The sequence below is a fragment of the Cricetulus griseus genome, chromosome 7 (assembly GCF_003668045.3).
Source record: "Cricetulus griseus strain 17A/GY chromosome 7, alternate assembly CriGri-PICRH-1.0, whole genome shotgun sequence".
Classification (NCBI taxonomy): domain Eukaryota; kingdom Metazoa; phylum Chordata; class Mammalia; order Rodentia; family Cricetidae; genus Cricetulus; species Cricetulus griseus.
Genome location: NC_048600.1, coordinates 10736155 through 10808243, shown reverse-complemented (window position 1 = coordinate 10808243; position 72089 = coordinate 10736155). Strand labels below are relative to the sequence as shown.

At 43.0% G+C, this 72089-nt stretch overlaps 3 protein-coding genes across 4 annotated transcripts; 1 reads left to right on the top strand and 2 right to left on the bottom strand.

Annotated features, from left to right (window-relative positions):
- Positions 1–28737: 28737 nt before the first annotated feature.
- LOC113836595 (annexin A7-like) lies at positions 28738–30454 on the bottom strand. Its single transcript, XM_035447584.1, is given in 2 exon segments — positions 28738–30106; positions 30109–30454. Coding segments are annotated over 2 exon segments (1266 nt in total). The 5' UTR covers positions 30314–30454; the 3' UTR covers positions 28738–29045.
- A 287-nt stretch (positions 30455–30741) lies between these two features.
- Positions 30742–43385, bottom strand: LOC118239149 (collagen alpha-1(I) chain-like). Its single transcript, XM_035447610.1, has 4 exons — positions 43367–43385; positions 39340–39841; positions 38352–39289; positions 30742–30802 (listed from the first exon to the last, which is right to left on the bottom strand). The coding sequence occupies exons 1-3, from the start codon at positions 43383–43385 to the stop codon at positions 38416–38418; spliced, it is 1395 nt and encodes a 464-aa protein (XP_035303501.1). The 3' UTR covers positions 30742–30802; positions 38352–38415.
- Ypel5 (yippee like 5) lies at positions 38869–53727 on the top strand. Of its 2 annotated transcripts, none has more exons than XM_027424409.2 (3): positions 38869–39005; positions 50320–50484; positions 52798–53722. In XM_027424409.2, the coding sequence occupies exons 2-3, from the start codon at positions 50344–50346 to the stop codon at positions 53020–53022; spliced, it is 366 nt and encodes a 121-aa protein (XP_027280210.1). In that variant the 5' UTR covers positions 38869–39005; positions 50320–50343; the 3' UTR covers positions 53023–53722. The 2 variants fall into 2 exon arrangements, with proteins under 2 accessions (XP_027280210.1, XP_027280211.1); XM_027424410.2 differs by lacking the exon at positions 38869–39005 and adding an exon at positions 39769–39898 and having other exon boundaries at positions 52798–53727.
- Positions 53728–72089: the final 18362 nt, after the last annotated feature.

Here is a 72089-nt window from a genome sequence, read left to right as displayed (position 1 = left end):
CAGCACTCTCCTTCAAATGGATGCATGTGAATCAGAGTCACAAGCCAGTAAAAATGACTGCACTACATTAGAGTAGAAAGCCTTCATCCAGGAAGGGCAGTTTACTCAGGGGACCTATTCATCTTATTTTCCAATATCCCACAGTCCTTGAGTTTGCCTTCTCTCAGCTGTATTTCCCTCTCCATCCACAAGATGGCAATGTTCAATAAAGTTGGATGTAAAGCTAAGGAACTTAAGCACCTTGGGGTGGGATTGGGTGGGGTGGGAATGTGGTGGGAGACCCTGACTAAGCACTTGGGGAAACAAACCTACCTCAGCAGAAAAGTCTCCATCTCCCCACCTCCAGTACAAGTGTGCACTCTCAGGAAGGCTGACCCCTAGTTCCTACATCACAAGCAGAAATCAGTGGACCAGAAAAAATAATGAATAAAAATGGAATAAGAAGAGCCTGTGAAATGGCTCAGCAGGCAAAGGTACTTGCCTGATGACCTGAGTCTGAGCCCACACTGTAAAAGGAGAGAAATGACTCCGACCTCCACAGACATGCAGTGATACACACACACACACACACACACACACACACACACACACACACACACTCCCATGTGTGCACACACAGAGACACAGGCACACATATACACACAGACACACATGACAAAATAACTTTTTAAGAAGAAATAAAAAGAAACAGGAACATGAAGAATGAGGCCAGATTAAATAACAAAAGAAAGTGACAAACATCTGACAATAAGAAACTTCAGGAAGGAAGGCCTTCTTTGGGGTCATAGTTTGATAGAACAGCTCAACACGGCTGGAAAAGCATAGTGGCAACAGAAGTGCCTCTCAGATACCCTTATTTCTCCCACAAAGTGCATCTAAAATCCCCAAAACATTAAAATAAACATTGGGAAGACTCCAAAGGCTGAAGAGAAGGTAGACAGACTCAGAACCTCAAAATCCATGGCAAGACATGGGGGTAAATTCTCAAGTTTGTTTTTGTTGACAAGACTGGTGATTGGAGAAACTGTGACTTGGAAACACCAGTACACACGTATGTACACACACACACACACACACACACACACACACACACACACACACACGGACAGACAGATGGAAAGCCTATTCTATTACCAAAAGACCAAGAAATCAGCAGCCTAGTAGAAATAACAGATATGCTTGTATGTGTGTGTGGTATTATTGATAGGCTCCATGATGCACTATCATTTAGCTATATTCCTAGTCCTTAAAAATGTAAAATTTTTATACAGTAATCACTCAGCTACAGCCAAATATCATAGCCTTGCCCTTCCTAGCAAATCTGGGGCAGAAAGCCTGTTTTCCATCTTTCTACACAGCATTCTTCCCTGCCCTCTCCACAACTACATCCAGCTGGCACAGCTTCTGAGAGGGCCAACAAAAGCTGGGCTTTCAATCTTGCTTAGCAGTTTCAAGCGGCTCCACTGACCATGTGGAGTGGTCAGTAGAGACCACATAGAGATCTGAGCTCTACCACTACTAGGTAGTAACACCCTGCTCCTGTGGGTGGTTGGAGGGACTGAACTCCCACCACAACCCAGCAGTTACAAGAAGTCTGTCTATATCCTAAATATCTCTACCAGCCAGGAAGAAAATATGAACTTTGTCCCCACCCAGCAATAGTAAGACAATGTCCCCTTTCTTCCACCAAAGCTACGGCAAAGAGGATCTATTGAGATACAACATTTAAATTAAAATACAAAATCCTGTAACATCTAAGATGCTTGGTTTGAATTTTTAAAAATTTACTTATCTGTCTTAGAAAATGACTCTTCCCGTGTGAGTGTTGTGTGTGTTAGTGTGTGTGGTGTGTGTGTGATGGCTGTATGTCTGTGTGGTATGTATGTGTGTGGGGTGTGTGTGTGTGTGTGTGTGTGTGTGTGTGTGTGTGTGTGTGTGTGTGTGTATGTGGCATGGGTGTATGTGTGTATGTGTGTGTGTATGGTGTGAATGTGTGCATATATGTGTGGGGTGTGTGTGTGTGTGTGTGTGTGTGTGTGTGTGTGTGTGTGTGTTTGGGCCAGGGGTGCCTTATGTTCTGAAACAGGGCTCTCACTGAACCTGGAACTCACTGACCCAGGACTAGCTAGCCAGTTCCTAGCACATGCCACCACACACAGCTTTTCACGTGGGTACTAGGGATCCAAACTCAGCTCCTCAGGCTAGCATGGACAAGGACATGGTTGACTGAGACATCTCTCCAGCCTTCGGGTTGTTTTGTTTTACTTTGCTTTATTTAAGATAGGATTTTCTGTACCCTAGACCAGATTTAGATTCACTGTGTAGTGAGGCTGGCCTTACATTCATGATCCTCCCATCTTGGCCTCCAAAGTTCTGGGAGTGCAGACATGCACTACCACACTCAGCCAAGAAAATTACTTTATTTTTTGAAGATTTATTTATTTATCATATATAGTGTTCTGCCTGCGTGTCTGTCTGAAGGCCAGAAGAGGGCACCAGATCTCATTGCAGATGTTAGTGAGCCCATGTGGTTGCAGGGATTTGAACTCAGGACCTCTAGAAGAGCAGCTAGTGCTCTTAACCACTGAGCTGTCTCTCTAGCCCCAAGAAAATGACTTTTTAAAAAGGAACATGAACATTAAGGGGAATAAAAGAGAAAGAGCAAAACCACAAGCAAATGCAATAGAGCTTCCTTCTGCTCTTGAGTTCCCTACATTATGTTTAATGGTTGAACTGTATAATATGGCTCTTGGTGTAGGTAGCAGATTGAAGACAATTATAAATGGGGCTGGCTGGAGGGCGACAAAGGGAGTGAAGCTGTCTACACTTTACTAGAAGTGGTAAAGTAGTGACAGCAGTGGATACTGATAAACTATGTGCATATAATACCTAGAGCAACCACAATAAAATCTAACAAAGACACACGCAAAAGCACTACAGATAAAACAGAATGCACTTCTTTAAAGTGTTCTAGGAACTCAAGGCAATGGGGAGAAAAAATAAGACCAAGAAGTAAAACATAACAAACAAAACAAAATAAGAAAATCACACATTTTAGCTCTAACATCAATAATGGCAGTGAACGAAAATGCCTAAACAGATGTGAAAACAGATTAAGGAGCCTTTGGTCAAAGGGAACAATGTTGCATTTAGACAGGAGAAACAAATAAGTATTAAAGGTGACATATGCTAATTAACCTAATTCTGTCCTTCTATGATGCACACACATATCTGTGTCCTATATTATTACACATGGTTATGGTTTGTTTAAAAAATAAAAAGCAGAGACTAGGGCTTAAACACAACAGTATGTTTTCTGCCAGAAATAGGAGCAAGCAAGTTGGTACAGGTCTATAATCCCAGCACTTGTGAGATGGAGGAAGGAAGATCAGCTCTATATAGTTTAAGGTCAGCCCAGACTGCATGAGACACTGTCTCAAAACAAAACCCAAATAAACCAATATATGTATGCATAAAAGGCATTTGGAAATAAAACCGTAGAAAAAGAAGTATGATTAAAACATTAATAACATAATGTCTAACTGGCTCCACTGAGTAGTGGAAGACTTGTCTGGCATATGGGAAGCACTGGATTCCATCTCTTTCACCAAAAATAAAAAAAAAATACAATTTTTTATACTACTCAGATGGAGCAAATGTCAGAGCAGAGATAATTACCAGAGATGAGTAGGGAGATCAATAGTGCATCCCTTTTACATTGCTGTGACCAAATGCCTGCCTCAAGTTAAGGGCAAAAGGATTTATTTAGCTGGTGTTTCAGAAGTTTCCATCCATCCAAGCAGGGAGGGTGTGGTGGGACAAGCTGTTCACATCACTATTGGAAGAAGGAGGGTCGAGTGGGGGTGTGTAAGGGGAGGAGAGAGAGGGGCTTTCTCCTCCCATACACTCTATCATTAGGGTTCTGGCTGTGGGATGGGGTACAAACATTTAATGCTGCTCTTTCTCTTTTAATTAATCTTCTCTGGAAATAACCCCCCACTCCCAGTGTTTCATTCAGTGTAGATTCTCTCTACAGAGCATGTATTGATCTTCTGGAGGACCAGAGTTAAATTTCCAACACCCACATCAAGCAGCTCACAACTGTCTATAACTTCAGTTCCAAAGAGATTTCACACTTCTGGTTTCCATGGGCACCTGCACTCACATTCCCATTACCATAGACAGACAGACAGACAGACAGACAGACAGACACACACACACACACACACACACACACACACACACACACACACTTAAAAAATAAATCTTTAAGCTGGGAGTTGGTGGCACACACCTTTAGGCCCAGCATTCTGGAGGCAGAGGCAAGCAGATCTCTGTAAGTTCAAGGCCAGCCTGGTCTACAGAGTGAATTTCAGGGCAGCCAGAGCAACACAAAGAAACTCTGTCTTGAAAACCCAAACAAATAAGTAAATAACTAAATCTTTAAAAAATAAAAATTAAGACCATCAACCAACAAATGTACATTTGGCAAGTATTCAACCCCAGCAGCAAATATACTCAAGGGTCTATGGACTATAGACAACAGAGACCATATCCTAGGGTATAAGCAAACCTCAGCAAATTTAGTGCCACTTCGAGAATGTGGAGGTCAGAAATAACTTTTGGGAGTTGGTTCTCTCCTTCCACCCACTGTGGGTTCCAGGAATCACAGGCTTGCACAGTAAGAACTTCTGCCCGATGATGATCCATATTACCACCAATTTAAAAGAACTGAAAAGACAGGTTTTTTTTGTTGTTTTTTTTTGTTTTGTTTTGTTTTTTTGGCCTAGATAGAAGCTTCCATAAAAGAAGTTGTTACAACTGGTCTCCTCAGTGTTTACTAAGTCCATCTTTGAGCTGAAGGAGGTCAATGAATAGATGAGTGCCCAGGACTTCAAGCTGTCCTTGTCCTCAAACTTGACTTTCCTCCTTGTTTGAGTCAGGGACTCTCCTTTGCCATCAGACTCCAGGAAGGACACTGGAGGGCTGTTCTGGGCTACACAATGAAGGAGTTCCTGCTTCTGTGTTTCACCCACTGAGCTCCTTCACCCTGGGTAGCTATTATTGGTGATTATTAGTGACACCAGCACCTGAAAACAGTTGTCATTTCCTAGAACTTGAAGAGACAATCTTGCCAGGCTTTGATGGTATATGCCTGTTATCCCAATACTCTGAAGGAGACTGAGGCAGGAGAATTGTATTAAGTCTAAGGCCAAGCTGGGATAAATAATGAATTTCAGGCCAGGCTAGTCTATGAAGTGGGGAGAGGAAGAGAAGACAGGGGGAGGGGGAGAGAGGGGAAGAGGGAGAGAGGAAGAGAGGGAGAGGAAAGGAAGGGAAGGGAAGGGAAGGAAGGAAAGAAGGAAGGAAGGAATCGATCTTATCATGTTGCTTCAGAATTATCAGTTCAGGCTATATCACTTCCCATTACCTCTCCTCACACATGTGGGGCTCCAGCTGGGAATACATACTAACACTACAGGGTAAGGGGGTGAGTGACCACTGCCTCTAAGCCTTTTCTCTGCAGACATAGCAAAGTCACATGCTTCCTGGGGTTGTCACCTCCACTCTGCCTTAGTTTTCCTGTCTTCCGGGTTCTTCATGCCTAGTAAGCAATTCCTCCTAGTAAATGCTCTCAAGTGGGCAGCTATGGAGACCATCTCACATGACACCAGCTTCCCACCCTGGAGACTGCTTTCCAAGTTCAGTTGTTGCTAATGAGCATAAGTCGGGTCAGCAGATGGTGGACACCTTGAGGACCCTGTCAGGTGAGAGTTACCTCATCTGTAATCAGTTCACAGATGCATTGAGCATGGTGGTAGTAACGGTCAAAGCCCTGCCCCCAGGCTTCATCCTCTCCTTGCCACACTGGCTCTGGATTATTGTTTTCTTCCTCAACTCCCACTCCTTTTCTGTCTCCTTCCAAATCAACAATTGCAGTGTGCCACTGTGTTTCACTTAGGACACGTACACTATAATCTATTTCCTGTCAACTTATGCTGTTTGACTTTTCCTGGGGAGAACAAACATCTATTTATGTTCTGGAATATTAATTTAAGATGTGATACATTCATTTATACTGTGGGATATTTGTTTAATGATACAAAGACATGTTACATTTGTTTGATTAAATAAAATTAACCTGGAGTCAAGAGGCTGAGTCAGCTGACAGACAGGAAGCGTAGAGGGGAACTATGTGTAGCTAGGGTTCTTAAGTGGGGGGTGAGCAGGAGTTAGAGGAGAAAGTTAGCTACTTGCCGTTTGGCCTCTCTGAGCAAGTGGAATTTCACTTCAGCCTTTGAATCCTGAGTTTTGTAGAGGGATAGAAATCTGGACAAAGTTCCTTTTAATAGCTGTGATAGAGCAGGTGCCTGAGGGAACAGAATTCCTTCCTGGATACAGCCAGTGCAGGGGAACCACTATGGGTAGCTGCAGAGTTGCAATTGCCTATTAGGACAGCAGTTGCTTAAGTGGCAGCTACTGAATTTAATGGAAAAACAGTGTATTTATCCCAGACAGGACATCAATGACAGACCAAAGGAATGATTCCACTCAGCTTAGTGAACTAGTGAGTTTATTTCACTGGAGCCTGGGTGGCTACATCACTGGAAGCCCACCCCAGCATCAGTACCAACTCCCAAGAGCAACTCTGGAAGCCCCTGTACAGCTTGCAGGCAGTTCTGTTCATCTGAGTATCTTTTCCCCCCGGCAAGTGTTCACTACTCTTATAACCTAGGAGAGGGACTCTGTGAATCTCACCAGCTTCTGAACTTCCTGTTTCATTAGCTTCCTGGGTCTTGAGAGCCTCCCTCCCTTGGGGAATGTCTCAGTTCTGTGGAAATAGCTACACAACAGCTATATTCTGTAGCAAACTGAGAGAGCACACACATCAACTTTTAAACAGTGATGTATGGTTTTATTTACACACACTTGTCTCCTGTGAGAACAGCAGTGTTGGTTACCAGGCTTTCTTGTGTTCTGCCTTGGTGGCATCCAATAGGGTAATGCCTCCCTCCCCCTCCTATGATTCATGTCTGTCAGTAAAATACAAAGGAAAATAATTTATCATGTAGCATCAAAGAATTGCTACATGATCTCTACACACACACACACACACACACACACAGAGAGAGAGAGAGAGAGAGAGAGAGAGAGAGAGAGAGAGAGAGAGAGAGACCACTGCTTCTGGCAGCCAATGACCTCCAGGAGATCAAGCCTTGCTCCACCTTGTCTAAGCGAGGTGATTCGGAGCAGGAGTGCACAGCCACCTTGATGGAACAAGCAGTACAAACAAGAAATGAGCCTTTGTTTCCAATCACTAAGTTTAGGGCTTTATTTTGTTAGCACAGCAGGGCTCTGCCTGTCCTTACTAATTCTTAAGCTGGCTCTGAGTACTCCTGTCTGCTTAGCAGTGCAGGGTTTGGTGCTTGCAGCACTGAATGCTAATTAGGTAGTGGAGAGACCGAACTCTCCTGTGACAGTCCACATGAGGAACCTTTGTGAGAGCACACAGCCCTGGGAAAAAGGTTGAAGCCCCTGCAGGTCTGGAGAGGCAATAATGAGCCTTCCAAAGCTGTGGCTGAGTGTAAGAGCCCTCTGGGAGAGCTGAAGTGTGAAGCAACACATAATAAACATGCAAAGATAAGCACTCAGCCTAAAGACAAAATGGTTCCTGAGATGGGTAAACTAGCTCTATCAATTGTTTTATGCCATTAACTTGTGTAAGACAGCCATGTGAATTGAAAAGGGAATATTTAGAAATGAGAAGAGAAAGTCAGGCATAGCAGCATATGCCCGTAATCCTAGTGCTTGGGAAGTGGGAGCTTAAAAAACAAGAGTACAAGGCCAGCCTGATCTACATGAGACCTTATCTGAAATATGCAAAAAGGGGGATGGGTGCATAGCTCAGTGGGAGAATGTCAGCACAGCTTGTGCAAGGCCCTGGGACGCCTCCCTAGTCCCACATAAAGTAGCATCTTAGGGGCTGGAAAGTGATAGGAGAGAGACTGGCGATGTCCTGGACTAAGAGACCTTCAGTTATGGTAGATGAATAGATTTTAGAGACCAGCTGTACAGCATCATGTCTGTTGTCTGAAACACCAAACCACTACTCAGAGGTCTCTTAGGAAAGTAATCTCTCATCATGTTCTTGTCACACAAAATTGGATAACATATAAATACTAAACAGAAGGAACCTAGGCCACTGGCTCACACCTGTAACCACCACATTCAGGAGGCTGAGGCAGTAGGGTTGCCATGAGTTTGAGGCTTGTCTGGGCTTCTAGTGAGCTCCAAGCCAACCCAGGTTAGAGTGAGACCCTTTTTCCAATAAATACAAAGAAAGGAAGGAAAGGAGGAAGGCTGGAAAGGAAGGAGGGGGTGAGGGAAAGAGGGAAAGAAAAATATTCTAACTGAATCACCAATGCACACAAATTTCCTGAGACTATAAACAGTAAAATCGGAAAGTGGCAAGATCAGGACTCCATCTAAGTGGAGCACAGGCTGTCATTGAGAGGCACTAGAAAAAAGCAAGCCCCAGATGGTACACAGCACTGGAACCTAGGTTATGGGTGTTAAAGAACCAATCTCTGAGCAAAGGTGAGCAGGGTAGAATGAATGGGTGGTTATCTTAAGTCAATGACATTATTCTTTCCAGTGAGACAACCAGTCCTGGGTACACAGAGCCCAGGCTCTCCACTTTCTGATCCCCATGCTTCCTGTGGTCTTCAGGAAAGGGACCTGGCCGAGCCCAGTGTTTAGTTTATCTGGTGCATGCGACTGAAGTTCACTCAGTGTTCTCTACTGAAATACTCCAGCCCACTGAATGATCATAGGATATACACTACTTCGTGGAGTCTTCTAATGACTAATGACCATCCAGCCTCTCTGGGAGAATATTCCTCTGCACCAATAGTTTCCACCTGGCCGGGTTCATTAGGAAGAGAGAATGCCAGCTTTACTTTCATCGGCACAGTAACAAGACAGAGAAAGAACTTTAGAGTGGACCACTGCAGTACCTATGAATGGGCCCCATGCTGGCTCTCCAGAGTTCAAATGTCAGTCAGCACCTCTATTCACTAGACATGGAGACCTAGGTCATCTCTCTAATGGTGAGGAAAACATACATCTAGGAAGTGTGGGACCTAACCTCTATTTTTATTTTTTAATGGAAGATATATGCATTTCTCAAACAAAATATTGTTTTACCTAGTTCTTAGTATTTTCTCTCCTATGATTTGGGCACCATACATCTTTTTCAGATGAATATATTCAGAAAAGCTTGATATTTTATCAATGAAAAGTTTTTCCTACTGAAGGACATATAGGTTAATTCTCTGGAAATTTCTACAGAAAATTACAAAGGTAAATTTATAGATAAAAGATACATTTGGCACACAGAAAGATGCCCAGTAGTTAAGATACCTTAGTGCTCTTCCAGAGGACTCAAATTCAGTTCCTAGCACCCATGTTAGGCAGATCACAACTGCCTGTAACTCCAGCTACAATGAACTGACGCCCTCTTCTGGTCACTACAGGTACTCACACACACAGACACACAGACACACACACACACACACATCCCACAATTAAAAATAAATAAAAAGGCAAGATGACTAAGGTAGTAATGGCACTTGCCACCAAGCCTGATAACTTGACCTTAGTTCTGTTTCTGGAACCAATATAGTAGAAGGAGAAAAATCCAACTCCTGTAAGTTGTCCTCTGACCTCCACACTTGGGCCTGAGATACACACACACACACACACACACACACACACACACACACACACACACACACTATAAATTTTAACTTGAAAAGGTAAGAAAAGAAAGGTTGCTTTTCTGTCACTGTGGTAAAATGCTGACCAAAACCAACTTGTAGGAGAAAAGAGTTTAACTTGCAGGATACAGTCCATCATCACCAAAGCCAAGGTAGGAACTCAAGATAGGAACTTGCAGCAGAAACTGAGGCAGGGGCCATGGAGGTATGCCGCTTACCATTTTCTCAGCTACCTTTCCCATATAACTTTCATAATCAAGCCCAACTGTCTAAGAATGGCCCTGCTCACAGTGGGTTGGGCTTTTCTACATCAGTAAGCACTTAAGAAAATAAAATGCCTCACAGTCATGCACACATACCTACCAATCTAAAGGAGGCATTTTCTCAATTGAAGTTCTGTCTTCCCAGGTGTCTCAGGACAATCAAGATTAGCTATCACCACTTAGCTTGCAGTTTGTGTTTCAAGTCCAAGATCAAATGTCCCACTGGTTTGACCTCTAGTGAAGGCAGCAGATGTCAACATGACACGAGTATGCATGTGTAAAATAGCTTACATCGCCAGGCGGTGGTGGTGCACGCCTTTAATCTCAGCACTTGGGAGGCAGAGGCAGGCGGATCTCTGTGAGTTCGAGACCAGATTGGTCTACAAGAGCTAGTTCCAGGACAGTCTAGAAACCCTGTCTCAAAAAACAAAACAAAAACAAACAAACAAACAACAAAAAAAAAGACATCACCAAACAAGAAGTCAAAGAGAGACTGGGGTCTCACAACCACTTCTGAGAACATGTCTGAAAGGTTCAGGCATTATGCTGGCCTGCTCCTGTTACCTGGTGGAATCCACTCAGGCAATACCCTGGTCAGCCCAAGGTTCCATGGGAAAGAAGTCTACACGCAGGTGCAGAGGACCCCTTTAAAAGATAGGCCCCTGCCCCTTTACGCTCCCTCCCTCTCTCTCTCTCTCTCTCTCTCTCTCTCTCTCTCTCTCTCTCTCTCTCTCTGTGTGTGTGTGTGTGTGTGTGTGTGTGTGCTCTCCCGTCTCTCTGTGTCTGTCTCTCTATGGCGACCAGCCATGGCGGTCAGCCATTTACCCTGTTCCTCTTCTTAGTCTCCCCATTCTGCCAGGCCTTATAATAAACTTATAGCCAATATGTCTGTCTCAGCAATTTCTCTTTTCTTCTTTTTAAACAAAACAATAACAATGTCCCCAGTGACCAAGGCAGCTACTCACTAGGCCTCACTTCCCAAAGGATCATTCCCATCATGCCTCCCTGGGGACCATGACTTCATTTCCAAAATCTGTAAATAGAGAAGATGCTCAAACCGTAATAATGAGAAAAGATTGTAAAGCAGATTATGAAATGGCATGGAGTCCACATTTCTTCCCAGAGGGCATTTGTTTTCTATCCTTTTCAATTACGAATAGAGTTTTTCTGCAAATGAAGCTAAAAGGATTCCTTATTGGCATCAGGTAATTTCCAGGGACAGAAAGCTTATTTATAATCTTTATTGTATAGTATGATGGTTTGAAAGAAAATGGCCCCAAAAGGGAGTGGCACTATTAGGTGGTGTGGCTTTGTTAGAGTAGCTGTGACCTTGTTGGAGGAAGTGTGTCACTATTGGGGTGGGTCTGCTATGCGAAAGACAACTTCCTGTTGCCTTCAAGATGTAGGACTCTCAGCTACTACTCCAGAATCATGTCTGGCTGCATGTGGCCATGTCCCACCATGATCATAATGGACTGAACCTCTGAACTGTAAGTGAGCCTAAATGTTTTCCTCATAAGAATTGCTGTGGTTGCCGGGCAGTAGTGATGCCATGCCTTTAATCCCAGCACCCAGGAGGCAGACGGAGGCAAATCTTTATGAGTTCCAGGCCAACCTGATCTACAAAGCAAGTTCCAGGACAGCAAAGGCCATTACACAGAGAAACCCTGTTTAGCTGTCTGTAACTCCTCACACACACATGCAGGCAAAAGAGGGGGAGAGGTTGGAGAGATGGCTCAGAGGTTAAGAGCACTGGCTGCTCTTCCAGAGGTCATGAGTTCAATTCCCAGCAGCCACATGGAGGCTCACAACCATCTGTAATGAGTTCTGATGCCCTCTTCTGGCGTGCAGGCAAGCTTGCAGGCAGAACACTGTATGCATAGTAAATAAATCTTAAGAAGAGTTGCAGTGGTCCTTGTGTCTTTTCACAGCATTAGAAACCCTAAGACATGTAGTTATATATCTCAGAACATCAAATCATACATCTTAAGTATGTGCAGTCTGTTGAATGGCAACAAAGATTTTTTAAGTACTCCAATTATCACACAGTTTGCCACTGATCCAAACAGAGAATGCCTCCCACAATGGAGGCAAAGAGGCAGGGCGAAATGTGCAAAAGACAGAGATTAACAGCACCTTGAAGTCCTCATTAAAAAGAGCAAATCTCCAGGGAAAACGATCGGTCTAGACCGCAGCTGAAATAAAGCAGGGACAGTCACCGATGCAAAGACTGAAAATGATTTATGCATAATGCTGAAGACCCTGAAAAGCTAAGTGTCACCTTTACACCCTGAATAGGACAGAAAATCACCTAAGATGTGACCTTCCCTCAGGAGTACCCCACGCCCCCTAGCCCATTCTGTGACCTTGCTACGATAACCATCCACAGAGAACATTTTCATTGTAAGCGCTCTGTGTCCAATTTTCTGAGCCCATGCCTTGCTGTCCTATGGCTTACAAGGCAAAACAAGACTCCCATTTCCCCTCTCTCCATTTCCTCCCTGATACTGATGTTTACCAGCCTGTCCTCCCCCCTACCTAGTTCCCCTGGGGTATCCTGGTTATGTCCACCCCAGCAGTCCTTCCCTTTTCTAGACCCGGCTTCATGTAACAACCTCTGCGAGTCCTTTCTTGACTTCCCCAATAGATGGTCACCTGCCTTTCCTTTCATTAAAAACCTATCTATAGGGACCATATTTCTGAGTCCCAAACTGGAACACATAGATGTAGTTTTGTGCTATCGACAGATGTGACAGCCAGAATTTTGCTTGGATGCTCAAAACTGGGTCACTGGAAGATGTTTTAATAGTACCTAGAGCCTGGAAGCAAACTATTGAAACAGTGGCTGTTCAATCTGATATTCTGTCATTTGCCTTTTGGCATAGGCTAATAAACAGCATATTACTAAATCCTTTTTTTAGTATCTATTTTATGACTTAATTTCAATTATCTTGCAGACAGAAACTATGTGAAAACTTCAGTATTGTCCTGACCAGTTTTACATCAATTTAACACAAGCTGGAGTCATCAGAACAGAGGGAGCCTCAACTGAGAAAATGGCTCCATAAGATTCAACTTTAAGTCATTTTCTTAATTAGTGATCAATGAGGGCAGCCCATTGTTCGAGGTGCCACCCTTGGCTGGTGGTCCTGGGTTCTATAAGAAAGCATATTGAGCAAACCAGGGGAAGCAAATGAATGATCAGCACCCTCCATGGCTTCTGCATCAGCTCCTGCTTCTAGGTTCCTGCCCTGACTTCCTGAACAGTGATATGGAAGCAAAAGTCAAATAAACCCTTTCTTCTTCAAGTTGCTTTTGGTCATGGTGTTTCATCACAGCAAAAAGTAACCCTAATAAAACAAATATATATTCTGAACATCCAAGCAAGGCTTGGTCATTTTTGTTGAGAAAAAAAAAAGGGGGGAGGGTTGTGAAGAAACAATTTCAAATCCATAATCCCTGTGGGAAACCACTCATGTTCATGGCCACCACCATCTGCCTTCTTTAATCCACTAACCTTTGAACCCTCATTTGGGACACAGTGACACTGAAGATGCAAGGCAGTCAGGGTTCAGAAGTAACCCTCTACTTAATGCCAATACACTTCAGTGCCAACAATTGAGAGAGCTCACCTATCAAGAAGATAGTCTTTCATTTTGTGTGTATCCTTGTACATGGGTATGTGTAAGCTATATGAGCACGTGTGTGTCGAGGCCAGTATGTGCAGGTAAGAGGACAACTTCCAGGAGTTGGCTCTTGCCCTGAGGATCTGGGGATGAATCTCAAATCATCAGGCTTCGAGTCAAACACTTTAACCTGGGGCATATAGCCAGCCCCAGAATATACTTTAATGTTTTTACGCACTTTATAAGCATCTTGTCAAAGATTTTATGTGAATTTTCTCATTTAATCCCTGCAATCACCATCTTACAACCTGAAGAAACAGAATCTGAGGGGTGTACAATCACTCATTCAGTGGAGCCTCTAGAGACAGAACCCAGCCCAGGCCTCTGCTGCCAAAGTCCCTGTTCTTTTCTGATTTTGATTTCTTTCTTTTTTGGCAGGGAGGGAGGCGGGGGCAAGGTCTCTCTGTGTAACGGCCCTAGCTATAGACCCCTTGTAGACCAGGCTGACTTCAGACTCATCAAGATAAACCTGCTTCTAACTCTCAAGTGCTGGGATTAAAGCTGTGTGCTACCACAACCAGGCCACCAAAGTCCCTGGTTCTTGCTCTTATTGTGTTTGTTTTTGAGACAATGTCTCCCTAATTCAGGCTGGGCTGAAAAAAATCACTGAGTGACCCAAATTGACTCTGACATCACAATTTTCTTGCCTCCATCTCTTAAATGCTGGTATTACACACCACTACACCTGCTCCAAATTCTGTTTTACCTGGTATCCAGTAGCATGCCCACACTGGTATGTTGCTGAATTGATGCTTCTTTTGCAATGCCAAGACTTGAACCCCAAGCCTTGCACACACTAACCAAATGTTCCACCACCTAGTTATGTTCTCAGGCCTGTCAGGATTTCTTACAGTTATCCCTGTGAAAAGTGACTGGTAGTCAAATGTTTGCCATAGTAAATGTTCAGCAATTTGCCTACTGCTTTTGCAGAGGACCCAAGTTCAGTTCTCAGCACCCATGTCTGTAGCAGGCTTTTTCTTTTGAGCCACCAACCAGCTCCCAAATCATGACACAGAGACTTATTATTAGTTATGAATGCTCAACCTAGCTTAGGTTTATTTCTGGGTAGAGCTTTTAACTTAATGTGTTTCTCTTTATCTACCTTTTGCCTCGGGGTTTTTTACTTTTATCTCCTTCTGTATATCTCACTTTCATTGCTTCTCGTGGCTGGCTGGCTGGCTGGCTGGCTGGCAACTGCCTGGCTTCTTGCCCCAGGTGTCTTCCTCATTCTCTCATCTTTCTTCTCTCTCCTCTTTCTCCTATTTATTCTACTTGCCTGACAGCCCCGTCTATCCTTTCTCCTGCCTAGCTAGTGGCTGTTCAGCTTTTTACTAGACCAATCAGGTGCCTTAGGAAGGAAGTTTCATAACAAATGAAACACATCTTTACATACAAATGCAGTGCAAACAAATGTAACACATCCTTACATCATTAAATAAATGCAGCAGAAACAAATATAACACACCTTTACACAGCTAAAGTAATATTACACAGCATAAACAAATATAACACATCTATACCCAGTTAAAATAATATTCCACAACACATATCAGGTGGCTAACAGCCACATGTAACTTCAGTGTCAAGGAATCTGACACCCCTGGTCTTCACAGGGACCTGCAATCACACACACACACTTGAAAATAGAGAGTACCAAAAGACCCTTGTGCTGGGCATTGGTGGCGCATGCCTTTAATCCCAGCACTAGGGAGGCAGAGGCAGGTGGATCTCTTTGAGTTTGAGACCAGCCTGGTCTACAAGGGCTAGTTACAGGACAACCTCCAAAGCCACAGAGAAAACCTGTCTCGAAAAAAACAAAAACAAAAACAAACAAAAAAAGACCCTTGTTATCTGGGTCTAGGTGTGGTGAAGCATTTAGGAAGCAGAGTTAGATAAAGCTCTGTGAATTCAAGGCCAGTTTGATCTATATAATGAGTTCCCAACCAGCCAGAACTACATGATAAGACCCTGTCTCCAAAACAAAAGCAGCCTGCTATGTGCAGAATAGAAGCCATCTTTGTTGGAAGAAGTGCTGGAGTAACTCCCCAAGTTCAAAAAGCCTCCTAGTCACTGGCCTCCTGAGTGTCATGGTTCTTTATGGTTACTAGTATGGCTGGTGACAAACCATGTGCTCATCCTTCACTAAAAACAAGTCAGTCACTTGCCTTGTGGGCCTCAAACATTCCATGTTAGAAGTCACTGGGACTTAAGAAGAAAACTGGTTTCTTAAATAATGGCTCTTCTGAAAAATTCTAAGGCATTCACCCACCATGCCCTCAGACTAAGTGTGAGTTAAGCCCCAGGATACCTCAAGGTTACACCACTATCCTCTCCTGCTACCTTCAGCCCCATGGGGTGCTGCCAGAACATCAATTTAGCAGCTGTTGCAGGCTCAGCGCTATGCTCGCTGCAGGTGACTTGAATCAAAGGCCTCAGAAAGGGGACTTTGCCAGACAAGCCTCAGCCCCTTGGTCAGCTGAGCCTGGTTAAACACTGGAGTGGAGAGGATGACTCTAGAATGTTGATGCTCTCTCATGAGGGATCCAACCTGTAATCAACCCACGTTGCACTTGGCCTCTCCAAATCCAGGTGGCTTTCTCCTCCTTTCCTATTTACTATTCATTCAGGGTGGCCAGGTATTCAGATTAAATCCTGAAAGCAGGCTCCCTGCAGCGAAATAGCAGCCCTTCTTCTCACATCAAATTCCAAATGCTTCACAGGCTTTTAGTCTAGCCCGATGTTCTTCCTTTTTACCACTCCCCATTTCATACAGGTCTGCATGTTCAGGTCTGCATCATAAATGTGAATATTTCACTTCCCTCAGATCATCCTAGCTGGATGGCTAGAGCTTCCAAACGCCAGTGGAATGATTTGTGCACTTTCTTTCAACGGGGGAAGAGGCTGCCATCTAGTGCCCAAAATGGGGAATGTGAGCTTGCAGTGTGCCAAGCAAAAGTGGGCAAGTATGTTGTACCTGTACCTGCCAATTTCCAGGAACATTGGTGACAGCTTGTCACACACTCAGACAAGCTTCATACATTAAGATGCTAATAAAGTGGTGGGTGAGAGCATTCTTTTCCAGTGTGAAATGATGAGCTGTCCTGGTTTACCAGAGACTGGGGGTTACTAAGGATAGAGGACTTTCAAAGCTGACATCTGTCAAGTCTCAGGAAAACAGAAACAAATTGGTCACCCACCACATCTGGAGACAGGAGATGGCTCTACAGCAGGGGCTCTGGCTGTGGACAGAAGCCACTGAGCTTCAGGAAAATACTGGCCTGGAGAGAAAATGGCTTGCATTTTGTGGTAATCAGCACGAAGAGGGGCATCTAGGAAATGGACAAGTTATGGGGTTGTGGTGTAAATAACTAGCCAAAAATATCATGACCAAGAGACTGGAATGAAGGGCTGGAGAGATGGTTCAGTGGTTAAGAACACTAGCTGCTCTTACAGAGAGCTAGGATTCAACTTCCAGCACCCACATGCAGCTCACAACTGTCTATAACTATGTGGGATCCAATCCCCTCTTCTGGTGTGCAGAAATACATGCAGGCAAAACACCCATATACATAAAATAAATAAATATATCTTTGGGAAGGGGGGCTGGAATGAGGGGCCTAGCAAGATGGCTAAGCAGGTAAAGGCACGTGCTACTAAGTCTGACAACCTGAGTTCCTTCCCCATGGCGGTAGGAGAGGACTGACTCGTTTGCAGTTATCCTCTGAGCTCTACATGTGCCCTCACCACACACACACTAATATGTAAATAGACATCTTTAAGGAGAGAGAGACTGGCTGAAACTGGGAACTGCTCCATGTCCTCTAGACTGAGGGATGATTAACAACAGTCTTTTCACTGGAAAGCTAGTTCTGTGTCCACTCCTACAGAGTTGGCCCTGCTGATCTGGGCTGTGTGTTGCTTTTGTAAATCCCCAATGCAGTCTTGGGATTTCAAGTACACTCATTTCAGCCACAGTCAGGCAGTGAACAAGATCCATGAACAAGCCTGTAATCAGAGCATGTGGGAGACAGAGGCAGGAAATTCAGAAGTTCAAGGTCACCCTCCAGCTGCACATGGAATTCCACGTATTCCACATGTGAGACCCTGTCCCCAAACAAAGGCAAAGCAAGTGAACAAGAGTGGGTGGGGCATAGTATAATTCCAGCATCTGGGAAGTTGAAACAGGAGGATGTCTGTAAGTTTAAACCCACGCTGGACTATACAGAGAGATTCCATCTTTAAAAGAAGTGTGTGTGGGGGTGACAGTCTTTTTGATTCAAAGACTGTCTTAGTTTCTTATCTATTGCTGTGATAAAACAACACAACCAAGGCTAACATAGAAGAAAGGTTTTGGGGTGCTATGACTCCAGACAGATAGGAGTCTATCAACATTATGTTGGGGGATATGGCATGGCAGTAGGCAAGCATGGCACTGGAGTAGCAACTTAGAGCTCACATCCAAGATCCAGAAGCAGGAGGCAGAGAAAGAGCACACTGGGAATATTTCAAATTGTTTGAAACCCTTAAGCCTGTCCCCAGTGACACACCTCCTCTAACAAGGCCACACCTCCTAATCCTTCCCAAATAGTTCTACCAATGTGACACCAAGTATTCAAATATATGAGCCTTCAGGGGCCATTCTCATTCAAACCACCACACAGACTATGTGGCTATGTGCCAACCTCCCAGTGGGCAATTGGACTTCCAGGCCAATTTGCTAGAGGCACCTCTGCCTCTAGCAAGCTGTTTGACACTGAACAAGTGACTTAACTGTTCTGAAGTTCCTTTTTCCTTACTATTCTGCAGACTACATGAAACAGCCTATAGTGTACTCCCAATGCAAGGCCTTGACTTTGGCCAGTACCATATAAATCACAGCAGCTGACTGAGCCTGGGCTTCTCCCCTTGCTTCCAGCTAGCCACAGATTAAACTCCATCTTCTATTTAAAGTTCCTACTGTCTACTTTACTTTCTGCTTTTCTTCCTACCCACTGTTCCTTAGCCTCAGGGTGAGCTGCAAAGTGGCGATATTAGGCACAGTTAGAGGGGTTCCTGAGATGGCTCATGAAGAGTCTGGAAAGCACTATCAGTCCCCTGGTTTTCTCACCTTTACTTCCCAGTCAGTTGGCCCTGGACTTTTCACCACTGTTAGAATCAAAGGAAAAAAAGAACAAGGCTGGGGAAATAGCTCAGTACATACAGTGTCTATCATATAAGCTTGATGATCTGAGTTCAAATCCCTAGCACCATGTCAAAAGACAAGGCATAGTGAAACATGTTGTAATCCCAGCACTGAGGAGGTTGAGATAAGGGGATCCCTACTACTCATTGGCCAACCAGACTAGCTTAACATATCAAGCCCCAGGTCTCAGTGAGAGGCCTTGTCTCAAAAGATGAGATGGTGGCATAGTGACACCTGTGTATGTTCTCAACACAGAAACTGCTTGGATTCCAACTTTGATTTTTATTTTAAAAAAAACAAGGTGTGCACTTTTCTCAGTCAATTCTGACAATCAGCTAGGGTATTAAAGAAGTGTTATCACACTTAGAAAAATAATAATAATGCGAGTGGTTCCTGGAGGAACAACACCTGAAGTTTGACCTCTGACTTTACCCATGTGTACACACATCTGTATACACTCAGGCATGCAAATGTGAACACATCACACACAGACTAATGTAATTTTTACCTTAGTAAATCTAATGCAGTGTTGAAGAGATTCAAAGGCTTCTTGTCTATGCATGCACCCAAGAATATGGCCCCTGTGTCACTATGCTAGTGGGTGAAAAACATACTCTTGACGTCAGAGGAATTAAAGCAGAATTACAAGAGGATGGTAGGGTCTCTGTGAGGCTGCTGTAACTGAGCCAGGATAGTTGGAGACAGAAATGAGTCCACTTGGGAAAGAAAGGGGTTAATAAAGGGAAGAAAAACAGCTGAGGGAAGCCAAGGCCAAGGACTGAGGCAAGGCTGGGAGTGACCTGGGAGGATGTTAAAGCCATCCTGGCCTGGAAGGTCTTTGAAAGGACTGCGCACTTCCTTCTGAGGGCAGCGGGAATGCTGCAGGAGAATAGCACAGGGATGGAGTAGTCAGTTTTATCATTGCTGCTTCCAAAATACCCAGCAGAAACAACTTAGAGGGTGAAGGGGCTTCATTTCACTCAGAGTTTCAGGAGATTTGGTTCATCCCAGCAAAGACAACCAGGTAGATAGTACAACTCAGTACATAGCAAGAGGGTCCAGGAAACAAAACCGGGAATGCTTGAGTTCTACAGGCCTCGGTTTTCTCACTTCTGGAGAAGAGCTACCCACATTCAGAGCCATTCTTTGTCGTCAACTAATCCTCTCTGGAAACTCACAGATACACCCAGAGATGCAACTCACCAATCTCCCAATGATTCTAGCTCCAGGCAAGTTGATAATGATCATCACAAGGAGGCTGAAATTTGGAAAGCTCGATTTCTTAATCCTGAGGATGGAATTAAGCAAGGCTTTTCATAGGCTTTTCCAAAATAGTGTGGGTACAAAACAGGCTGCTCAGGTAGTAACTCTCCCACCTCACATACTAGCAGACTGAGAGGCTCATTGGGTAGACAGTGCAACTTTTCCTATCAAAGCATCCCTGAGTGAGGAAGACAACTAAGAAAATAGCTTTGCTCCCACCCCAGGTGGCGTGGGAGGCTGGGAGCTAGCTAGCGGCCATCCAGCTGCAGTACCCACACAGCCCTCCTTTTTCTTTTTATAACCAACTATACCACTAGTTTTTATAGTTGGGTCAACAACTCCAGCTTATCAAAACTCTATACACTTCTCAAGTCTGTACCTCTGTGACTTTACCGAAATAGCCCAACACTTCCAGAGGTGGGTGGATGGGCTGAGCATTTGGAGAAGTTGGATATAAAACAGAGACTCCATTCTAGTGTTCAAAGAATTCATATTTGATGAAGGAAAAACTGAATTCAGTAGGAGAAAAGGACAATGACAGTATATGCTGTTCTTGGTTGGGAAACTGAGGCTAGGGGTGATGTGGAGTCGGCTCTGAGGGCAGTTGCAGAGCCCACTGGAGCAGACTGGCCCAAGTCACACCAAGACCTCTGGGGAAGGTCCTGGGGGCCTTTGCCTGTTCTGTGGGAGTCTGAAAATAAGCAGGGGCTCAAGTCTCTGGCCATGGATCTGTAAGAGGTCACTCCAGGCACAGAGATCTTCACTTAGGTTCCTCAAACAAACTACAGCCTTAGGACATTTCCTTCCTTGCTTGCTTTTCCTTTTGTTTCTTTTTGTACCCCAGGTTGGTTTGGAACTAATAGTGATCTTCTATGTCTCAGCCTCCCAAGTAGTGGTGCTAACCACACCCAACATTGGTACACTTTCTTTTGTAGTTCCCTCTTCCAGGAAATCTCTGAGCTTTCATCACTACTTCCTGTTCTATTCTTCTGGAACCAGCAGCAACTCCACCTCCTTGTGAAGGTTTCTTTCATCAATGTCCAGACACCAATGAGCCTCTCCCTCCCATCCCTCAGAAGCTGCATTGCTCTGGCATCTCCTCCCCCCACCACTAACTAGCCCTGCCCTGCAGACTCTGCACTCTAAGGGATGAGGGTCTTCCCTGTCTGTTCAATTCCAGGGCCCAGTTAAGCGAGAAGACAACAGAGGGAAATCAGTGGAAGAAATGCTATAGAAATGGCTTCCTCCAGGTAGATTTGGAAACTGTCATTTGTAAGCTAATCATATTCAAAGGTGATAGAGTGAAGAGAAAACCATGCTGAACAATCGTAAGACAGTAATGTAAGTGCTTAGATGGACTTTCCTTCCATCTTTAGTGATCAAAGTATTAGAAACTCTAAATTCCAGATTAATTTGGAGACTATAAAAATAAGAAAGCAGGAGCTAACAGATGGCACAATGGTTAAGAGCGCATGCTGCTCTGGAAGAGAACCTGAGTTCAGTTCCTGTGACCCAGTTCCCATAACTAGTGGCTCAGAACCACCTATAACTCCAGCTCCAGGGGATCTGATGCCTTTTTATGACCTCTTCAGGTACTTACATACACACACAAACTAAAATAAATATTATTTTTAAGTGAGAAAGCAGAATGGGGGAGTTATATAGCTCTGTGTAGGGAGCCTATTTAGTGTGTACAAGGTCCTAGGTTCTATTCCAAGATTTAAAAACAACAACATATACACACTCACACATCCATATTAGAAAGATTAGAGACTAAGTATACATACATACATACATATCTCTAATCCAAACAGATGAAATCCAAAATGCTCCAAAATTCAAAACTCCTTGAGTATCCACATGACAATACAAGTAGAAAATTGCACACTTGACCTAATGTGACAGGCTTCAGTGAAACTTCAGGTGCCCTAGTAGGGGCTATGGTGTACCTCCATAGCAGAACACTAGTTTATAGTTTATCATGCATGAAACCCTGGGTTCAATCTCCAGCACCACAAAGACTTCTGAATAAAAATAACCACATAAAAGATACACAAGAATTAGCTTCTGTTTATGTGCAAAAGCTGTATATAAAGAGGAACTGAATTTCATGCTTATATTTTGATCCTATGCCCAAGATATGGTCTTATATGTGTGCAAAATATATATTATATATATATATATATATATATTATATATATATATATATGTTTTAATCTGGCATCTAAAACCCTTCAGGTTCCAAGAATTTAGGATGAGGGATACCCAACCTGCAGTCAATGCTCTATAAACTACAAAATGCAAATGAATGTGTAGCTACTACTTTACAGAGAAAATCACTACAAAGTTATTTATATAATTACTTTCCTTTGCCTATTTAAATTAAGCTTTAGCTTAGAAAAAAAACTGATTTAGAACCAGCATTTCAGAAACTTATCTGGAATATAAATGGAATCATTTCTACAAATGAAGGCAGAGTATATATAAGTTGTGTCTATTCTCAGACTGTTGTTTTCCTTTCACACTGTGCCCACTGACAGCTGGCTTCACTTCTGGACAATTTTTGGTCTGTCTGTTTTCTTTCTTAAAAGGTTTTTTCCTATTTATTTATGTAGTATGTGTTCTTATAAAAAAAATCAGAAACTACAAGAAAAGAGAGCATAAAACAAAATCACCTGTGACCATATAGTCTAGAGTAACTAAAGAGAATATTTTCAAAGATTTCCTTCCAGATTCTTTCAAAAGAGTGTCATTTTGTACAGAAAATGGAAATGAACAGTGTACAGATGGCAAAGTGTGGTAGAAAATGTACAAGAGTTTAGGTCTGGCTTTCAGTAGACTTGAAGTCAAATAAAATTACCAGGGCCAGGGAAGAATATTACATCATGATAAATGAGTAAGGACCAATCAAGCAGACATAACAACTCTAAATGAATGTGTACAAAGAGAAACCTGATAGAGTTGAAAAGAGAAATGGACAAAACCCATAATTAGGAGACTTAATACCCCATCTCAAAAATAGTAAAGACAAAATGCAGGGGCTAAAGAGATGTCTCAGTGGTTAATGGCATGTAATGCTCTTAAAGAGGACCTACATTCCAGCACCTACATGAGGCTGCTCACAACTCACTGTTACAGCTCCAGCTCTAGGGAGTCTGATGCCTCTGGCCTCTGAAGGTACCTGTGCAGCACATGTGTATACGACAGACACACACACACACACACACACACACACACACAGAACTCAACAACATCATCAATAAGACCTGATTTAATATTTAGACAATACACTATCCAACAGAAGAACATACATTCCTTTCACATATCGATGAACAAAGAAAGCAAGACAATTAACATCGTATGTCATAAGAAATAAATAAATAACACTCAATGAATTTAAAAGAATTGAAACCAAGCCCAGCAGTGGGGAACATGCCCATAATCCTAGCACTTAGGAAGTGAAAACAGGAAGAACTGGAGTTTAAGGTCATCATCAGCTACACAGCAAACTCTAGGCCAGTATGGGTTACATGAGAACTTGGTTCAAACAAGCATGATGCAAACACAAACAACCAGAAAACAGTAGAAAATAAGAGAACAGTAGAGGGGAGATGAAGGAGGGAAGATAGGATGGAAGGAATAGAGAGGGAGAAAAGGAATGAGGGAGAGGGAGGGAGGGAGGGAGGGAGGGAGGGAGGGAGGGAGGGAGGAAAAGAGAGTTAAGGACCAGCAAGATGTCTCAGCTGGAAAATAAGCTCACAGCCTATTCAAACAACCTTAGTAAGATCCCTGGGAACCATATGGTGTAAAGACAGAACCAATTCCCAAAAGTCATTCTCTGTCATCCTTCTACACATGCACCAGCCCATATACACACTCACACATGCTGAATGAATAAATGTAATTTTTAAGACAGAGAAAGTTGAAGTTATACACTGTATTGTCTGCCCACAATGGAATTAGACTAGAAACCAATGGAAGACTTCCTATCTTCCCACACTCAGAAACAAGACAGCACACTTTTAATATTTCATGGACCAAGAGAAGGTCTCCTGAGGAGTTTCAAAGTACACTAAACAGAGTGTGAGTGAAAATACAACCTATCCAAACATGAGGGATGCCACACAGCAGGGCTGAAAGGAAAATTCCCAGTACTAAGTACTCACATTAGCAGAGAAAAGAAAAGCTAATGATGTAGCTCTTAGCCCAAGAGTCTTGAAGAGGAAGAGGATAACAGGCTGCCAAAATAAGCAGGAGACACAACAAAGATGCAGACAAAAATATCAATGAAAGAGAGTTAGTTGGCTCTACAAAGATCAGGAAAATCAAGAAATGTCTAGCAAGACTTAAGAAGTGAAATGAAAGAGGATATAAATGGTGAAACAGGAGCTCAGCACAGATCATTCGTATATCAAAAACATAACCAAGATATATAAGAAATAACTCTATGCACATAAAACTGATGAGCTGTATCAAAAGGGCTAATTTTCACCAACCAACCAACAAACAAAAACCCCCAACCCTCCACTACATCACACCCAATATGAAGCATGACCTTTAAGTAGCCCCATGACTTCAAAGGAACATGTTATAATTCCCAGGCCCTGATGGTTTCAGTGAAGAGTTCTGTGACACACAGAATACACAGCAGTTCCACTCAACATTTCCCAGAAAACAGATGAGGACTCACTTCCCAAATCATAAGAGGAAGCTACTATACCTAAAAAACAAAGCCAAATGAAGACAGAACAAAATAGAAAACTACAGAGCAATGCTGTTCATGAATATAGATGTAAAATTCATCATCACAATATTACTAAAAATAGAGGCTGGAGAGATGAGTTAGTGGTTAAGATCACTTGCTGCATAATCATGAGGACCAGAGTCTGGATTCCAAGCATGCCCATAATCCCAGCACTGCAGAGGACAGAGACAAGAGGATCACTGGGGACAGTTGGCTTCTAGCATATCTGAGGAAACATTAAATCCACATTCAGGGAGAAACTTTGCCTCAAAGCAATAGGGGGAAGTGATAGAAAACATCTGGTTTTGCACAGGCACACACACACACACACACACACACACACACACACACACAATTAGCAAAAATAATTAATGTGCAAAAATTATTGTAGAGCCAACAAAATGCCTCAGTGGGTAATGTACTTACTGCCAAGTCTGACCACCTGTGAATCTGATCCCTAGGACCCACATGGTAGATGGAGAACCCAGGGCCTCATCCATGTTAGGCAAACAGTCTTCCACTGAGTTTCATCCCCAGCCCTTTGTAAATTTTTATTCTGAGTTAGGGTCTTGCTAAGCGACCCCAGGCAGGCTTTTGAATCCTCCTTCCTCAGCTTCCCAAGTAGCTGAGATTATAGGCCTGTGCCTTGAGGCCCAGACTAACTATTTTAAAATGTAATTACCAGGTGTGGTGCACATACCTACAATCCTAGCACTGGGAAGGCAGAGACAAATGGGAGTTCAAGGCCAGCCTATGTTACATAGCAATTTCCAGGTCAACCCTGTCTCCAAAAAGAAAAGGATTGGGGAAGAGAAAGGGATGTTAATTTTAGCAAGTACCTTCCAAATTTATACTGTCACCTATAGAGAGTAGACAGCTCACATCTTTAACACTAATATGAGGTTTTTAAAATTCTTCTAGTATAAGACAAGCATAATAACACATGCCTATAATCCCAGCACTTGAGCATTGGGGGAAGGAGGGTCAGTAGTTTAAAACTAGTCTAAGCTACCTTATCTCATAAAAAAACAAAAACAAAACAAAATTCCCCTGTGGCATATTTGTGAGAATAAACAGACATGTGGAGAAAAAAACTGTCCTCTGACATAGGAGTCTAGGTACACACACAAAATAGAAGGGTGACCCTAAGACACCAGTAGGCTCAAAGAAATAGAAGCAAAGACACACAGAAAAAGATAAATGCAAGGACAAATAGACTGATGGACATATGTATGGATGATGTACATGATATGAACTATCATATCATTCTAACACACACAAGTTTGAACATCTGGAAAGGCAAGTGCCATGAATATGTTTGATGGTTTCAATGTCGAGGGAAATACTATACTATATAAAACCCCAACATGTGGAATTCTAAGTGTTAGATCAAAGTAGCTGACTCTACTAGTGACTTACCAAAATTGCTTAGCTCCCAACCTGTTGCAACCCCAAGGTAGGGTGGGACAACAGGATTATGCCTTACATACTATATATCCTATCCAAGTAATTAAATACATTCACTGGTGTGCTAAGCTCAGAGGCTCCTTCCCTTGTGCTCTGAGACCCTTTCCTTCTAAAGTCTGTAAGTGTAAGGACTTTCTTTTGACTGCAGGTTGCTGGTAGATCTCTACTATAGTCCAGCTTCCCCTGAGGTGAGTGGCCCTTACTATAAAAGGATCTGATCACCTAGAATCTGCCCCAGCATATCCCTCTAACAAACTTAGAAATAATATTTAATATTTAAAACACTAAGCTGTGTTGGAGAGACAGTTCAGCAGTTAAGAGTACTTGCCTCTTCTAGAGGAACCAAGTTCAGTTCCCTGCACCCAAGTCAAGCAGTTCACAACTGCCTGTAACTCTGGCTACAGGGGATCAGATGCCCTCTTTTGGCCTTGGCTCACATGTGCACACTCACTCACAGACACATAAAAATAATTTTTAAAAATGCACTAAGGTGACTATATCAAGAAGAAAAGTCAGGAACGTCAAGCAGATGTTTTAGGAAGGCATGTAAAGGATAAGTGAGAATATACTTTCATTTGGGAGTTCAGGAACAACGACCATACATCATCCAAAGCTTGGGTATCTGAGAGGACAAGGATAGTGGTACACAATGACATGGGGGAGGGGGCAGTAGGAAGATGACCAATAAAAAACTGAGAGGGTCTATGCATTAACATCATGGTCCAAGAGAGGTTTGGAGGGGCAGCTTCCTGGGCACCCACAACTTGACCCAGAATAGAACATGCACACTTCTTGTAGCAGCCGGGCAGGATGACTGAAGGGTAAGGATACTACTATATCCCTAGCCCTTCCTGCTTGGAATGGGATTCCTGCTACCCGTTTTTTCCTTGTGGGTGTCTGCAGTCCTAGGTTCTTTCTGCCCAAGCCTCTTTATTTGCCTATCTCCTTCCAACTTTCAGATACACAGGAGAGCCGATCTCTCTCTCTAGCTGACTGTGGCTCTCTTGTGTTTATGCTTCACTGGTGTTTTCTTCATTATCTCTGCATTGTCTGATGGCAACTTGGCATCTGCTTCCTGGAGAACCTCAAGTGTCACACAGAGAATCTGTGGCTCTGCTGGGAAGGGAAGCTGGGTGGTGGCACAGTACCTGTTAGGACCAGCGCCACCAGCTGTCTCAGAGCTTAAGAAGACAGTTACCATGTCAGGCGACACTTTCTGCTACTACTTTCTAGTAAAGAATAACTGATGAAGTGAAGAGACCATGCAAGTCTGAGGTCAGTCTGGTTTACACAGTGAGACTGTGTCTCAAATGTAAAGAAAAAAAATTGTATTTGACCAGGATAAGCTATTTGTGCTGTAGATAGCAGAGCCAAGGAAGTAGAGGTGTTCAAGACCATTAGTAATCAGAATATTTAATGAGTCCCAGATGCCATCTTCTCATAAAACTATCCAAGAAATAAAATGATACGGTCATGTCTATCACAGCAATGCCGATTCTCTGATACAAATTTCTGTATTAATTTGATTTTCTATTGCTGTCATAAACACCCATGACCAAAAGAAACTTGGGAAGGAAAGGATTTATTTTTTTTCCAACTTTTTTTATTTGAATTAGAAACAGGATTGTTTTACATGACAATCCCATTTCCTTTCTCCCACCCATCCTCCCCTACCCTCGCCCCCCCCCAACTAAAACCTTATCTGTCACATATCTTTTCTGCTCCCCCTGGATGGTAAGGCCTTCCATAGGGTGTCATCAGAGTCTTTCGTTTCCTTTGGGGTAGGGCCTAAGCCCACCCCCATGTGTGTTGGCTCAGGGAGTATTCCTCTATATGGACTGGGCTCCCAAAATCCACACCTATGCTAGGGATAAATACTAGGCTTCTATAGGAGGTCCCATAGATTTCTGAGGTTTCCTCACAGAAACCCATGTTCCTTGGGTCTGGATCAGTCCCATGCTGGTATTCCAGCTATCAGACTGGGGAGCAAGAGTTCCCGGATGTTCAGGTCAGCTGTTTCTGTGTGTTTCACCAGCGTGGTCTGGACCTCTGTGCTCTTCACTGGTCCTTCTCTGCATCTGGGTTCCACTTCAGATCGGTGATTAGTTATGGGTGTCTGCTTCTACTTCCACCAGCTGCTGGATGAAGGCATATAAGTCAGTCACCAATCTCATAATCAGGGGAGGGCATTTAAGGTAGCCTCTCCTCCGTTGCTGAGATAGTTAGCTGGTGTCATCTTTGTAGATCTCCAGACATTTCCCTAGTGCCTGATTTCTCTGTAAACCAAAAATGTCTCCCTCTATTATGATATCTCCATTCTTTTTTTTTTTTTTTTTTTTAGAGATTGTCGTGATTTTTATTCAATTTGAAGTCCTGATTAAAATAAAAGCAGTGAGAATGAAGCTTTACAAATGGTGCAAAATTACTACATCATTGATATGGTTTTTACATTGACTGGATACAGAAAGAAAAAAGAATAACATTAGAATTAAGGCAGTAACAACATGTGCAAACCAAGCACATTACCCTGACATAGTCCTTAGTAAAAAGCTATTCTGGTTAGGTGGTGTTGACATTGCTGCATGCAGATCTTGTTGCTTGCAAGGGCTCTGAAGAGCTTCATTTGTTAAAGAAAACAAAACAAAACAAAGATCCCTCCTCTCACTGGCCAACGATGGCCAGAAGCAGCTTTCTGTAGTCTCCACTGGTATCACTAGCAATCATTGTGCTCAGGGTCTTCTGATACATCTGGGTGAACATCTGCTTTATCTGAACAAGGTCAATCTCACTTCGAGTGACCACAATCCTGACCAGAGTGGAGTCATCTGTGCCAGCACCTTTCATGGAGTAGTAGAGTCGCTCAGCAAAGAAGGCGGGGCGGTTTAGGGCGCACTGCAAGATGGTCTTCAAACCACTTTCAATATATCCAGAGAACTCTCGGCTTACACTGCTTAACAAATCTCGATTAGCCATCCTGGAATAAGCCTCCATGGTGGCTTTCAGCTGAGGGAAGCTTCTGGTGGCAAGGATCATGTTGAAGCAGGACTCATCTGTCCCTAGCTTCCCCTCACCAGCCTGATAGAGGTGCTGGGCATCATCCTGAGCCATCTGGTGGTTTACACTCTGGTTCTCATCACGGTTTCCCTGGCACATGGACACGAGGAGACGTTCAAAATGTCCTGAGGTATCTGACTTAATGTCCTTCTCAAGGTCTCGTCCAAACTCTGATTGATAACATCTAACAATGTCTCGAATTTCTTGATTTGTTCTTGTGCATAAAATCTCTATCAATACACGTTCTTGAGTTCCTGCTCCCTGCATTGCTTTCCTTAAACTCCAGGCATCATAGTATGTAGAAGGCATGAACAGGGCAAGGATCAATTCTTCCATATTTCCACTCAACTCTGACTTGAGATCTTTAATTAAATCCTTGCCATACATGGTCTTAAAGGCTGTTTTAATTTGTTGCCTCTGGTCATTGGAACGGCTGGACACAACATCCACAATTGCTTGCTCATCTGTTCCAAACCCCTTCATTGCTTTGCGGAGAATTTCTGCATCTCTCATAGCATCAAAGTTGGAGGCTGCTCGGATTGTCCCTTGGGTGCCCTGAGTCATCGCAGCAGGCTGGCTAGGGTAAGGAGCATGTCCTCCAGGGTACTGAGAAGGCATCTGTCCTCCAGGAAAGCCACCTGGTACTGGAACCTGGGCTGGTCCACCACAAGACTTGCAGGTGGCTGTGGATAGCCAGAAAAGCTTGCTCCACCAGGTGGGGCTCCAAAGCCTTGTCCTCCCGGATAGACTGGAACACCCCCTGGACTTGGGCTAACAGGATAGCCCCCAGGGGCTGGATAACCTCCAGGTGTAGCATAGCCTCCAGCCCCGGGGTAGCCGACACTTGGTGCTGGTGGGTAAGCACCTCCTCCCATTGTTGGAAAGCCACTGGGATAGGGATACTGACCCGGAGGGGGAAAGGATGACTCCTGACCTGCAGGAGGATATCCAGGGAAAGGTGGGTAGCCTGTAGGGGGATAGCCTGGGTATGATATTCTGAAGGAGGGAGCAGCGTCACCTCCATTCTTGTTATTGTGTATTCTTCCCCTGACTCATATTTTCTGCTCCCTCATGTCCTCGGCATCCCTCTTCCTCTCCCCTTCTCATTCTCCTAGCTCCCTCCCCCCTCTTCCCATGCTCCCAATTTGCTCAGCAGATCTTGAACCTCTCCTCTTCTCCAGGGGACCATGTATGTCTCTCTTAGGGACCTCCATGTTTATTAGCGTCTTTGGCAGTATGGATTGTAGGCTGGTAATCCTTACTCTATGTCTAAAATCCGAATATGAGTGAGTACATACCATGTTTGTCTTTTTGCGATTGGGTTACCTTGCTCCGAATGGTTTCTTCTAGATCCAACCATTTTCCTGCAAATGTCAAGATTCCATTGTTTTTTTCCATTGTGTAAATGTACCACATTTTCTCTATCCATTCTTCGGTTGAGGGGTATCTAGGCTGCTTCCAGTTTCTGGCTATTACAAATAGTGCTGCTATGAACATCGTTGAACATACGTCCTTATTGTATGAGAAGGAAAGGATTTATTTTGGTGCCCAGACCAAATTCATCATGAAGGGATGCCAAGGCAGGAACTCAAGTCAGGAACTTGAAGCAAAAACTAATAGGGGAATGCTGCTGACTTGCTTTCCCCTAGCTTGCTCAGCAACCACAAAGCTAAGTTTTTAGTGGTTTGTTTATTCTTTGAGACAGGATCTTACTATGATGGCCTGGCTGCCTAGAACTCTCTTTTAGACCTGACTGGCTTTGCAATCAAGAAGATCTAGCTACATCTACCACCTGAGTGCTGGGATTAATGCATGTGATGCCACACCCAGCCCAGGTTTGGGTTTTTGTTTTTAGACAGGCTCTCACAATTGTAGTTCAGGATTGTCAAGAACTCTCTGTAATCATCTTGTGTCAGCCTCCCAAGTGCTGATATTAAGGTTTGGCACCATACTGAGTTACCTAAGTGTCCCAGCTGTTATCAGTCCACCATCCTTTTCAACTTGTTCATGTTGTCTAGACTACTACATACTCCAGGCATGTCTACTCTACATTCAACACACACACACACACACACACACACACACACACACACAGAGAGAGAGAGAGAGAGAGAGAGAGAGAAACAGAGAGAGAGAGAGAAACAGAGGCTAAAAAAAAGAAAAGCCTAGTGTTTCTCTCTAATATCTAGGAAATAAGCACCATGACTGAGCACTACTCTAAACAATGTTAGAAAAGGGGGGAAGTTAGAGAGGGAGGGATAGAAGGGAGAAACAGCTGCCTGTCAGAATATGGCACTGTGATGCCCTATAATCAAAAGCCACTGTTGACCGTCCAGTACATGTCATCCAGGAGAGACAAAGCTCACTCCTGCTCCAAGTCTTTCAGATTTCTCACTAAGTAAGCTGCACTAGAGGGACAGAGGAGATGCCCTCTAGCTTGGTCCACATTGAGGTTCCCAGGAGCACAGTGGGACACTGTGGGCATAGTGCTAAAGGAAGAAAATGCTATCTACAGTTTGATAAACAAGCATCAGTGTCAGAGTCTACTATGTGTTTACTGTTTTCCTACCTTTGAAATTCTATACTTTTGCCTTTCTTATTCTACACCCCTAACCTCAGCACAAGAAGCTGTCTACTTACACATCCTCCAAAGCACATGGTGGAGGCAGAGAATAGAAGCATAGAGGTTAAAAAACAATAAAGAAAAAAAATAAAAGGCTGTCTGTGAGCCTCCTTTCCCAGTTTACTGAACTTGCTAAAAACAAAGTCTTTTGGAGAATTACATTAAAAGATCCAAGGTCCAAGGCCAACATAGGTAATTTAGCAAGACTCTGACTCAAACTAAAATAATGAAAGGGATAGAGGTGAAGTTCAGTGAAAAAGTAGGTGCCTAGCATGCATAAGGCTCTCTACCTGGGTTCAATCCTCAGCACTGGAAAAGAACAACTACTTTAACTACTCAGTATTAATTAGCCTAGCTGTTTATGAGACACGACCTTACTTTGTAACACAGACTGACCTTGAATTTGAGAGTATCTTGCCTTCTGCCTCTAGAGTGCTGGGATTAAAGGTGTTATCCACCATTGCCCAGCTATCTAATCTTGATTTCTGAAAGTCAGATAAAAACTTAGTTTCAGCTTGGTGAGTAGTGACCCTATATTTTTTTTTAAGCCTAGACTAGTGTAGTAGCTTACTTTAAAACAATTCCTCCTATAATTTTTATTTAACATATACCAACCATTCTGATGATAAATACTTGTAGCAATTTAAGGAGTTAAAAGTATTGGTAAGGCAGGCAGGAGGCAAGAGCAGGGGTAGGGGTTGGTTTATAACTCACTACCAGACACAAAAGGGTAGCAACAGCCTAAAAGAATGTCTCTGTTGTTCAAAGGAGATATGAGTTCCATTTACGACTGCTTTTCAAGATCCAGAGAGTTCTCTGTATCCATCAGTATCCTCCATCACTATCTTTCTGGCTTTGGAAAAGAATAGAGATTACTATCTGAGACCGACAGAAGTACCAATAAGTAATAAGGCTAGGAATGTTAAAATAGTAATTTGAGGCAGTTTGTTTCCTTTGGATATAATGGAACTCTAAAGGATGGAGGGGGGAGTGCTATTTGCAGAGGGGAGGTAGGTTCGGGGTAGAGGTGGATTCATTAGAAAACTGGATGTGTGAGGATGATGAGGGATGTCCTTCTGTATATATAATTCTCTTATTGGTTAATGAATAAAACACTGATTGGCCAGTAGCTAGACAGGAAGTATAGGCAGGACTACCAGATTAGGAGAATTCTGGGGAGAAGAGGCAGAGAAAGCTGTTAGGGAGATGCCATACTGCCAAAGGAGTCACATGTTGGACTGTGGGTAAGCCACAGCTTTGTGGCAATATACAGTTTAATAGAAATAGGTTGATAATTAAGAGAGAGCTAGCCAGTAAGAAGCCTAAGCCATTGGCCAAACGGTTTATATTTAATATAAGTCTCTGTGTGTTTATTTGGGGCTGAAGGGTAGTGGGATCAAGGGGAACAGAACCTCCATCCACAGAATGACGCCCAACATGAGGCTTGAACCCACAACCCTGAAATTAAGAGTCTCATGTTCTACCAACTGAGCTAGGGAAAGGTGGGTTTTTGTTGTTGTTGTTGTTGGTTGGTTGTTTTTTATTGTGGAGTAGTGCCAGAAGGATCCTCCACAGCAAGACAAGGGAACCAGAGCAACAGAGAAGCTAGTGTAAGCACCATCAGCAGGGCACTCAAAAAGGCTGACCCAGAGTTAGAAGTTATTAGATGGATCATCTACTTTGGAGATGACTGTAACAATTTGGGCAGGAAGTATTGTTAGTGACCAGAATAAAGACTAGGGTATGTTGGTGTATATTAATATGTTCTTGTTTATGGTTTTTCACTTACTTATCACTGTTTCTGATTTTAGGCTCACAAAGAATGTCATATTTAACATATCAATAACGAAGCTTTTATATGGCAAAGGAAAGTTGGTTTAATGTTGAGATGGACAAAAGACAGTAAGTGGAAGAAGTAGCTTGGGACTCCCTATGCAGACCAAGCCAGCCTTGAACTCACAGAGATCCCCCTAACGTTGCCTCCTAGTCCTGGGATTAAAAGTAGGCACAACCACACCTAGCCATTCCTTATTCTTTATTAGAAAAAGAAATCCTACAAATTCCTGAAATTGGATTGATAGCTATATTCATGCACTCAAGAATAAATGACTTAAGAAGAAATAAAATGCAAAATGACTGCAAAGTGAGTGGTAAAATCATGATCATTTACAGAAAAGAAAAATTTTCTATCAAAATTCAGGCAAATGGACATTACCTTTCCAAAAAAAACCACATAAATATGGAAGCTATTTATAGTATGCTCTGTATTATAATTTGATAGGGGTGCCACAACATATCCCACAAATTATGTGGTTTCAAGAAATATTAATTTTTCCCATGGTTATTGAAGAAAAAGTACAAGATCAAGATGTCAGCTACGAAGCTCCTTCTGTGGTATCTCTCCCAGGCTTGTAAATAGATTCCCTATCCTGTATCCAGACTGGTAGACAGATGCCCTAACCTGTAACCAGGCTTGTAAATAGATGCCTGGCTTGTAGAATGGTAGACATATTATCTTGTAGCCGGGCAGGTAGATAGATGTTCTATCTTGTATCCAGGCTGGCAAATAGATGCCCTATCCTGTATCCAAGCTGGTAGATAGATGTCCTGTCCTGTATCCAGGCTGGTAGAGAGATACCCTATCCTGTATCCAGGCTTGTAGACTGGTTCTCTATCTGGGTCTGCCCATGTGTAAAAGTGGGTCCCAATCTCTTCCTACAAGAGCTTTAGTAAGATTGGATTAGACTCCACACAAATGTCCTCATTTAAATTTAATCACTTTTTAAAAACCCATACTTCCAATTAGTCACATTCTAGGCTACTGAGTTCTTATTTCAAAATATCAATTTGGAAGATGGTCACAGCTCATGCCAAAACATCCTCAAAAACATATTAATATAAACTCCAAGATAAAAGCAGGGCATATGGTCACACAAATGGAATCTCAGCAATTGAGAAGTAGAAACAGGAGGACTTGGAACTGAAGGCTAACTTCAGTTACACAGCTAGGCCAGCCTAGGCTACATGCGACTCTGTCTCAAAATAAATAAATACTTGAATAAACTGAGATATATATCATGCTCTTGGTGGAAAAATTTTACTCTTATAAAATTAAAAAAAAAAAAGCCTGGATGGCATGATAGCTTGTATCTGTAATCTCAGCACTTCAGGGGTAGAGGCAAGAGGACCAGGAGTTCAAGGTCATTCCCAGATACACAGCAATTCTGAGGACAGCATAGGCTACAAGAAACTTGTCTTGAAAAAATAAGATATGCTAATAAATGTTCAATTAAATATCAATTTATTCTAAACTACTGCAGTCAAATTCCATGGGATATATAGTTTAGTCCTCTTACCCTTCCTCTTTCATTTTGTTACATTATATTTAATTGTATATTATTTAGAATTAAAGTACTATTTATTTATTTATTTTGGTTTTTGTGAGACAGGGTTTCTCTGTGGCTTTGGAGGCTGTCCTGGAACTAGCTCTTGTAGAGCAGGTTGGTCTCAGAACTCACAGCAGAACTCACAGCGATAGCTCTGCCTCTGCCTCTGCCTCCGGAGTGCTGGGATTAAGGGCATTAGAGTTCTATTTATTTTAGGCTCATCATTTCTCATCCCTAATCAACATTCCCAACTACCTTAAGGCTAATCTCAACCAAGATAGGCAAACACTGTACCTCTGAGCTATTCCTCCACCCCAATCCTCATCCTCAAGAAGACAGTTTTTCTTCTGACTTAAACTTGAAGATCCAGCTCCATGGGCTGTGGTGGATGGAGGTGGTGGGGAAGCAGCAGCAGGTCTAAATTAGTGTGGGGTTTCCATTCTTTCAGACTTCGTCGTGTGGATGTACAAACAGACTGGGAAGGGCACAACTCAGGCAGTAATTGGCTTCACACAGATCTTGGGAAGCATGTTGAAGACACTTGCCTCTGAATGTTCCCGGAAGCTGTGGCCATTACTGTTTCAAATAACCAACTTCTTACTGGTCTTGGCTTTGGGCACATACCAGGAGCAATTCATGAAGTGAATAGACTGTTTGCAGCCTTTTCTGGAACAACCATTGTTCTTTCATTTCTTTTTATTATCTTGGAAGCCAGGGCCCAGGAGATCTGTGCATCCATCTGTGTTAACAATGAACCTGCCCCTTCAGTTCTTTTTCTCTGTTCCCACTTGCCTGGCCTTCAGAATGTGCACATCACACCATCTGCAACAACCTTTATAAATAGCATTTCCCCATCTTCCTCAAAGTGTGTAAATACTGTATTTCATAACTGTATCGGGTGAGCTGGCTCAGGCTAATTACTGTGATTAGTTAACTTATCACTGATAAAATGAGGATGAAAACAGTACTTACCTCAAAATTAGACTTAGTGATTTTTAAAACTTAGGAGACTAAGTATGGTAGCACACACCTTTAATCCTAGCACTCTTGAGGCAGAGGCAGGTGAATCTCTGAGTTTCAGGACAGTCGTAGCTACTTAGTGAGACCCCATCAAAAGAAGAAGTGGGGGAGGAAGAGACTGTCCATCATTTCACTTTTACCTAGTTCTTAAAGTTGTTCTTTTCTGTGTCTTAGGCATTGTACTTCTTTTCAAACGATTATATTTAGAAAACACTTGCTATTTTATCAATAATAACCTACATGTCCAACAGCAAGAAAAATTCAAAAATAGATGATGATAGCATGCTATAGAAAATTATAGAGATGTGTATTTGTGGATAAAAAATACATTTGACATCAAAGAACGATCAGGGATGGAGAGATGGCTCAATGGTTAAGAATACTTAATGCTCTTGCAGAGGACATGAGTTCCAAAAGTATTAGCACCATGTTGAATAGCTTAAAACTGCCTGTAGCTCCAGCTCCAGAGGATGTGACACCTTCCCTGGCCTCCTTCAGCACCCAGACCAACATGGATATAAATATGAAGACACACACCCATATAAATAATAAATTAAAAGAGACTGATCATGGCTGCTAAATTAAAGTAAAAATAAAGCAAGTGGAAGAAGTATGCTATGCACCCACTCATATCCATTTTGACAGAAGTCTCTTAGGAAGTGAGGCAGCATGCTGGAGTGGTAACACAAGTCTGTAACCCAGCTACTCAGGAAAGCAGTACAGGGTGGAAAAGAGAAGCCACAAGGCAGTGCAGCTAGACAGGTCCCAATCCAGTATTTCAAAAAGGGGAGGGTGATGAAACTTATTGGCAGAGTACTTGCCTAGCATGTGTGAGGCCCTAGACCTGTACTGGGGGTAAAAATGAGGCCGAGTACGTTCCTGTAATAATGTACACCCTGATTTAAGACCTGATTTAAGATTTCACTGTAGCACAGTTCCTGATCCTCTTGCCTCAGTTTTCTGGAGTGCTATGATTACAGGCATGTACCAGTGTGCATAGCTCTAAATGAGAACCCCCAATAAACTTAAGTGGGTTTTTTTCTGAAAAAAATCTCATTTATCCAAAGATAGTCTTTTATTATTGGTGTTTAGAGTAACTTTTTTTTTTTTGAGACACCATGTAGCCTTGGTTGTCCTGGAACTCACTATATAAACCAAGCTGGCTTCGAATTTACTGAGATCCCCTTGTCTCGGCCTCCCTGAGAGCCAGGGTTAAAGGCATGTTCTACAAAGCCAAGCTAGAGTAGCTTTTTTTAAGTGAATGAAAATACTGGAAGATTTAGGGTTAAGGAGTTAAGTACTAAAGTTTTCTTTAGGACAATTAGTCCATTATGCAAACTAACTTCAAACGCTAATATATATATATTATATATATATATACACATAATACATGTTACATATAATATATATTATATATAACTATCATATACATATTATATATTATATCAGCATTCTGTATTTGTATATATATGCTATATCTTTATATAATTTTTTTGAGAAACGGACATGACCAAATATTTTTGTTATCTTTATAGTCAGCCGACAGATTTAATTACCTGGGAAAGACAATGGAGTGGCAAAAATCTGTCAGCTTAAACGCTGGTGAGGGCAAAGGGAACAGATTCTTTTTTTTTTTTTTTCAACAAATCTCAAGACTCACAAGGCATAATCTCCACATAGAAGGCCGAAATTTTTGAGAATTACTTCCATGGTCAAGAGAAAACTCATGGAGTTGTAAATAAAACCGAGAACGTTGGAAAAAAAAAAAAACCCTTCTTTTCCATGAATTCCTGTAAAAGGTAACTCTGTGTAAGGCAAAGGGAAGTGAGCTGAAGAAATAATAAAACGGGCAATTCAACCTAGGGTGCATTTTAACCTAAATACCTGTTTGGCCTAGTAAACAGCCTGTTGTTTTCACATCTTCAAGGCTTCCTTGGCTATCAGGAAGCTAAGGCCTAAGCCGCCACCCGGTGACGCGGATGACTGGCAAGGCGTCCCAGCTGAGGCAATTAGAAAGGCTGAAGCGTCCGTCTCCTTTAAGAAGCTGACTCACGTGGATGCTGTGTTGTGTGCGCTCAGCTGGGAAGGGGGGGCGGGTCGTCACTGTCACCACATTGGCCACCTTGGCCGAGGAGGCAGAGTTAGCCTCCTTGATTGGCTGTAAGAGTGCAAAGTGTCGAATTAGAGGCGGGACGAGCAGCGATGAGCCCGCCCATCCTCTGCGGCTTCGGGGCGGGGTGGGCGGCGGAGTGTAGGGGAGCAAGAGTGGGGGAGGGTGAGCCAGTGAAGGGGCGGGGCGCGGCGGAAGGGGCAGAGTGCCAGGGAGAGGGGCGGAGCCTAGAAATGAAGGGTGCTGCGGGCCAACCGGGAGAGCCGCCTCAAGGGAGGGCGGGGCCACGCCGGGTGATTGACGCCGAGACCCGACCGGGGAGAGGCGGGGCCAAGGCCTGACTAAACCTGAAGACTTGGAGGCCGAGGGGCTTCGACCCAGCTGAGGAGCGAAGAGCTGCTGGCAGCGCCGATCTCCCCAGCGCGCAGGTGAGTACGGCGGCAGGCGCTGGGCTCGGAGTCGGCGGGCACTCGGAGCCCTCGGGCCGGCGGCTTCGAAGCCTTCGGGGAGCGGCCCGGGGCGGGGGCCCAGGCAGGAAGTGCCTCTTCCCCTCGCCACTCGTCCGGGGTCCCGGCGGGGCCACCAGGGCCCCTCAGGACCGTGGGGCCGCGGGCCGGGCCGTCGCTCTTTGTGAGGCTGCGGCGCGGCGGCCGCCGTCGGCCCGCCCCGCCGCGCAGCCGAGCGCCCCGCGAGCCCGCAACAGCCGCGACCCCTGGGCGACCCGCGATCCCCACCCGCCTCCCGTCACCCTCGGTGACCGACTCCGCGGCCGCCGGTCCGCCGACAGCTCGCCCGGTGACACCCCCACTTCCTAGGCCGCCCCGCCCCACGGCTGCCGTCCCCGCCGCAGCGTCGGGGGCGCGCCCGGGCTCCGCTCCGGGTCGGCCCGCGGGCCCGCGCTCCAGGGCCGCGCTCGCACCCAGCCGGCTGCGGAGGCCGGACTCGCGCCCCGGTGCTTCGGCTGTGGGCCATGCCCGCTTAGGTGCCCGGCCCCTGGCATACTGCCCTGCGATCCCTTCGGACCCTGGGCGTGGGGACACTGCTGGGGAGCCTGCGGCTGCTAGGCGCCCCGGAGCCCGCGCCCGCCCAGCTGTTCCGCCTGTGTTTGTTGTGCCGAGGAGGCCCCGCCACCGCCGCGCTCTCCGCCTTGCGCCAGGCAATTGGCTGGCGGGTGTCACGTGGGCGCGATCAGCTGGGCCGGCTGCGGGCGGCCGGCCCGGCAGGGACCCCAAAGCTGGCTGGTGAGCCCACCTGGCGGTTCTCCCTGCGGGCAGAGGTAGACATACTCGTGCACACCCTTTTATTCCACGCTGCTGTACAGGTAGGTAGGGAAAACGAGTATTAGCCAGCGGGAGTGAGGAGCCGCAGTAGTACAAAGGTCTGTGTAATCCTGACACCGACTAATCTCCCTTTGGAGTGGCAGTAAGGGAAGGGGTACAGCTAGCTCATTTATTTGTAAACTTTTTTCTGTTTACAGAGCCCCATTGGAAATCGGAGGATTTTTATTTCAGGTGTCCCTTGACAGATGAAAAAATCTGAAAGTAGCCGCAGGCTCTCCTTGCTTTTGGAAAATAAGTGAACTTGCTGGTGAAATAGCAGGCATAATGGGAAACCTATCAGACAGTTTTGCAAGCCACATAGGCGGGGTTGCAGCTGCATTCCAACATAGAGGAAGCCAAAGTCTCTCAGTGTTTCAGGGTGCATATTTGTGCCAGATGTGAAGTGCCTTGACGGATTCTTTTGCTAAGAATTAATCGTATATTATAGTGTATTAGGTAAGAAGAAGATTCCAGAAAATGTGAATTCTCTCTGGAAGCTCCCAATTTAGTAAAAGGTTAGAGACCAATGAAATTGAAAAATGGCACAAGGCTAAATATTGCTAAGTTGTGAAATGAGTGTCACAAAAAGGTCAAAGATGAGACGGTGAGACACCAAGAGGAGGAAATAGTATTCTGAAGAGAACTGATATTAGGCCTAGAACATGAAAAATCTGTGGGTTGATGTTGGCCAGATGGGCCTAAGAAAAACAGCCCTGGAGCTTTTACAAATAGCAAGAAGATGAAGCATGTGCAGTTTGGCAGATATATACATGTGTATGTGGATATGTGCGTGTAAATGCACACAACCTGGTGTGTGTAGTGGAGCAAGAGGTATTTTGTACTTTTTGGAAGGAGCCGATGCACTTGTTTTCAAGTTGTAAACCCCGTTAGGCCAGGCTGGCCTTAAACGCTTGTCAACCCTGCCTTATTGTTCTTGGTGCTGGGATTCCAGGTGTGCCAATTAATGCTCACCTTATACCCTTATCTGGCCTACTGCTCAGTACAGATTTCCCCTCAGTTTATGTGTAGCCACTATCTTATCTTTAGGAAAGACACACAATAAAATACATTTCAATTGGTAAGGGAAAACAACTTGGAATTTTAACAGTAACTTTTCTAAGCATGCTTGGCAAAATGTATGTGGCTTCTTCTAAAAAGAACATCTAGTTGGAACACTGAAACTTTGCCTAGACTCATTTACCTTCTCTGTCCACTGAGGAGATTTAGAAATAAAAGGTAAAAAGAGGGCGATGAGAGGGCCCTGCAGGTAAAGGGGCTTGATGAAAACCTGACCTGTCAGCCTGACTTTAGTTCAGGGACTCAAACAGTTGAAAGCTGTCCTGATCCCCAGGTGTCCCACACAATTTAAATAGGTCTAATAAAAATATATAATTCGATAAGGAAATAAGACATACCCCAAACCCTATGAAAATGTCTGTGGGACATGAAACTGCTGTGAAATATATATTCATGAAGTGTGAAGGTAGTCCTAAGTATATTTGTATCTAGACTGTCCTTTGTTTTGTAGTGCCTTGATAGTTATGTAGCTATGTAAATTAATACTGTTTCCCTGGTAATGCTGTGTGGTAACAAATGTGTAATTTGGAAACTGTTAGCTAGACTTGAATTTGCTATTTGGCACTTCAGTTTAGAAACCACACAAACTATACTGTACCTATATACCAGCAAGAAGCTCTCAGTATTGTATCACAGCAAACAAGGGGATCATGTTTGTCTTGCCAAGAAGTTTTTGGGGAGATGACCAACTCAGATTATTTGCTGACTCACGGCTAGCTGCTGAGTTTTGTGACTGGGCTTGTTTTCTAATGATGACTAAGCCCAATTCTAGAAAATACAGTCAGTATGGAAATTGTTTAACAAAACATAAAATAAGGTGTTTTCTTAGGTAAGAAGACCAGACACGTTTTCTTACTGTTAAATGAAGACTCAGTCCCACAAGCAGGACATCATTTGACCCAGCAGAGTGATTTGATACTGTGCTGTAAGAGGAGGACATGGCTTTCTTATATCATTGAAACTTGGCTTATGCTAACCAATTACAAAAGTAAAAGCTTGGGCTTTTACTTTTACACACAAGTGATGGTGTGTTTTCCTAGCATACACAGGTATTTCAGTTGATTTCCATTATGACAGACAGAAAAAATTTATAGATTAAACTTGTTTCCCCATGTAACTTTAAAGTAGAATGGTGTTACAAATTGCTATGAAAATAGTTAATGAAATTCCAATAGCATCAAGTGTTTATTACTATATTAAAGTTTTATGGGTTTTGTTCTTTCCTTTATTCTAGAGAGAAGAGACTGAAATCCAAATAGACCCTTCCCATGCTAGAACCCTGTGTACAAGCCTCCTTACACACACACACTTCTCCCACCAGGCGCAATGGAAAAAAAAAAAAAAAACCCTCTTCTCTGTCCAGTGTTGCTGGGAGCAATGAGATGGGTGTTTGTGGAAATGTCCTAAAGGTGTAATTCCTTAACTTTAGGAATAGTCTTTCTGAAGTGAACATTTTCTACCAGGTCCTGTGCAAATGCAAAGAGACGCCTAAGATTTTCCATGGTATTTTTAGAGTTAGGAAGTGGTGCCTCCTTAGGCTAAATCCATTTGCCAGGATTGAAACCAAACTGGATTATTAATTATAGGGCAGGCACCTATTTTAAGACCAAAGTTGAGACACTAAGAATTTGAAATCTTAGGTTTCTAACTTTTGTCCTATCTATAATTTCTATTACCTGGATACTTAACATGTCTGTAATCAACAGTACATAAAGCTGTTAATTGCTACTGTTTTGTATTCATTCTTAACCCTGCTTTTGAATATGTGGTAGGGCAGAGTTGGAATGAGATGGGTAGACTACTTTTATGACCTTTATTTAGCATTCAGTGAACATGGCACTGTTCTCAGGATACAGTATCTCCATTTAATTGTCAGAGATACTGCTGTTGCTTTTTAGGAAATGGTAATTTGTCAAAGTTTACAAACGAGAGGGGGTGAAATCTAAAAGCACCTGGCTTTTGGGGTGAAGTGAGGAGGCAGCAGCTAGGTATATGTTATTGACTTGAATGATCTTCATACAGTTGATCTTCAGAATGCTCAACAGGTTAGGGAAAGATAAGGATTTTTGTTTTGAGACTGGGACTCTTCTCTGGCAGGCTCTAAACTTCAGTACTCTCTTCTCAGTCTTCTGAATGCTGGGATTACAGGCCTGAGCCACTATGCCCAACTCGGAATGCCAGTGATTTTAGCCAGAGTAAAGATACTGGGAATGGAAGTACAGTAATTTGTCAGCTACTCCTTTTGATCTTTAAACCTGACTGCCAACCAGTTTTTCTAAGAAAGACTGCTTTTTAAGTGAAGACCTTTTCCCCTATCTCGGTGTGTTCTTAAGCAGGATAAACTGGTCCTGGTAAGGACTGAGATGGTGACTGTTTTGAGTGTTGCACATCACCAGTTCGTACAGTCGCCATGTAGACTGGTAGCTAGAAAGCAGTTAAGTATAAACAAAGGAGTGTGGCTGTGTTTCAGAGAAACTATGACCACTAAAATATTTGATGTGTTCTTCTTAACCTTTTAAAAGAATAATTTTATTTTTAGCATGTGGACAGTTGAATTAGAGGTGAGCTAGACTTGGCCAGCTGGCCCCGATTGTTTTTTGGTTTGGGTTTTATTTTATTCTGTGTGTATGAGTGTTTTGCCTGCATGTAATCTGTGTACTAATTGTGTGTCTGGTACAGGTGAAGACCAGAAGAGGGCATCAGATACCCTGGAACTGGAGTTAAGATGTTTGTGAGCCCGTATATGGATGATGGGAATCAAACCCAGATCCCCTGAAAGAGTGGCCAATGCTCTAAACTGCTGAGTTAGAACAAACCAACAATAAGATCGCACATTTCAAAAGAACCAAATAGGCATTTTAGATAATCATTTTATGACCTGGAAATTAGGAGTTTATATAAACCCATCCTGTCCAATTTTTAAAATCATTCCTTCCTAGGGACATTGTCTCATGGGTTCCTGAAAGAAAAGTAGTTTTCTTTTTTAAACTTACAGATAAATTGTATAATTAAAAGAAATTAAGGTGGAGATCCTAAGATGTAATTACTTAAACAGAATCTTCTGTTGCAAATAGAAGACTCTTTGGCGGGAGAAGAAATTGAAGATAATCAGTAAAATACCTCAGTTTTCCATGAACTTCACTATATTTCTGTCCTAGCCCCTCACTACTTCAGATAATAGCAGATAAACTATTAAACAACCAAGTTTGATACTTCAACCTTTTTAGGATTTTATAGCTTGGAACTATGCAAAAGTCCTGGCAGGAGGGCCTCCCTGATAATGTGACTTAAAATAATACTATACTGGTTAGCTTGAAGTGTTGAAGTAGGAGCATCATAAACAACTTAATCCATATTCTTAGCTGGGCCCAAATTTCAGCCATAAATAGAACTTCAGCACAAAAAAGTATCAAATGATGGTTTTTTTTTGTTGTTGTTGTTGTTGTTGTTGTTTTGTAGTGGGAAACAGGTGCTGTGACAACTGAAGAGATTGGAGATTCTGTTAAATTAACCAAAACAATTAGCATATGTAGGAAATGCTTTAGGTGTAAAAAAATAATTCCTGGAGGCTAGATGAAGAGACTAGCTGCAGACTAGTTTGTGAGAAATTTAGGGGGCAAAGCCAGTTTGTTGTGATGATGGTACAACTTCATAAAGTTATAAGGAGTCATGGGGTACATACCAGTGAATAAGTTTATCACATAATGAAGTGTTTCTTTTTAATTTTTTTTGGGGGGGGTGTTTTCAAGACAGGGTTTCCTCTGTGGCTTTGGAGGCTGTCCTGGAACTAGCTCTTATAGACCAGGCTGGTCTCGAACTCACAGAGATCCACCTGTCTCTGTCTCCTGAGTGCTGGGATTAAAGGCGTGTGCCACCAACGCCGGGCTAATGAAGTGTTTCTTAATATGCTGTTCAGGATTTTGTTTTCTTTTGATATTCTAGAGAGATGCTGAAGATGGAAGCCAGACTTTTCACATGCTAGCAAATACTCTACCACTGAGCCACACTATTAGACCAATAAAATTTTAGGATCAACCCTTCACCCCCATTATTGGGAATCAAACCAGAGCCTCATACGCTAGGTAAAATGCTCTTTCACAGAGCTACATCTTGGACATTTTCCAAGTTCTGACCCTTCCCTTTCAGTTTTTAAGTTTTTTGTTTTGAGACAGAACTCACTGGACTTCTCGGGCAGATATTAAAGTCCAAATACTCCTGCCTTATCCTCTAAGGTGTTTAGTTTTTTCTGTAAGAATTCTCTCTAGATAACTGTGATGGCATATACCTATATTCTCGTCATTTGGGAGGCTGAAGCAGGGAGGAATAGTGTAAATTGAAGTCATCCTCAACTACATAGCATGACCTTCTCTCTATGAGAAGCATTTCACAGAGCTTTTAGAAGGTGGTGGCTAAAATGTATTTCTCTGTATTTTGTAGCACTAATCCAATGTAAGTGTAGCATTACACACTGTGTCCATTAACAGTCTTAGATGGGATGAATGTTTGAATACATATGACAGTGAAAGGAAAAGAAAAGTTTCCCAAGCTAATGTAAGTGCCATTGTTATGTCTGTAGTTGTCTTCTAATTTTAGGGAGTGTATGGTTAATTTGCCACCAGGTTAGGGAATACAGGAGGAGAATTTGTGGTCAAGTTGGGGTGGGGGGAGATTGACTCCAGGAGCTGTTTGTTCCTAGATGTGAAGGAAGTGAGAACTGGAATATGATTTAGTTTAGGGCCTAGCTTGACTACTTGTGGGAGGTTACATGGGCTGTATTTTTACACCTGTAACATGGGTAATATATACCTACTGTATGAATTAATCGGTTAAATGATATGTGCCCAAGTGCAGTGTCCCATACACTGTACATGCTTAGGTCTAAGGCAGAATTCACACTGCCCAGGTCCAGACAAACATTTTAATCTCCTCCTCAAGAAAAAAAAGTGGCTTTCTTCAGACTACTGTAACCGAACAGTGTAGCCTATAAACAATAGGAATGTGTTTCTCAGGGTTCCAAGAAAGAAGTACCAGCAGAAATGGTGTCAGTAAAGATTTGTTTCCTGGTTTATTGATGCCCCTTTAGATGTGTCTTCATGGTAGAAAGGCAAGGCAGCCACATGGAGCCTCTGTAAGATCCTACTCCTCTAATGAGGGTCTGTCTTCATAATCCAGTTACTCCCCAGATTCCATCACATTGGTGATGGGTCTCCATGAACAAGTTTTTTAGGGACACAGATTTTCAGTATGTAGCAGTGGGCTTGTAATTGATGTCAGCCTGGCGACAACTGTAGCATTTCAGTACTGTTTTATATTTCCTAACCTTATAAAACAACGGCTTACTGTGATCTAATGACCATGAAGAGATTTTTGTTGACAACATAACTTTTTTTTGGCAAACAAACTACATTTTATAGTTACAAATACATATGCTTATATGTAAATGGCAAGCACAATCAGGAATCATGTAACCTAAAGTTCTTCCTACATATTTTTAGTCTTGGTAATGAATCATATAATTGAAGCCAGTAAAAATACTTGGGTAGAGTAAAAAATAGAATGAATTTGAAGCAGGAAAGAAGGCATATTAAGTCTATTTACCCTCAGTACCAAATGGTTGGTTGCAGCTATTCCTGTAATACTAGCCAAAGATAGAATGATGTAGGTAGAAAGCATAAAGTTCACTTGGAACCATGGCATCTTCTATAGTAGCATCTAAGGTCAATCAAGAAATAGAGTTACATTGTAGCTAAAATGACTCGAGTTTGATACTTGTAAGTTGGAAAGAAAATTACCTTTGAAACAAATCCCAGAAACTGAAGCAAAATGACTATACTGAGAACTGTAAAACTTTACTGTCAATCCTTTTCATTAAACAATTAATGTATAAACAACAAAAGTTAACTGTTCATATATTTGTTGAATGTTTTATTTATATTGAGAGTCATAAATTGAAATAGTGGTACAAGGATAAAACAGGTAAAAAGAATTGAGTAAGCCACAGTGGATAATGAAAAAATAAACTGGGATGGGGGAGAACAACAATAAACTGATTAACAGAGTCAGTTGCTATGAGAAAATATGTAGTGTATTCCCTTACCTGATCCCCTCCCCCAAAGTACAGGTCCTCCAACCATATTTTGTTTTTAAGGTTTCTATTCTTTGTCTATGTGTGGTATGTGGTGAATGTATTTGTGTGTGGTGTATATGTGGCTGTGTGGGGTGTGTGTGTGTCTCTGTCTGTCTGTCTGTCTGTCTGTCTGTCTGTCTCCCATGTGCACAAGTACCCTAGCAGGCCTTAAGAGGATATCAGATCTGGAGCTGCAGTTACAGGCAGTTATGAGCTGCAGTACAGGTGCTGGGGACAGAGCTTGAGTCTTCTGCAAGAGCAATAAATGCTCCTAACCAAACTGACCTATCTCTCCTGCCCCGAAATTTTATTTATTTATTTATTTTTAAGATTTATGTGTGTGTTGGTTAGCCATGTGTATGAGTGACCATGGAGACCAGAAGAGAGTGTCAGAGCCCTTGGAGCTGGATCTATAGTCAGTTACAAGCTTCTGGATGTGGGTGCTGATAGCTTAACATGGGTCCTTGAGAGCACCAAGTACTCTTAACTCCTGAGCATCTTTCTCCGGTCACCTAGAATTTTGTGCTTTGTTTTTGTTTGTTTTCAAGACATGGCTTTTGTGTCCTGGAACTCACTCTGTAGATAAGCCTGAACTGGAATTCATAGAGATCCACCTGTTTTAGCCTCCCAAGGGCTGGGATTAAAGGTGTGTGTCACTACCACCTGGCTTAGCCTATATTTTTATTTGTGGTGTAAGGAGTGAATGTAGGACTTTACACATACTAGGTGATTACTCTACCACTGAACTACATCCCTAGCCCTCTTTCCCCAAATTTTAGTTATATTTGCGTCAGGATCTTTCTGTTTCAGCTCATCTTTTAAAAATCAGTAAGAGCTTGTATATAATTAAAATGAAATGTGTCAGTTTTGTTCACTGCTGTATCTCTGGGCTGATGAATTCAACTTAACAGGCCTTAAATTAGTTCTGTCGCCACTTCCCTCCCTCTCCCCCCTCTCCCTGTCTGTCTGTCTGTCTGTCTGTCTGTCTGTCTGTCTGTCTGTCTGTCACCATAGCTTAAGTCTGGTGTTGGGATTTACATATTGTGGCTCCTTAAAAAGCAAACAAACAAACAAAAAACAGTAATGCATTGTAGCCTTACCTATCTTCTGGAACTCCTCTCAGGCATACCTCAAATGTGAACTGATATATCCTGTCTCCAGTGATATTTGTTAATAAGCTACCTTTCTTTTTTGTTTTGTTTCTGGTTTTTGGAGACAAGGTTTTTCTGTATAACAGCCCTGGCTGTCCTGGCACTCACTCTGTAGACCAGGCTGACCTCGAAATCACAGATTACCTGCCTCTGCCTCCTAAGTGCTAGGATTAAAGACATGTGCCAGCAAGCCCAGCTTGGTTTCTCTTTTTAATTACTATTTTTGGTTATCATAAAGTGGATTTCACTGACATTTCAAACGTGTGTGGCATACTTTGTTTCCATCCATTCACACCATTTCATCCATTGCTTCTCCTATGTTCCCTCCTTCCTTCAGAATGACCCTTCTGATGACATTAGGATTGCCTAAGGGCTAGAAAAGTTCATAAATCTAAGAAGTAGAGTTTCCTTATTAGTTTGTAATGAAAGTACTATAATAAGTCAGGACCTGCTCCCCAAAAGGACAGCTGTATCAGCTCTGCTCACCACTTAACAAGTTAGTAAACATTTGAAACACAGGAACGTGTACACCCAGAAACACTTTAAAATGAAACCTGTGGTGTATTTTTGAGTATATCTAGAGATTTAAAAATAATTACAGTGAATTAAGGAATTGAATCTAAAACACTAAATACTAAAGTGTGGATTATCCTGGTCTCAGAAACTTGTTTCAAAGCTTTGGTTGAGGATTTTAGTGCTTCTGTAATTTATTGAGTCAGTGATCAGTAACCAATTTCTTAATGCTAGGTTACGTCATAGCTGGAAAGTCCATTTTCTCCTTTTCTGTCCTGGTTGCTCTAGCCTTAAGTTACCTATGTCTGCACCATGTCCCCTTCCTTTGGGAGGAGGCAGTGGAGGGTAATGAAAGAACTTTGTCTTGGAGCTTGTAGAACTGCATTCCAGCTACTGTTCTGTAACAGCTACAACCTTTGACCTGTCAACTTGTTTGGGTGAAGTATGTGTGTGTGGTGAAACCCAGAATTGTGGATTTTAAAGTAAGTGCTCCATAGACTTTAGACTCAGAGTTACTGAATGAAGTTAGTGTGTTGGCCCTGGACAGTGATCAGTATACCCAATGACAACAGACCTATCAAATCACCTCTCTCAAGCCACAGGTCCCCTCTTGTTTTTAGTCTCATTGTACTTTATGTGTGTGGTGCTGGGGTAGAACTCAGGGCTTCCAATATGTGAAGCAAATGCTCCACCAATGACCTGTGTTCCCAGACCTTTCTTGTTTTGAAATTACACTTTCATCTGCTCTTATCTGATGACCCCACCTGTGCCCCAGACCTCCAATTCTTTTAACTTACATACTGTATGCCCAGAATATAGACTTAAAAGTGGTGCTTTTGTGTGTGGGTGTCTGTATGTAGGTCTTTGCCTTTGAAGGGCATTGAATCCCCTGAAGTTACAATCTTGATCCTTCATATGGGAGCTGGGAATCAATTCCAAGTCCTCTGCAAGAGCAATCAGTGCTTGCCGGGCATTGGTGGTGCACGCCTTTAATCCCAGCACTCGGGAGGCAGAGGCAGGGGGATCTCTGTGAGCTCCAGGCCAGCCTGATCTCCAGAACTAGTGCCAGGAAAGGCTCCAAAGCTACACAGAGAAACCCTGTCTCGAAAAACCAAAAACCAAAAAAAAAAAAAAAAAAAAAAAAAAGAGCAACCAGTGCTCTAAGTATGAGCCATCTCTCCAGCCCCATCTGTGCCATTGGGGGATATATAGATATATGAGCCAGTGTGCGGTGCTCTCTCTCTCTCTCTCTCTCTCTCTCTCTCTCTCTCTCTCTCTGTCTCTCTCTCCCCCCCTCTTTTTCTCCCCCCTCTCCCTCTCTTCTTTTGTTCCTCACACCAACCAAAAGTGAAATGATACCATTCCTTAGACTCAACTGAGTGCACTTATGGCTGCTAACAACTTGGAGTGTCTTACTGGTTCTTTGTATGAACTTTGAGAACAGGTACTAGAAAAAATGGAAATTATAGTATATAAATAAACTATAACACCTCCACCAATAGCTGCAACCAATTTTTAAAAATAATGTGACTTATCTTTTTTCCATTTTTTCTAGGTTTTTAGAACTTTAGCTCTCAAAATGGGCAGAATCTTCCTTGACCATATCGGTGGTACCCGTCTGTTTTCTTGTGCAAACTGTGACACGATCCTGACCAACCGCTCAGAACTCATCTCCACTCGGTTCACAGGCGCCACTGGTAGAGCATTTCTTTTTAACAAGGTTGGTGGAAAAAAGCTTCATTCCTACATATCTTCAGTGGGTACATTTGACATCAGCACTAGACTATTTCTTCAAGAGTTTACAGATACCAGGAAATGTCAGAATGGCAGCTGAAACCTACAGAAGTGGCTGCCTATTAGCTTGTCTCTGGGATTTCAGGGATACATTACTGGAACGTGATTTTATTTTATTTATGTATTTATTTTATAAAGCCTAAATAAAGAGAAGAAGAGAGGCAGGCTGTGGTGTCTTCTGTCTATAATCCTGGTACTTGGAAAGCCGAGGCATGAAGAACAAATTGGAGAACTTTCTGGGAGACACAGTGAGTTATAGGCCAGTTGGACCAGCTACAGCTACACAGCCCTGTCTCAAAACAGCAATAAAAGAGAATGAGTCTCTGTCTCTTATGTAAATGTTCAGTGTAAAAATTTTAGTTACTTCATAGAATTGGAAAAAGAGGCTAACATACCCATCTTCTCTCCCTTCTATGTCACTGTTTGATCCATAAGGGAGATAGCTATAGCTTATTAGTTGGAAGTGAATCTAGCTGGCTTCTATTGTCATATAATTAATGATTGCCCGTCAGATTTCTGAATGTCATTTGGTTTCTTTGGGTTTACCAAAGGGAAAAACATTTACAGACTTGCAAATGTGTGTTTAGTCTGTTGGGCTTTGAAATTTTGGACCTGTTTTGAGATTAGTTGATGTGATTGTACACCCTGGAGCCTAGCAAAGTTGAATTTCCAAATCTTTTAAGCAAAGAAACCGGTCTAATCTTGTCAGTGAGTGTTTTTAGAAGGTCAGATAAACTTTTCAACCAGAAATTGTTCCCCTGTTCCATGAGTAAAGAAGCTTCTCTCAGAGAATCAATAGTGTATTCCTTTTACAGAGGAAGAGTTGACACTGTGGCAGGCCAGCTGCCTGTTAACTGTAAACAATCTTCAATCTCACTCATTCATTTACTTAAATAGTGTCTGGATTTTGTGTTAGAGTGTCAAGGTTAAATAGTTGGAATTAAGACTGTATAACCTAAGCCGGGCATTGGTGGCTCACGCCTTTAATCCCAGCACTCAGGAGACAGAGGCAGGCAGATCTCTGTGAGCTCGAGGCCAGCCTGGTCTCCAGAGCGAGTGCCAGGATAGACTCCAAAGCTACACAGAGAAACCCTGTCTGGAAAAAAAAAAGACTGTATAACCTTTAAAGCCAAAATTATTTACGATTGATTTTTTTAGAATGGTTGGAAATTCTCCAGCTTATTTTAGAATCCAATTCTTGTGTTACTATCTTTGTACTTCTTGAAAACTAATGTGTTGCATTGTATAGTTTATGGTAGGTTACCCTATCCTATCCCAACTTGTTTGTATATGCAATATGTTTTCAGAAGCAAATATGACACTTTATGGAACACTGAGGTGTTGTAATAGATACTTTGATTATCTTACATTTATCACTACAGAGTAAATTAGTAATTGGACCCAAACTTATATGTCACAGTTTCAATTCCAGGCCTTTTCCTTCCCTACAACCAAAAATAGAGCTACCATATATAAATGGTGAGACTTGGACTTTTCTAGTACTATATAAAGATTGCTTTAGATTGGGGGCTGAAAAGATGGCTTGGCAGTTAGGAGCACTAGTTGCTCTTGTGGCTAACAAAAGTTTGGTTCCTGGCATTCACATGGTGGCTCACAACCATCTGTAACTAGTTCTAGGGGATCCAGTGCCTTTTGACCTCTGCAGGCACCTGACACATATGAATACATGTGGCTAAAATACCCATATAAAAATTAAATGCCTTTTAAAAAATTCCACATTAGATACCCAGTACAGTGCAATTTCCAGAGGTTTACCTGTCTCAACAATGTACTTTTTGTCTTTTTTTGATGTGTGTTTCGGGGGTAGACTTTGAGACAAGAGTCTCCTATAGCTCAGGCTGACACCTGAAATTGACCTATGTGGGTGAGGCTGACCTTGAACCCCTTTCCTCCTCCTGCTTCCCAAATACTAGGATTACAGGCCTAGCTATCCCAGCATTTCTCAAAACCAGCTCTAGGTGGCTATCATTAGTGTAACTACACTTGCTTTGTGGTGTGTTGTTTTGAGTCAGGATCTCAGTGTGTAGTGAGGCTGGTCTCACCTCACACTCATGATCCTGCCTCGGCCTCTTCACACTGGGGTCATGGGGATGCACGTCTCTGTGATAATTAATTGCTCATACATTTACTTACTGTCACAATCGGCAGCTAACTTACATGACTTTACAAGGGGTTTTGTGTATCCGTGGTTTATTTATTTATTTATATGTTTTTTTAGGTAGTTAACTTGCAATACAGTGAAGTTCAGGATCGGGTCATGCTCACTGGCCGCCACATGGTTCGAGATGTGAGCTGCAAAAACTGCAATAGCAAACTGGGATGGATCTATGAGTTTGCTACTGAAGACAGCCAGCGTTATAAGGAAGGCCGTGTGATTCTGGAACGAGCACTAGTTCGAGAGAGTGAAGGCTTTGAGGAGCATGTACCATCTGATAACTCTTGAAGAAAAAAGATAAATCCATCTTTTCCCAGGTCTCCTTCACTGAAAACAAAAATCTACTTACATACACTGTCACCTTAGCATCAGAGTCGGATTCATGAACTGCGGAACAAGAGGTTGTGAGAATCTAAGATGGAACCTTTCTTTCTCTTTTTTTTTTTTTTAATTTTGTATTTCCCATCCAACAGCAGTTTGTAGAGAGAATATTATGCAGATGCCGTTAATTTTTTCCCTATGTTTACATCTTGAGGCAGAAGAGTCTGCAGCTACATTGTAGGCTATGTGAGGGGAGAAAATTGGGGCCCCTAGAGTGAAAAGAAGTGTTTGTGTACATTTTGAGTGGAGAATATGTCTAGAGCATGGTTTTTAAACTTATTTGGGCTTCATTTTAAACTTTCTTTTAAACCCAGTTATTTCACTTAATTTGCTAGCTTCAAGAAGAGATCCGAATCTGTGCCCAGCGCTGGAGGCTCAGTGTTAGCGTGGCTTGTGCTGGCCAGTGTGCCATATTCTTGTTGGAGAGGAACTGTAGCACCAGAACCCATTCTTCCTTGTCAGTCTTGACCCACAGATGTCACCATCCCTAGTTACTTGTCACCATGTACTTGGTGTTGATTGGAAACTTTCTGAAATGGGGCAGAACTGCTTGGCTGTCTTTCCCATGTAACTTAAGCATAGTAATATAAATAAAGTGATAGTTGGATGTTTTGGTCCTGTGTTACTTCTAAAAATGTCTTTTAAAAGAGCAGAGGTTTGATAAGTGATTTTCTTAGTAGTTAAAGTGTTTCTTCTCAATCTTAAGCTACATCGACTATGTATAAGGTATTTGTGTAAATGGAAGCCTACTGTTTATACCCACAGCATTGCATTTAGAAAGCAGATGAGCAGAATGTCAGTATGTATCCTTGCATAAACTATTAATCTGCATCTGTTGGAAAAGAAGGGGAGAAAATGAAGTAGCTTATCTAAAAAATACTGCTTCACAAAGTGTTTCATCCTTCCCCCTCATTTGCAAGTTGATTTTGACAAGTCTGTAGCGCCTAATAGTTTCATCAAAGAACTGGATCTCTCCTTAACATCGTGTTTCTCACATCTTCCCTTAGAAGTTCAGCTATTGCATTTGAACTGCACTTGATACCCTCTATTGGAAAGAGGCCAGAGTTGACTCAAATTAGCCCTAAATGTATGATCTTACAAAGTATTAGAATATGCTTCTTTATCCAGATCATTTCTAGGCAAACTGGTACTTGCTTTTGGTGAAATAAAGGACAGGGAAATCGATTAGTTATACAGATAAACAGACAGATGTTTGTATGCTCAGTTTCCAGGTGGTCTAATGAAGGAAATTTGCCTGAGTTGAATAGGTGACATCTTTCTGTCATTGACATTAAAAGTGATTTCTGAGTACAGTAAAGCTTCTCATACCTGGCTTTGCATTCTTGGTTAGTGGCATGGTTGTTGATTGACTAGGGATAGAATAATAATAGTCCATTTCTAGTGAGTGAACACAACTCTGTCTTCAATCTGAACGAAACTTTGAAGACTTAAGAACAGTATTTGTTTCCACTGATTTCCACACTGGCCTTTGATGATATGCCGATTCCTAGTCGCATGCCTCACCTACAGCACCATGTGCATTGCTGTCAAAATAAAGCATATTTTGTTGTGCATCAGTGCAGAACTGCTGCTTATTTTTCACTGATCTATTTGGTGATCATCTTTGTCATTTTTAATCTGTAGACACATAATTTTTGTTTTGAGGTGGCGTCTTACTATGTAGCCCTGGATGATCTGGAATTTAACTTGCTACTTAATAGCAGGCTGGCCTTTGAATTCACTACTGAGAATTTAGGTGTGTGCCACCACACTCAGCTACCTCCATGCTTTTGAACAGCTACTAGTTGTTTTGCTTGACAGTAGTAACGTGATAGTTAATTCTTTATGCCTGAACACACTAAATTTGCTATCATTAACTTCTGAGGTAATTTTGCCATAGATACAACTGATTTAGTATATATGAAAATTTAATTAGTTAATAATTATAAGTAGATGTCACACTGTTAGGTTAACTCAGGTATCTGGCAGGTTAAGCAACAAGCTACTTCATTTTAAAAACTTGCATTTGCTGGACTAAGGTATGGCAGAGTGCTTATTGTGCTGGGAGATCTGAGTGTGATCCCTAGCACTGCAAAAGCAGAAATCCCATTTTGAAGATGTTTTAAAAACTGGAGGAGGGTCTAGAGAAAGAGGACACTGCTCTTCCAGAAGACCTGAGGTCAGTTCCCAGCACCCTGAATGCCTGTAACTCAGCTCCAGTGGAGATCTAACACCTCTGGTCTCTGAAGGCTTTTGCAGTTAAATGCACATTCCCCTTGTACTCCCCCAACACATACACATAATGAAAAATAAATGTTCAAAAGGCAAACTGGTGATTTTTAATTGAAGGATCTAGTCAGATTGGGTGATTTACAAAAAAAAAAAAAATCAAATGGGTACATTAGTTGCCAGGAATAAATGGATATTGTGGTTCACTCCTGTAATACCAGCATTTCAGAGGCTGACTCTCAAGCTTGAGGCCTTCCTGGATTGCAGACAGTTGCAAGCCAGTGTGAGGTATTGCCTGCATAAAACTCTTGTCTTCACAAAATAAGGATGATTTCGTTTGGAGGCAGGGAAGTTAACTGATCAAATATATTTGGATATCAATACATGGGATATACAAGTGTAACCTTTTTCTCTTTGAAGACTTTAGGATCTTTAGGATTCTTAGTTTTAGGTGACAGCCATTAAACGTGCTTTAAAAGTTTATTTAAATTTTTAATTGTGTTTGTATATGTTGTGAACAGCATGTAAAAGTCAGAGGACAACCCACAGGAGTTCTCACCTTCCTCCATGTGGATTGGAGGGATAGAACTCGGGCCATCAGGCCTGATAGTAAATGTGTATACCTGTCGAGCAACCTCAGGCCCAATTTTTTTTTAAAGCGATATTAAACATAATGTTACAGTTGTGAAGGGCTACTTTGGGACTGAAAGGAAACATCCATTTCCTAAATTTATCTATTCATGAGTCCTGTAGCGTGTTTAACTTTGAGTATAGGCCTCAGCCCAGGCATCAGTCCATAGGTAATCTTAGACGAGGTAAAACAGGTAAACTCCTCATTATAAATTCAGGAATACATTTATAGCTGGTGAAATAACTCAGTGTAGCATGCTTGCTGTTTAAGCATATGAGTGCTTGATTTTGAATCCCCAGAACCATGAAAAGCCAGGCACAGAAGCAAGCATCAGTAGTGCATACTCAAGTGTCCTGCAGCAAGAGGGAGACAGGTAAGAGAACTCTTAGCTAGCTGGCCCACAACCTTCCTTGCAACTCTGCTGTCTGTACCTCCTGTCTTGCAGTGGCAGTACTGAAATTTCAGACAATGTGGTACCACCTCCAGCTTTTCACATGGGTTCTGAGAATTGAACTTGGGCCATCAGGTTTGCACAACTAACACTTTTCACCTGCTCAGCCCAGCCTTTGTGTGGCCTTTTTAAGGTATGCTTCTTGAATTCCAGTATATATAGTAAGGCAAGAAATAATGCACTGAGGTTTTGTTGAGGGTTGTGATCCTGGACATCACTTGACACAATCAAGCTACATAACCACCTAGGAAGTTTGTTAGATATGCAAGGGAAATCCTTTATTTCTCTAGTCCTGAATGGCATTTTTTCAGCCAAACTATCAAAGTAGCATGTCTGCTAATGTTAGTACATGAGGGATCACTGTTTATTAAAGTATGTTTGACTATGAAATGTCCAACGCAGGATCATGTATCTGAACCCTTTGCCCCCATATGATGGTACTGTTTTGGAAGGTTGTGAAACCTTGGGGTATGGGACATAGTTGGCTGTTGTAGGCCACCAGGTACAAGCCTTACAGGTTATATTCAAGCCCTGCTTCTCTCTCCATGGTCTGCTTCTTAATCTGCTAAGGTGTGAACAAGCACTGCAAACTTCCACCACTGCAGACCAACCCATTCCAGTCACCATGCCTTCCCCACTGTAAGGGACTGTACCTTGTGAAGCTGAGACCAAACCTCTCTCAAGTTGCGCTGTTGGGTATTTTGTCTGGGTATACTGGCAGGAAAAGAAATCAATTCAAAGTATTAAAAATCAGGCAGGTGTTGGTGGCATACGCCTTTAATCCCAGCACTCGGGAGGCAGACAGATCTCTGTGAGTCTGAGGCCAGCCTGGTCTACAGAACGATTTCCAGGACAGGCTTAAGAATGGTGAGCCTGACATGATGGCATATACTTTAAGATGGATAAATAAAAACATAGAGGCATCTAGCTTAAAGATCACCGAGTACAGTATAAAGACTAGTCTTCCCTCGTGACCAACTTAATTGACTTTATGACTCTGGGAAGTCAACTTCTAAGCCTTTCCAAGGGCTGACAAAGATTTTTCTCAAGTGATTCTAAGAACATCCTGCAAATGTAGGCCATAAGAATGCATTGGTAGTATGCAAATTGTGGCAGAACTATTTTTCTCTTGTTTTAGTAATCTTGAATAGCTCTTCATGTTGTAGTCCAATTCTGTGCTGAGCTGAATAGGGACCAGATGCTTTGAGAGTTCCTTAGTCCTTCTTAGGGTTTTCAAAATGAAGGCATTCAATCTACACTTGTATCACATTGCCATCTTGTCCTGTGGGGTTAGGACTTTTAATAATCTGCTGTGGCAGACACTTGGCATTGCTTTGCTTTCAAAATCTTAGTGCCCCTAAATTTCTACCACCGTGGAGCAGAGAGGAAGAAAAGATGAGAAGGCCACTGAACAAAGCCTCAGTGGTGAAGTTCACCATTACTAGCTATTGGCTATAGTTGGTATTTTGTTTGTTGTCGGTTGGGTGGTTGGTTGGTTGGTTAGTGTGGAAGGGATATTGAGACGGTCTCTGCTTCCAAGGGCTAGGATTAAAGGTGGGTCCCACCATACCTACCCGAACCAGACATTTCCAGAGCTGCTGCTGTTTTTATCAAACATGATTTATCGTCTTACAGGTATGTGTGTCCCTCAGCCCCAAGGTTAGACTCAGCTGTTTCACAAGTTCAGTGGCACCTTCAGTTTTCTGTCTCCAGATAAGCCACATCCCTGCCCCCTTGAAGCCAATTTCAAATTGCTCAGAGACATTCCTGAAATCCGCCAGTATGCCAGAAGGAAGGAGACATTCCCAATTCCTTTCCTGAGGCTTAGTGCCTGTGTTCAGGTAGGCTTGCAGTAAGAAGTTTTTTTCTCTTTTGGGGAGCCCGCCACTCAGCACCCTAATAAATCACTCACGGAGGCTTATTTTTAGTTATGAGTGCCTGGTCTTAGCTTAGCTTGTCTCTAGCCAGCTTTCCTTAAGTTATCCTGTCTACCTTTTGCCTCTGGGCTTTTCCCATTCTCTTCTGTAAATCTTACTCTGTGGACTGCTGTGTAGCTAGGTGGCTGGCCCCTGACGACATCTTCCTCCTCTTGTTCTCTCACTCTCTTTTTCCTGGGTTCTTTTTTCTATTTATTCTCTCTGCCTGCCAGCCCCACCTGTCCTTGCTATTGGCCATTCAGCTCTATTAGGACTACCAGGTGTTTTAGACAGGCAAAGAATCACAGAGTTAAACAAATGCAGCATGAACAAAAGTCAACGCACCTTAAAATTCTATTCTGCTACATGGGTTCTCAGAACAACAGAAAGATGGATTCAAAGGTTGAAGTGGGGAACGTTTCTAAAGACCTGAATGGTAAGAGCTAATACCAGGTGGTCCCATTTAGCTTTACACTGAAGAAAAACATTTTTACTATGACATTAGCCAAAACTAATCCACTAACCAAGTGCTACTGTGAAGGACTATTTTACTCAGTGGTTAGTAGACAGAGTTAAGTGTGGAAGATAGACTTTGCAGAGTGTCAAGTAGACAAATTGTTGCTTCCACATCTATAATACCCCCGGCATCATTGTTGCTTTATGAGTTACACCTCACACACCTTTAACAGCAACACCTTTTGTCAAACTATTTTCAAATTGACCTTCTTTTTGATAATGGCAATCTAAAGTCACAGGAAATTGGCATGAATTTTTGTTAATTTTTAATTTTACTTTTTGTGTACAGGTATTTTGTTTGCATGTAGGCCTGTGCCCCACTTGCATGAAATACCCACAGAGGCTGGTAGGCGGCATCAGATTCTCTGGAACTGCAGTTAACAGGCAGTTGTGAGCTGCTACGTGGGCACTGTGAATCCAGCCTAGATCCTCTGGAAGACCAGCTTTTAACTACCTAGTCCTCTCTCCAGCCCCCGAAGTTAACCTCTTGAAACCTCATTTTCTTGGTTTTAAAATAGAGAAAAGTAAAATTCTGAGAACCTGAGTGAAGATTTGAAGCTCATTCCTATAACAAAGGAAGAGTCCAGTGCTACTTAACAGCTTAAACTCTTAAGGTGCCAGTGTGTTTGATGCTCCCTTATCTGTGCAGCAGTATTTGATATATTTCACCTGGCGCCTACTTTTCAGCAGCTGTGGAGGGTATTTACAAAGCCCAAGAAATGCTGTCTCCAGAGGATGCAGGAAGTGATGCCGTCCTGGGAAGGGTGCACGAGTTCATGATGCAGAGTGAAAGTCCCTCACTCCTGCAGTTGATGCTTCCAGCGAGTTCAGAGTTAGGAAAGCGCTTCCCGAACTCAGAGAAAATAAACCGTTCCATATGGAGCAGATTCTGAAATTAGATTAATCACACGTTCTAAAACAAGTTTCATCTGTCCGCCTCCCACAAGATGATCTAAATCACCATCCTCAGGTCATGTGGCAGAAACACTATTATCTGACAGCCGGCTCAAAGTGGAGGACTTGACAGCGAACAGCAAGGAGCTGAGGTTTGGTGTGTGTGCTCAGAAAGTCTAACTTTCAGGACTGCTTGCAAGGAATACGTGGTGACCTTACAGACCCTGCATGCAGTGTGCTTGTGCCTGGATTCCATGGTCATGGTGACCATGCCCTTGGGCAGTTCCTGACTAGCGGCTTCATTTTTGTACTAACAGTGCTTACTATGCAGGGTAGCTTTGAGGATGAAACGAGTTGGTGGGTGGCAAGTGCTTAGATCAGAGACCTGCCCTGTGGTATTCATGCTCTGATTTTCAGGGAAGGCCCCTCCACAGAGGTCATTCACTACTGGTACGGAACTCAGACTTCTAATGTTTTATTTTTACATGCATGTATGTGTGCCACATGCATGGGATGCCTTCAGAGGCCAGGAATGTTGTTGGATCTCTTGGAGGGAGAGTTAGATACATGCTGGGAACCAAGCTGAGGTCCTTTGCAGGAGCATCAAACCCTCTTAACTGCTGAGCCATTCCTCCAGCCCCAAACTCAGAGCCTGACCACTGAAGCACCTATGTATGCAGTGAACAGAACAATAGAGGAACTGGAGCAGAGCCCACAGCTAGGCACCATTTTTCTACTTGCATAAATATAGGTTTCCAAAAGGCCACAAGGATGAAAAAATAGTTTCCCTAATCTGAATTTCTCAAACTTGGGCATGTATGAGAGGACTTCCTGTTGAAACATTTTTGCCTCAATTGTGAGTGATTTAGTGGGTCTGGGTAGCATGTGAGAATTTGAATTGCTTACCACTGGTGGTCCAGGGACAGACCTGGAGAGTCACTGACTGACTTTTTTTTCTTCATGCTTGCAGAGCCAAAGCTCAGCTGATCATCTCTCTAGCCTTCTTCGGCCCCTTCTAAGGACACTAATTCATTCATGAGGCTCTGCCCTTGTAACCTAATCACTTCTCAAAGGCCTCTGTCTCCATACCAAAGTCCTGGCTAATAGACACTATGAAAGATGACATAAAAAAAAACTACAATTTGTTACATATGACTGTTTGTTTGTTAGAGGCCTTTTTTAAAAGGCCCTTTCAGTCGGGAGAACCCCCTTTTGCAACTGCATGCAGTATGACATGTAGACAGCAGGGGGAGCCATTGTAACATTTTCTGGTCCAGCTATGCAGCTAATTGTCACCACTCATGCAGAGGACAAACCCAGTGAGGTTAAAGGAAATGCCAGACCAGTCAGGAAGCAGGGTAGCCACATTAGGTCCCTGGTCCTTATGGGTAAGCTGATGGTGTCCTGAGGGCTAGCCTGCTCTAGAGACCAGTTCAAACCAGGATTCTCACCCCTGTCACCAGAGCACCAAGATGGTGGAGCCCTGCTTGGTAGGTTGCAAAGTTTCTGGGTACAAGTCATCACCGGCTAGAGATATTTATGCAAAATCTCCACATGGAATACTGAAGCTCAGTTGGAGAAGGGACTTCAATAACTGGTTGGTTGTTGTTTTAGTCTATTTATTTATTATTTAGACACAAGATTTCTCTGTGTAGCCTTGGCTGTCCTGAAACTCATTCTATAGACCAGGCTGGCCTCCAACTCACAGACATCAGCCTGCTCCTGCTTTCCCAAGAGCTGGGATTAAAAGTAGGTGTCACCACTGCCCCGCAATTTTCGTTTTTGTTTACTTCTGAGTTTTTGGTTTGGGTTTGGTTTTGGTTCTGGTTGTTGTACTAAGACAGGGTTTCACTGTGTAGCCCTGGCTGTCCTAGAACTTGCTCTGTAAACCACACTGGTCTCAAACCCAGATATCTACCTGTCTTTGCCTCCCAAGTACTGGGATAAAGGTGTGTGCTATCACCTCACCTGGCTCTCAGTAGCTGTTTTTAGTGACACAGTGATACATTTGCTCTTGAAGATAAAGGGTCAGAGCAACTTAGTGACAGGCCTTGCCCCTCTGCCCCCCTCTGTGCCAGCCCTTCCACTCAGAAACAGCCCCTTGGCTGCCTTCTGGGCAGCAGACAGCTGCATCTTGCTGTTGGTGGACAGTGGACCATCTCCATCATCTCATGGCTGAAACTGTTGGGCCCCTCATCAGCCTACATTTCCCAGTTTACAGATCTAGGCCCAGCTCAAGGAGCAAGGGCCTGTCGATTGGGTGGTCCCTAACCTTAAAAAGTAGCCACACCTAAAACAGCCATCCAGCCTAGACAGAGCCACATGGTAGGCTGTAGACAGAGCACAGCCTTTTCTCTGCAGATCCTGGTCTGGTTAGGATGTCCCTACCTGGAGTATATAAGGATAGCAGACATTGGCAGTGACTCCATCAATCTGTCATGAAGAGTAGCCAGAGGAAACAGCCTCCTCTGGAGGCTGTCTCTACCAGAAACACCTTTGTCTCCTCACAAAGAAACAGACTTTCCACACCACAGATCAGAATAGCCTAACCTGCTCCTCAGCAGGCACAAAATCAATTTTCTGTCCCCTCTCACCTCCCATTGGCAGCAGAACACAGTTAGCAAGCTCAGCTTCCTGTCCCCTCGGTAACCCTGTTTGGTGAAATTAGAATTAAGAGTTTAATTCAATGTAGTGCAAAGCCCAATGAGATTAGCTTTATGGTTTCAGACCTGCGCTAGGAAACAGCATCCTTATGTTCTCTATTCTTCTTCCTAAAATTGACATAACTGAGGAGAAGGGAAGGTGGGGGACATTAGCCTTGGTCCTCTGCCCTCCTCCACTCAACATGTGTTCTGGGGATGTAAAATCCGATTTTCTGAAGCTTGGCTGGCATATCTCTTTACAAGATGAAGTTACTTTTAGATTTCTTTTCCATGTGGTGTAAAATAAGGTGGCAAACTGAGCCCATTCAGTAGCCTCTGCATGTGGGATAGAGTTTCCATGAGGCATTTCATGTCATCTGTTATCTGTACTGTCTCTGAAGCCTTGTGGATGTCCAGTGACCAGGCTCAGAAAGGCCATGTTCTCCTGACACTGTAGTCTTAGAATTCTATTTTTCCCATTTGCTTTACAGTATATAAATTGTTACATAGCTGTTGTTTGACACAAGATATTTGTGTTTATTTTTTTTAATTCTAAGATTTATTTATTATTTATACAAAGTTCTGTCTGCATGCTTGCCTGCAGGCCAGAAGAGGGCACTAGATCTCATTATAGATAGTTGTGATAGACCATGTGGTTGCTGGGAATTGAACTCAGGATCTCTGGAAGAGCAGTCAATGCTCTTAACCACTGAGCCATCTCTCCAGTCCCTGTTTCTTTAATTTTGCATGAGGGGGTCTGTGTATGGTATATGCACAAGAGTGTAGGTGCCCTTAGAGGTATGAAGAGGATTTGGGTTCCCATAGCTGTTGTGAGTTGCCCAGTCCTCTGATAGAGCAGTGTATTCTCTTAACTGCTGCACCATCTCACCAGACTCCTAATCTCACTTTTAAAATGGAAAAGAGAGCCAGACTTTGTGTCATGTATCTGTAATCCCAACATTCAGGGGGCTGAGGTAGGAGATTGCCAGGCTGGAGGCCAGACTAGACACCACAGCAAGTTCTAGCACTGCTGTGGTGCATATGATACCCTGCCTATAAAATCTGGAAACAGGTGAGCAGAGTGAGTCTTGTAGCTCAGTACAGCCACACAAACAGAAAGGCAGGTCTGGGATTTGAAGCAGGCTCTTTGCCCATAAACTGTACACTCTGCTTCATCAGAACTAAGTGGTGATTCCTTCTCTCCTTAGCTGTCTAACTACAGCCAGCCCCCTCTCTGAGGTTAGCAATTCTGGACATTTTAAGTTAAAGCACACCGGTGCTCTATTTCTACTTTTAATCACCAAGATAATTATTCTAGCTCTCTGAGTGGTTTTGCATGTAAAGTATTTATTTCCTGAAAACAAGTTTCCTTAGCAAAACGTAACAAATTTTATCTCTGAAACCTAAATTTTCTTATACCCTCATACACTTTTAAAATGTCATTAAAGATGTCTACATGAAGAATATTTGCCCTGTAACAAAATTATATTTCTTCCCAAGATGTAGTGATTTAATAATTAAAAGAATATCCATGAAATATAAATGCTAGGTGTTCATCAATAAATTAAATTAGATTGTGGATGTTAGGAGCCAATTATCATACAAGAGACCTCCAATGGTTGAAATAATGAGGCCAAATTATTACTCTTGACATTCTCTATAGACCATGATTATAAATTGCTAAAATGGTCTAATAGATTATAGAATCTTATGAGATTTGAGGCCCCCTTAAAATATTCATTGTGTATTAGAAATTAGTTGTCTTGACTGATTATAGTTATAATTCCACTATATGTTTACAAGAGATAAGAGATGGCAGGGTGCCATGGAATTGAAAAGAAAAATGTGTTCTGCTTATGAAATAACTAAGATAGTGGCACCATGGGTAAGAGCAGTCTACAAATCTAGATTTAAATGCATCATTTTCTAACTTTGTGGCCTTCAGCGATATAGGTTCTGATGAGACAGTGACTGGTACTTAGCAAACAAAATCAACATTCTCATGATCTCTCCTGTCAATGAAGGGAGATTAAAGGCTGGGGGAGATGCTACCTTCCTCCATTACTTCTTACATATCAACCCTCATTAGGCTGCAATGTTTTCTGTAGCATCAATGTGAAAAGTTATTGGTATATTGTCAGTGAAGTAGCGGCAAATGATAGATTCCCAGCACCATCTAAGTGGCAAAGGAGCCAGAGACACCAGGTTTTTAGTACTTGCCACTTTCCATGGTGTAAATACAATGACAACCTACATGAGTATCTCCATTGAATGTGGAGTTGGGATGAGACCTGTATACTCACTTCTCACAATGTGAAAGGATCCAGTACCCTTGTATTATACTTTCAAATTAGGAGTGGGAAGATGGGTTCTATTTCTGACTCTGCTGCCCAGCCCAGTGCCCCACCCTCAGCTTGCTTGTAGGACCCTGGGTAATTCAAGATTCCCTAAGCTTCAGCTTCTTTATCTAATGGATATAGCAGTACCTATCTGGCAAGGCTCCTAAAGCTGATGTGACAATAAAACAAATATGGAGAAACCTTTGAAGCCATGCAATCCAATGGAAGTGAGAGCAATGGGTAGTGTTGTCCATGCATAGATGACTACTGTAGGTGATTTTGTTAAACATTCTTTACCTTTTAATTTACTATACACCCAGGCCCTGGAGCTCGTGGTTCACTTACCTGATCTCTTTCTGCTTCTATGATTGTTAGCTTGCAGTGGTCACTGAACAGTTTACTGTGAAGCCTTTTCAGGTTGCAGAAAACAGAGGCCAACTCCTATTGTTTGTCTTGCTTCAGGGCAGTAGAGTCTTTGGAAGCCTTCAAATGGTCTGCCACACCCTGAGCATAGGAAACAAGGACCTGGGAACCTGGTCATACTGCCCTTCCTCCTAGAAGTGGTAGTGATTAGTCCCTGTGTCAATCACAAGACTCTTGGCCTTCATTTCTTTTTTCTCTCACTTGAATACTCTTGGCCATGGCCACTTCTGCTGCAGTTGCCTTGGAGACAGTGGACTGGTAGAAAATTCCTTTTTTCGTACCACCTGGGTTCAGATCCCCAGTCATCCTGTCCTGTCTTTGATCTGGCTACCTAATCCTGCTGTACCTCAGTTTCTCCATCTGTAAATGGGGCTGATGGAACTTACCTCCTCAGCTTGTTATGCAGTTAAAGGAGCTGGAACCTGTAGGATGTTCAGATGAGCATTTGACACACAGCAGACACTAATTGTTGACAGCTGTCTTTCTGTGGTCTCCCATTGGGTCTGGACTATCCTTAAGATGGACACATCTTAGTTAGTTGTTCCCTGTTCAGAGGATTGGCCACCTTTAGCTATGTAGCAATGTAACAAGATATAAAGCAGGGCCAGTTATGTGTGAGGAGCCCCCAGGAATGGGTCTTCATCTGAGAAGCACTGTGGTCTTGCAGATCAGAACCAGCCTCCTGGTTTCCTTCTCACACAACAAGTTGACCCTTCCTGAGCACCCAAAGGAGTCAGAATAAGACCACAAGTGTGTCCAGGAAGGCACAAGTCCATGGCTAATTATAACAGAGAAAAATACAAAGTTTTAGCTTCTTGGGCATAGGTGGGCAAATTGGACATTTGGCCTTCATTTTGCTGTCAATCTAGCCCTGTATTCCTGAGGGCCCCACTCCTGCTGCTCACAGCTCGTGAAGAAGCCTGTGAGTCTCAGGCTGGGGTGCAATAACCTCCGAGGGGTGTGGTTAGCTTGATAAGAAACAGCTTCTTCATGTTCCTTGGAGGGAAAACATTTCAGAGTGTGCTTCCAAGGCTCAGCTGCTCATCTAATAACAATAATAATCACCTTAATGTTCTTCAATAGGGGATTAGTTAAGCAAATTAGGGAACATCCGTAGTACATGATGCAGCCATTAAATTAAACGAAGTAGAACAATACTGTATTTCATTAATCCTTACACCTCTCAAAACCTCTACCATGCTGGGGGTTTTGTGGGTGTTACAATGGGGGTGAGAACCATCAAGGATTTGGGAACTCAAAAGTCAGTGCCCAATACCTTTTGAGCTAAAGTTATATTCCTGGATGTGAGCCAATGTTACATTTTCATCCTGGTTTGAAAGGGAGGAAGAGATGACCCAGCTTGCACCAGTTTCCTGGAACACCATTGGTAAGCTGAGCAGACATTGCAGAGATGAAGGGCTGCAACTAGAATTATAATTTCTGGGGGACAGTGTGGTTAAGAACGGGATGTTCCAAGTGGAGAGCAAGTGTGAGTCACTAGACTGAGGAAGTGTCTAAGATTCCTTGTGAACTCCATGTCAGCTCAGGATGGTTCAAGGCCATTGCCAGCTGCCATCTGGTGGACGGAGCTGTAACTGTGAAGCCTAAGAGTGGACTGAGGAGGATCAACAGGAATCTCGAGCTGGGGAGCAGACAAAGCTTTGGAAGGACAGGGTTATGTGCCTCAGAAGTGGCACGAGGCTTAACTAGTACCAGAAGAGACATGACATCATTTGAGGGAACATTTTCAAGGCCCCACCCAAGAGAGTTGGCAATCTTTGGGCTGAGGGAGAGAGAAGTCACTCTGGAGTGGGTGACCCTTATCATTGATTCAAGTGTATGGCAGACTTAAGTAGATAGCTTGGGACTGACACCTTGAATTTAGAAGCTCAAGACAAGGGACTTAGGGAACATTTTTCTGGCTCTGGCTTCTGACTTCTAGCTTTCTGCCTGGGACCCAAGAATGAGGCTGGGGTGGCTCTGCCTTTCCTCACCAAGCTCATGCTGCAAGGACATCTTGGTTTGTTTCTGCTGCTCTCACAAAATAGCACAAATTGTAGCTTACAAACAACACAAATCATTTGTCACAGTTCTGGATGTCTGAGACTAGAGGCAGGCATGGGTGGGTTCTGGTGAGGGCTCTGCACTGGGTTGCAGATGGATGCCTTCTTTCTGTGTCCACCCATGGTAGAAGTGGTAAAAGAGTTCCTTGGTCCTCCATCTGTTTGATTCATGGAGATCTGGTCATCTCCAGACAGCTATCACCTCAAGTGTTGGGATTTCAACATGTAAACAGAGAAGGCACAGACGTCCAAGCTATAGCAGGTAATATGCTGCCAGGGTTGCCATCTCATTGCTGCTCTGAGCTTCAGCTTCCTGAAATGCCAGTGGGCTGAGAAAGAACCGATATTACTAGAAGTAAATAGGACTAGCAAATGAAGCTCTGATCTGAAGTGTTTAGATGGCCTCAGTAGGAGCCAAGGCAAACATGGCTGCCCAGTTAGAGACAGACCCCAACATTCAAGACCTTGGTGGGTTCAGGTTCATGGATTGTGAGTCTCAATTTGCTTTCTCTCTAGCAGAGTATCCAAGAATGAGAACTATAATATAGTCACTTACCTTCTGGAACCTGAGCATCTGTGTGTGAGACTACCCTGAAATGGACGGGCTTACAGATGCTGCACAACAAATCACCCAAATACCTGTGAGCACAGAGCAATAATGGTTTGTGATTTCCATGGCTCAAAAATTCAGAGCACAACACAGGCAGGAAGGCTTGTCCCTGCTCTACTAGGTCTAGATCACAGAGAGGAAATGCAAAGGCTGGTGCTAGAATGCTCTACAGTAGCAGTTCTCAACCTTCCTAAAGCTGAGATGCTTTAATAATATTGTGGTGACCGCCCCCCCACCATAAAATTATTTTTGTTGCTACTTCATAACTGTAATTTTGCTACTGTAATGAATTATAACATAAATATCTAAGTTTTCTGATGAGCTTAGGTGATCCATGTCAATACCCACAGGTTGAGAACCAGCTGATCTACAAGCTCATCCACTCATAAATTTGTAAGGATGCTAGCCATGGGCTGAAGGGACAGAATTCCAACAAACAGCCTACTATGTGGCTGGGTTCTAAGGGTCTCAGGAAAGAAACCCATGTGGAAGTCACATCGGATCACCTTTGTCCTGTTTGTGAGACACGCTTAAGGAGAGAAATAGACTCCCCTTTGGACCTATATTTAAATGATCAGCTGGTGGCACAGGCCTATAATCCCATCTAGGGAAGCAGAACAAAGCAAGATCAAGGCCAGCCTTGACAACTTAGTGAGTGAGACCCTGTGTCAAGATCAGAGGTGAAGCAGACCTTAAAGCCAGGGCAGAGGGCTTGCCTAGCATGTGCACAGACAGGTTTGATCTCTCCCTCCTCTAAGTAAATAAGTAGGAGAATGAACTACCATAGGTAAGATAACTATATAGATTTTAACAAATGGGGCATTCAAGTTTGTTTACACCCCATATTTCCTTTCCCCACCCATATTTCCTTTCCTCACCAAGCCAAGATGTTGAAGCTTGAGGGGGCAGTGTGTGTGTGGAGGTTGATGCTGAGACACCACATTGCTTTTGCTCTCACAATGTTAATCTGTTACCCGCTTGAGCATATGAGAAGGAAGAAGTTGTATTCCTTCAGGCTTCAGCCAACAGTACTCAGAGATGAACTGGCTGTAGTCTGGGGGTGAGTGTGTGTGTGAGGGGCAGGGGATTCTCAGCTGAGTGTGGTGCACGCCTTTAATACCAGAACTGTGGAGGCAGAGGCAGGCGGATCTCGGTGAGTTCAAGGCCAGCCTGCTCTACAGAGTGAGTTCCAGGATACCCAGGGCTATGTAGAGAGTCTCTGCTCCCCATCACCACCATAAAAAAAAAAAAAACTGGGGGAGGAGGATATTAACCTATAATTAAGGAGGGGCAATGGACATTATTAGGTTAGTTTTTAGCATTCCACCAGTTTAATGAAATATCTGACACAGACTACTTATAAAGAAAATAGGTTTATTCAGTTCATATTTGGGAGGTCTGTATTGACTCAGCTCAATGAGGACTCTCTCTCTCTCTCTCTCTCTCTCTCTATATATATATATATATATATATATATATATATATATGCACACGATATCAAGGTAGAGATTTGACTATATAAAATCTTATATTACTAAATAGGAAGTCAGAGGAAACAACCAGTTTCACAGTCCCTACAATGGTGGTACCCCCAGGTGACCTAAGGACCTCCCACCTATAAAGGTTCCAACAGTGTGAGGTGTGAAGTATGGGGTTGCAGTGTGGGGTTGCAGTGTGAGATGTGCAGTGTGAGGTGTGCAGTGTGGGGTTTGAGGTGTGAGGTGTGCAGTGTGGGGTTGCAGAGTGGGGTTGCAGTGTGGGGTTGCAGTGTGGGGTTGCAGTGTGAGATGTGCAGTGTGAGGTGTGCAGTGTGGGGTTTGAGGTGTGAGGTGTGCAGTGTGGGGTTTCAGTGTGGGGTTGCAGAGTGGGGTTGCAGTTTGGGGTGTGAGGTGTGAAGTGAGGGCTTGCAGTGTGTTCCATGCAGTGTTTAGTGTTGGTTCACTTTGTTTCTTATGTCTTGTGACACCAGCTTGTCACCATGAAGCTCAGCATCTGTCTGCCCAGTTTGTTCTTTCTCATTTTCTTCCCTTCTCTTTCTGAAGCCATGAAGACTGACCTTTCCAGGGAAATTTCTAGAACTTATTCAACATGGGAGGAGAGAAAAAGAGAAGGGGAAGTGTCCCGCGCGCGCTATGTTCTCACCGGCAAGAATCACGCAGGACACTCGGATCCTTCTGCAGGAAAGCTTTAATGCGTCTTGAGAGAGGAGAGCATAAGCTTACCAGAGCGGAGACCCCGGCCCAAGAATCCCGTTCCTTAATAAAGGCTGGCAGCCCGCCTGGGATGTGTTACCCTATGAATGGCTTCAGCTCCTCAGGCCAAATGAGCCACGGGATAGGCAGAGATCAAAGAAATGGAGAATTACCCAGCGCCTGCGAAATAATTTACATTTAGTGCCTGCAGGCACCATCATTGTAATGGAGAATGCAGGGACGGCTCCCTACAGGGAAGAAGAACCAGGATAAGGGAGACGTTTTTAAGAACAGTGTCTGAGCCTCACTGCTGCTTGGCCAAATTGCTTTAGTCTCCTCCTTCTGTACAGTAGAGCAAGCTAAGGCTGGAAAGGTGAAGTGGTCAGGGTCAGGGTCTCCAGAGATACAGAACTAGTAGGAGAGATACCTAGCCTAGCAAATCTGCTCATAAGGTGGTGGGAGCTGGCAGGCCCAGAACCCACAGTCAGGCCAGGAGGCTGGACATTTGGGTGAAAGTTGAAGTTACAGTCTTTATCTTGATGCAAGCATAGAGGCTGAAAACTAAAGTTGAGCTTTTATATTGCATTCTTTTCTTTTAAAAATATTTTGTTACATTTATTTGTATATGCGGGTGCACATGCTAAGGTCAGAGGGCAACTCTGAGGAATCAACTCTCTCACAAAAGTTCTGGAGACTTAACTCAGGTCATCTGGATCTGTGGCAAGCACCTTAACCCACTGAGCCATCTCTCTTGCCTGTTCATTCTGTTACAGTCTTGAAGAGAATCCCTCCTTCAGGAACCTCTGTTTTTGTTCGACTTAAAGGCCTTCAAATGGTTGGCTGAAGCCAGAGAGTAATTTCCTGAGTCCTCCAACTGTAAATGTTAACCACATCTAAAATATACCTGCACAGGAACATTTGGGCTGCTGACCAAACACCACACCACAGCCCAGGTCATCTGATACAGAATTAATGGCCGTAAGTGAACAGGACAAAATTTCACAGCTAGTAAATGGTAAGCCAGGACAGAAACCCACATTTCCCTGGAACCGAAAGCCAGACATGGTGAGCAAGTCGCAGTTCAAGGGAGTCCCCAGTGGTTGCCTCTGGAGAGAGGGTGGAGCAGTGCTGTTAATCAACAGCTGACAGCTCTTCCTAGCGCCCCTGCTCTGATCCTCACTACCTACCATTAAGCTCCAAGGGATAGAGGGATAAAGGGTAAGAGAGAGAAAGAGAGACAGAAGTGCAGGCACCATGGGTAGTAAGATTCAATGACACCAAGAGGAAGTACAAATTAATATAATGATGTAGGACATTACCCACCACAATGTCTAAACGTAAAAAGACTAAAAATACCAAGTGTTGGCAAGGTTGCTGAAAAACTGGAAGTCTCAGAAATTGGCAGTAGAAGTGTCTGTCAGTACAACTACTTGGATATGCACCAGGAAGTACCATTAGAGCTAAGTGCCTCCTGTGTCACCCAGCAATACAACCCCTGGGGATAACAAGAAAAAGAAGTATAATTGTAGGCAAAGGAATGTACATTACTACTTAATTCAGACTTGCTCATACCTGAAAGCTGGCCACAGCCCAGTGTTCATCAGTAGACTGGATCTACTGACAAGGGCACTTTAATTCAGTGAAATATTACACCACAATAAAAAAAAAGAACTAACATGGTGAATACAACATAATGAAACTCATCTATTTTGAATCAGGGGTGGAGATTTGTGCATTTTATTGCACATATGACTCAAGAAAAAGCCAAAATCCACTAATTTGTTTTCTTCTTGACTTTTGATAAAGTTGCGGGGGGGGGGGTCACCATGCAGCCTAAGTGTTTTAGTTTGGGTTATTATTGCTGCGATGAAACACCACAAAGACCAAAAACAACTTGGTATACATATCCTTTGAGGGAAGTCAAGGCAGGAACTCAAGTGTGTAGCAACCTGGAGGCATGGAGCAGATACAGAGTGTCCCGCGCCCGCTCTGTATTCCTCGCCAGCAAGAAATACACGCAGGACACTCGGATCCTTCTGCAGACAAGCTTTAATGCATTAGACTGAAC

Excerpts from the sequence above, each read along its gene's own strand:
- Ypel5 (XM_027424410.2), top strand. The coding sequence starts at position 50,344 with ATGGGCAGAATCTTCCTTGACCATATCGGTGGTACCCGTCTGTTTTCT. Across the intron at positions 50,485-52,797 it reads GAGCATTTCTTTTTAACAAG|GTAGTTAACTTGCAATACAG; the intron begins GTTGGTGGAAAA and ends ATGTTTTTTTAG.
- LOC118239149 (XM_035447610.1), bottom strand. Across the intron at positions 39,290-39,339 it reads GGCGGACCGGCGGCCGCGGA|GGGTCGCGGCTGTTGCGGGC; the intron begins GTCGGTCACCGA and ends CGGGTCGCCCAG.